Raw genomic sequence first — 57,359 nt, 5'->3', positions numbered from 1 at the left:
TCAAACAAAAAAAGAAAATCAGTTCATCAAGTTCAGCTCTCATCCTTCCAAGCCGGTTAACGCAGCCATTTGCTTCCCTGAATACGTGCCCACTAAAGAGTTAGGGAATGTCTGAATCAAGTCCCTACATTCAAAAAGGAGAGGTTCAAGCATTAGATTGACCATAGACATGTTGAAACAAGTGAACAATAAACTTAGCATCCATTTCAATACAAATGTTCTCAATCCCCATTTGCTTTGCCATTGTGAGCCTGTCCTTCAGAGCCTAAAGTTCTACCACTGTGCTCGAAGTGCTGCCCATCTTCCTCCAAACCGCCTATCCAGTCTCCACTGCTGCTTCTAAAACACCCCTCTACCAAACTTACTCGGGTTTCCATGCATAGTCCCATCTATATTCAGCTTCACCCAACCCGTAGGAGGTTTGTTCCATTTCAATTGTACCTCATTCTACTCGGCTTGATTGGTTCATTGGGAACAATTGCAAAGTACTCCACTCATTTTTTTAGGCAAATAGAACTCAACCCTCTGATACACTAAAATATATTTACGTTGTTGGTTTTTTTTTTTTTTTTTGATGAACTTGTTGGTTTCTCTAAAGTATATATTATTATTGTTGTTATTGATTAGATGAGTGACATAAATTTATATTTTAAAATTATATATATATATATCTATATTAGTGCTAATCCCGAAACAGTACACCGGTATTAATCGTACTTGAAATATATCGTACGCTAACTAAACCGGTACAGCCTCCGTTACGTATTGACTTTCTTGCAATGTAGTTGTGGTGAAGAAGAAGCCAGGAAAGTGGAGAGTTTGCCTAGATTTTACCGACTTGAATAAAGCTTGCCCCTAAGATCCTTTCCTGATCCCTCGAATAGACCAATTAGTGGACGTTATGGTCAGTCGATGAGCTTTTTGGATGCCTTCCAGGTGTACCATTAGATACCATTAGTTTTGCTGACCAAGAGAAGAATGCTTTCATGACGCCCATTTTGAATTATAACTACCGAGTAATGCCTTTTGGATTGAAGAATGTTAGGTCTACCTACCAGAGAATGATGACTAAAATATTTAAGTCTCAACTTGGAAAAAATATCAAAGTATACATCGATGATATAGTTGTGAAGAGTAAGGTAGAAGCTGAGCATTTGAGTGATCTGGCTAGTGTGTTTGAAGTACTGAGGAAACATGAGTTGCATCTTAATTCTTCAAAGTGTTCTTTTGGTGTCAGTAGTGGTAAATTTTTGGGATATATGATCACACCCCAGTAAATGACTTACGACCTCCTCGGAATCCTAAAGAAGTACAGAAGTTGACTTGGATGACTGCTGCCTTGAACAAATTTATTTTTCGGTCAACAGATAGATGTAGACTATTCTTTCAACTCTTTCACAAATGGAAGGGATTCGAGTGAACTGAAGAGTGTAACCTTGCCTTTGAGGGGTTAAAGAAAATCTATCTTAGCCACCTATTCTTTCTCCGCTGGAAAGGGAAGAAGTTCTTTTTGCTTATATTGCAGTAACTTGTCATGAAGTGAGTTTAGTTTTGGTTAGAATGGAGGTTGGGTTGCAGAAACTGGTCTGTTATGTAAGCAAATCTTTGCAGGAGGTAGAGATCTGTTATTTGCCACTGGAGAAGGCCATTTTGGCCATAGTGCATGCAACGAGAAAGCTCCCTCACTACTTCTAGGTGCATACTGTGGTGGTTCTTACTTAACTTCCTTTACAATCATTACTTCGGAGGTCTGATTATACAGGAAGGATCGCCAAGTAGGGGACGATTTTGGGAGCATTTGACATAAAGTACATGCCTCGCACTGCTATTAAGGGACAAGTTCTTGCAGACTTAGTGACAGAATTTACAAAACACCCGGAGGCAGGTATCGCCGAGGAGGTGGAATCGAGAGGGGTGCAGGTCACAATGGTTGCAGTCCATGAATGTCCGTAATGGAAACTTTATGTTGATGCGGCGGCTAAACAAATGGGGTCTGGAGTAGGGATAGTGATAGTATCTCCAGATAGAATTATCATTGAAAAATCCTTGAGGTTGGGCTTTTCAGCCCCTAATAATGAGGTTGAATATGAAACCTTGTTGACTGGGGTAGCTATGGTCAAGAAACTGGGTGGAAAAGTTGTTAAGGTCTTCTCAGACTCAAGGTTGGTTGTCAGGCAAATTAAAGGTGAGTTGGAGGCCAGGGATCATAGGATGCAAGGATATTTGGGTGAAGTTCGGTAGTTACAATTTGGCTTTAAGACCTTCTTTATACAGCAGGTCTTGAGGAGTAGGAATACTCATGCAGACCTTTTAGCAACTCTAGCAACCTCTTTTGGGCAAGATTTTCCTCATGTTATCCTCATCGAGGATTTATTGATACCTGCCGAAGTGGAATTGGTGAGGATTGGAGTACACCAGATAAGGGTCGGTCCAAGTTAGATGGATTCCGTTGTTGCGTTCTTGAAGGAAGGAACATTGCCTAATGATAGAGGATAGGCAGATAAAGTTCGAAGAAAAGATGGGGGCTTTTGGCTATTTAAGGTACATAAATTGTACAAGCGCTCTTTTACAGGGCTGTATTTACTTTGCGTTCACCCAGAAGCGGTGGAACCATTACTAGAGGAATTGCATAAAGGAATATGTGGTAGTCATACGGGGGGAAGGTCGTTATCGCATAGAGCTCTTACTCAAGGTTATTGGTGACCAAATATGCATAAAGAGGCATAAGATTATGTTAAATAATGTGATCAATGTCAGAGGTTTGCCCCAAACATCCATTAGCTTGGGGGCATGCTTAATCCTTTTTCTAGTTTGTGGCCATTTGCACAATGAGGCTTAGATATATTAGGGCCATTTCCTAAAGTAGTGAGAAACCAAAGATGGCTTTTTGTCAGTACTGATTATTTCACAAAGTGGGTCAAGGCTGAGCCGTTGTCTAATATTAGGGATGTTAATGTAAAGAAGTTTGTCTGGAAAAATATTGTTACCAGATTTGGGATTCACCATACTCTTATCTCGGACAATGGGCTCCAGTTCTATAGCAAAGCTTTTAGAAGGTATTGTGGTGAGCTTGGCAGTAGGAATATGTATTTAACCCTGGCCTATCTGCAGGGGAATGGGCAAGCTGAAGCAGTCAATAAAGTCATAGTTAATGGGCTGAAGAAGAGGTTGGATGAAGCTAAGGGCAGGTGGGTTGATGAGCTTCCACATGTTCTTTGGACTTATCGGACCACTTCTCGTCGATTAACGGGGAAAACGCCATTTTCCATGGCCTATGTCTCCGAGGCCGTAATCCCTCTAGAGACAGGATTTTTGACGTTAAGAACCAGTTTATTCAATCCCAACGACACTGATTAATTACTACAGAGAGAGCCTGGATTTAATTGATAAACAAAAAGAAGTTGCCATGGTCCAATTGGCACATTGTCAGCAAAAGTTTAAGCAAGGGTACGACGTGGGGGTGAAGGTCAGACATTAGCACCAGGGGATTTGGTGTTAAAAAGGGTGGTAAGAACTGCAAACAACCCATCTTGGGGAAAACTAGAACCTAACTGGGAAGGGTCATACCGCATCACTTCGGTGGCTTGAATAGAAGGTTATTTTTTGGAAAATTTAGATGAATATGTTATACCACATCTGTGGAATGTAAATAACCTTTGAAGGTACTATTATTAATGAAAGACAATCTTGCCATCTTTTGTTATCATTATTATTGTTCAAATTCCTTTTTATTTTTTCTAATTATTAAAAAGAACCTCGATCATGGTTCCTCGGACCACGTACCTTGGGTAAATTAATACTTCTTATTTGTTCAAGTGTTATACCTTGGGTAAATTAATGCTCTTTATTTGTTCAAGTGTTAAATAGAACCTTGGTTATGCTTGGTTCCTCAGATCACATACCTTGGGTAAATTAATACTCCTTATTTTTTTAAGTGTCAAACTGAACCAAGATCAGTTTAAGTGTTAATACGTTTTAATGTTTAAGTGTTGAATGAAACCTTGGATATGTTAATTTCCTTGGATTACATTCCTTGTGTGAACTATTATTCGTAGTTTAGTGAGGAGTTTAAGAAGCCGTCCTAGAGAAAGGGAACAAGATTAAAAGTATCAGGATAAGATTATTTGATCACATTAGAGAAAGATCATGTCTAGGTTTAGCCTTGTGAGCTAAGCAATCTCTATCAAGGAGTTAAACCCTTGCCATAGCTAAAGTTTGATCCTCATATTTTATTTAAAGGAATGAGGGGTACTTTGCCTTAAAGAAAAAAAAAATTGAAAAGAAAAAGGCAAACACATAATGTAAACATTCTGTTGATAAAATAAACTTTTCATGTAGTTAAGCAAGGTACAAGAAAGGTTCTTTAAAAAAAAGAAAACTAATTGACTATGACTAGTCAAAACAAAACAAAAGCTAAAAGAGGTGAAGACAACATCTTAGGTGGCAGTTGTAGGTGGGGGATTGGGCTGCTTAACTTCAGCCTCCTTGGTAGGCTCTGAGGAAGTAGTTGTGGCATTGACTAGTTGGGCAACAAGAAGAGTTTACAGAGCAACGGCGTCTTCGGGACCTGGCTGGGTTGTTATTCGTAGGGCTAGAGGATAAAAAATATTTTCTATTTTCCTTAGCTTCGAGGAAGCGTCCACCACGGCCATGTTCAACGCCTTGGTCCAAACTTGGAGGCAATATCCTTTGCAAACTCCTGTGATTTGGGCTCGCAGAATATCCTCTGTCTCTTTCACCCCAGTATCATATCCAGACTGCTCTGCCTAGGCAATTGCTTCTTCTTTCTTTTCCAACTCTTTCTGTTGGGAAGCGATTTTCTCCCGAGCAAGTGCCAGCTGCTTCTTGGCCTTATGAAGATGTTGACGCCGGTCTTCGGCCTACTTCTCGGCACCAACTATAGTAGCCTCAGCACTCTTCCTTTCCCTGTCTACCTCGATTAGCTTTGTACTGAGTTCTTTGTTCTAGCTAAGATGTGACTCAAGTAACAAGGTAAAATTATAACCATAGCTAAGTCCTTTTTTAGAGTTAGAAAAATCTAGTGTTTCTTCAAAGTTCTCAAGTCTTCCATATCCTGAGGAAGGAGCAGGGGTTGTTCTAAGGCGTTGGCCACATAATCGGCCTTCTCTTGTTGAAAGTCCCTAATGGATGAGTCCATGGGGAATGAGGCTCTATCCAACTCGAGCTTTGGATTCTATACTGGGATCTTGGCATGGCGATATGACACCACCTCGGTCCCTGAACCCTCCGATGTATTTCTCTTTTGTGGCCCTTTAATGACCTTTGTCCCTTTTTGGGGCTCCGAATCCTTGGCGAATGGGATCTTACCCTCCTCAAATGTTTCCTTACCCTTTCTCTCCCTTTTCCTTTTGCTCTCTGGGGGCTCAGTTGAGGAGGTTTGAGTAGAAAGAGGGGTGGGAGGACGAGTCTGGACGGCCACCTTGGGTGTGGACCCTTCTACATATGATTCCAGTAGCTCAAGAAGGCTAGTATTTTTCTTGCGCTGGAGTACCATGGCTTCTGGTATATCAATGGACTTTTGGTCGTGACTTAGTTGACTATTTCTTCTCCTTGCGACGAGTCAAAGAGATCACCTCTTCTACGACAACGCTCGGGTCGGGTAATTCAACTGGATGAGTCCCTTTAGGGGGAGGGCCGGTGAGAAACCCAGGCACTGCAATGCTAATATGACGTAGCTGAGGATCTTTTGCTCTGATGACGTTCTTGGGGGACTTAAAGCTGTATAAAATTGGTTTGTACGTAAGAATTACGTGAGCGGCCTGCAGTTGTCTTTCCGTGTGAAGGAAAATCTTAGATCGAAGAATTTTGTTGAGATCTACTTTGTTAACCAAGCTGAAGTTGGGAGTAGTGAAGTTTTTATTTGCAAAAACCAAAGACCAAAGTACGATTTAAAGAGGAAGAGTTGAAGACATGCAATAAATGGAAGGGCAAAAGGGATTAAAAATTGAAATCTCTATTATCTAAAGGGGTTGCTTAAGCCTAGAAAACCCCACCTGGTTGCCCATCTCATGTTGGACAATGTAGGCCATCGTGCCACTCACCCAAGACAATTAAGAAATCTTAGTCCAAGCCCTTGTTGGATTCGGGGAGGCACGAAATTAGTTTCACTGAGGGAACCCTAGTTTCAAGGTAAAACCCGGTGTCCTTAAGGTATTGGCAGTTATATATCCAACTAACGTCGTGATGGGAAAGGTTACCCCCATATTCTGATTAAGGGTGTCAGCACTACCTAGTATTCTAAATAAATTTGGAGAACATTGGGTCGGGCAAAGTCTATAGGCAATTAAAAAATCCCTAGTCACCCTCCCCATAGGGATCTGCATTCCCTCCCCTCCCCCCTCCCTCCTTCCCTCCCTCTATAAAAGCTATCATAAGGATCACTACCGCCACTTCGGGCCTAAGAGCATGCCAATCCCTTAAAAGGCAATGATGTATGTTTACTTGAGGTGGTACATTGTATCAGGTTTTAAAGGCTTCTATACCATCAGGAGTGTCTACTAAACAAGTGAACCTACCCATCTAGGAAGTAAAGGGAAAAGTTGCTAAAAAGTAAAGAAAAAATTGTAGGCCGGGGAAGAGCAAGAACCTAATGTCAATATACAGACTGGATGGTAATTACAGAGAAGTATATAAGGAGCACCTTGGACCGCTTCTTTGGGAGATTGAAGATTCAAGAAATGGAGAAAATGGACCTCCTGCTTCTTTTATATAGGAAAACAAAGTGAGCGGGAAAATTCCCACTCAAATTCCCATGGAGAATCTTCATCGTAGGATTTTCATTGCACTGTAGAACATGGGGGACAGAGCACTGTGTGAAGCAATTAATGGGGCATTGCGGATGTCGAAGCATCAAGAGCGTGTTCAGGGCATGTGAAAAGACGTTATCACGTGGGAATGTTCACTGAGTGTGTGAAGTTCTGAAGCGAAAATCAAAACCCCATTTTCCTCAATGGAGAAAAAAGGTGGCGTTTTGAAGGGCTATTGTGAGGGTAAGTAGGTCGAGTAAGTGAGTTGGGCCACGAGCCGTGCCCAAGGACACATAGAAACCTGATAATGGTCTCAAGGTCTATTCAATTTTGGGATCAATAAGCCGAGGACAAGGAAAGATAATAACGAACTGATGGTAGGTCCCGAGGGGTTGAGCTTCCTCAGGAAAGCATTATGAAAGGTTGGAACCTAGCCACCTCAAGAATGTTGTACAAAAGGTAATCAGTCTTTTGAGAAAAAGCTTCAGGAAAGGTAGCCAACAACAAAGGTAGAAATATCTGGGAAGAAGGCTGCTACTACCACATTAAATGCTCTACACCTAACCAAATGGCCACATTTATGTGGAAATGACATTTGAACATTGGTATTTCAGTTTACAGCTACTCGTAAAGCTTCTAGGAGGTTTTGGATGGAACAAGCATCCAAGAGATCGTCTATAAAGTCAACATATGGAAGGTTAGGATGAAGGATGGAAGGACTATATAAGGGAAAAGCTCCCATAAAAAACGGGCATGGAATCGAAGAAGGAGGAGAAGCAAAATAAGAACACCTTGTACTTAGATAAACTTGACTCAATATAAGAACACTTCATCCTCGAACTTGACCGATGAGTGATTTTTCCCTTTAAATTGTGTTTTCTTATCTATTTGGCACGAATCCAATCTACTGTGGCCCACACTTGATTTATTGAGTCTTTTACATGCAAAATCCACTCTCTAACAAATATATTGTTTTGGGCTTGTTGGGCCATCATCCATTTTCGTTGGACTGAGGGTCTAATTCCAGTCCTTGCAGTAAATATTAAGACTAAAAATTTTAGTCTTTCATAAATATATGCTAATAATTAATAATTGAATTATAATTAAAATTATATTATTTGAATTAATTAGATAAAATAATTTTTGTTTTTGAAGCTATAAAAATTAGATTCACCAATTTAGTATCGTTAAAAATTGTAGATAATTGGGGTTCAATTCAAGCAATAGTCAAATAATAATATAATCCTTTGTAGTACTTGTGGGGGGCCTTTTTGTACTATTAGGCCTCAACCCCTTCTGCTATGCTACGACTCGTTAGTCTGAGGTAAGAGAGTTGGGACTGGCCTTGCTGGGATTGCAATTCAGGCTAACTTATGCACAAGTTAGGCTTACCCAACGTAGACGCGTCCGGACATGAGTGCTATGGGCTGAATGTAAGGTGTGATCACAGCATGAGCAACTGTTACAAGTGTTATAATAGGAATATATAATAGTAGGATAACTATGATAATAACATGTATTAAATAGATCTAATACCATGAAGAAAACTAACAGAGTTATAGCAGAATAATACAGCAAGTAGGAATAACACTACAGTAGAAAAAGGTAAATAACTTAATAATTTCTAGCCAAACAGTGGGTAAATCATCCAATAAACATAACCAACGAAACAACTCGTTTGCTGGGCTATGGGCTGAGCTTTTCAACAAAAGCAAACCCAAAAAGGGAACCAATCTCCAACGCAGGTAACCTCAACAAAATGCTCCTGCCATAGAAGTTACTTGATCTAGAAAAAGGGCCTAAGTGGTTTGAGCTTTGATTTACAATCTTCAGAGAGTGGATCTATCAAGAGGGAGAGAAAATGTGGTCTATTGATGCATGCCTCTTTTCTTACTACCTTTCTTGCTCTCGGGTTTTCTTTTTACTAAATCTTTCTATCTTTTTTGTTTGTCTCTCCGTGTTCTCTTTTCTCTCTTCCTTTCTACCTCTTACTTTCCTCCCTCATTCACTGTTCATGGTTACCTTATTTCATACCGTATACTATTTTGAAATTTACCCCTTCTGTCCTTTAACTGTTTTTGGCTTCTTGTGGGCATCTCTCCAAGACTGCCTACTAATCTGCCGGCTGTCCAACCATTTCCTTTGCCCAGAGAGTGTTAGTTGCACCACTCTTCATTTCCAAACAAAATTACTTGTCTTGTTCCTCACCTCCCTCAATTCTTGTTCCACTTCGATAAATAAGGATTGAGCTACTTCACAACTTACCTCTATGACATGCATCAAGTGGTCCCAGCCCACACTTACCTCTTTTGGGTGAAATACCATCCCAGCAGGACATTTCCCCAAAGAAGCTTAGGCAGGAACCCCAGATTAGACCCCCTATTTCTCTCCACCACTAAACCACACCCTTTGAATACCTTGACCTGTGGCCCACCTTCTACGTATTGGTTGGGTACAAGTAGGTGCTGCCTTAGTCCTTCATGCATGCTCCACTTTGCCTGTGTTTGTTTCTTTCTGGCCTTCACGCCATTTTTGCAACTCTTGTAGGGTCTGGTTCTGTTGTGTGTACTAGTTTGTGTTTATCCTTTATGGCGCGAAGGATATATGGGCTTTTGAGCTCATGTCTTCTTCCTTTATCCCTTCCTAGGTTGAGTATTGTTTAGGCGAAGGCTTTTGTCCCCATAGCCTGCTAGGCCTCTGTTCTTGTCTTTCTTCTTCATGGCCGTGGGCCTTTTAGCCATTAATCTTGCCATACTGCTTCATTGCGTTTGCCACAACCTTGTCTTGTCTTTACTTCTCATTATCCCTGTGGGCTTGCTGGTTAGTGTTCCTGTCGTATTAGCCCATTGACCCACCAATTCCCATTTATGCTTCCTCGGCCCATTTACTTGTTTTTTTTTTTAACATATTTTTACTCCCATGGGTTTATTGCTTGATTCATTGGGCTTCCTCGGTCCATTTACTACATTTTTACCTTTTATTACTTTTATGGGCTTATTGGCCATTTTTCTTGCCATGTCAGCCCAACTAAGTTTACCACTTTATTCCTCGGGTTTTCTCGGTCTGTTTACATCTTCTTTACCTCTCATTATTCCCATGGGCTTACCATTTCATTTCTTGGGCCTCCTCAACCCACTTACTTCATCTTTACCTCTTGTTACTTTCATGAGCTTGCTGGCTATCAATCCTGCCACATAAACCCACTAGGCTTGTTACCTCATTTTTTTACTATTTTGCCCTCTTTTTCTTCTCATCTCCCTTATTATTGGGCTTCTTTTGCTGCCGAGCCTTTTGTAAAAAATGGGCATCAACAGTACTCTATATTTGTGGTTTGAACCCCACTTCTATCTCCCTTCACTATCCACCTATCTTAAAAAAAAAAAAATATATATATATATATATAATTTTATTACAAAATACAATTTAAAAGGGCAATGGCTTATATAATAAAGGGTCACCACATGTGGAGTGAGTGCTTCCTTTTTCTTTTCTTTCAATGAATTTTTTTTTCCCTTTTTTAAATGAAAATATCCATGTACAAGTTTGATATGTATGCATTTTAGGTCAGAAGGTCTTGATAATATGGAGATTCGTCAGGTATGTAGTGGTTTCTCCAAATGTGACTTGATGGGTTTTTGTTTTTTGGTGGCATGGTTTAATTATGCTGAGAATTTTGTTATTTGCTCATTGCTAATTGGAACTATTTCAGTCATCAAATGGGGAACTGGAAGTCAAACGGAATAACATTGGGCAGCTTTTTAGAGAAGCTCAGCAGAGTAAGTCCACAATTGATGTCCTTTTTTTGTTTTTTTTGGGGGGGGGGGGGGGTTTGTTCTCTTAAATGTTAGTCATATGTATTCTAATGCATTTTTGATGATATTCAGACATATTGTACTTGAACAAACAACGTCTCGTGGCAGTGGAGGAGCTGAACAAAGCAAATAGAGAGAAGCAACTGTTGCTTGATAGGATAGAACGATTAGAAGTAGAAAAGCAGGCTGGTGTGGGAGAAGGTAATATTACCATGGCTTAACATGATTGAAGCAATGAGTCATGACTAGTTGTAGTTCAATGTATTTTTTATGATATTCAGACATATTGTACTTGAACAAATAATGTCTCATGGCAGTGGAGGAGCTGGACAAAGCGAATAGAGAGAAGCAACTGTTGGTTGATAGGATAGAGCGATTAGAAGCAGAAAAGCAAGCTGGTGTGGGAAAAGGTAATAGTACCATGGCTTAACATGGTTGAAGCAATGAGTCATGACTAGTTGTAGTCCAATGTAGATTCTTGATTTAATTTTGGTTTTTATTTCTTTGTTGTATTTTAGTGTTTGTCTGCTGTTTCACTTGAAAAGTCGGGCATTGCATTCATCATAATGATTGATGCGATCTTGAAGGACTTTCTTGTATGTTTAATACTAGTACCAAAATTTATGTTGTGTTTAAAACATCTTAATTAGTGATTGTGACTGTATACCATTTATAATAGCCTGCATATTTAACAATCAAAACATCTTAGTTAGTGCATGTTCTCTGTTTTTTTCTCCCCTTAATACTTCAGTATTTATGCATTCTGTGTGAAAGGAAAAAATATCATTAATAGCAATGTGTTCAAGTTGAAAATTGTGTTTCCATTGGTGTCCCACCTAAACCAGATAAGCTATCACTTTGTTGGGAATTGCTGCTTCGGATAGACTCAATGGTCCTCAGTGGCATGATTAGCGCTGGCGAAGCATCTGATTTCAGAAGGCTGGTCATGGATCACAAGGTTATAGTTGCTGATGCTTTTAATGAAATCCTGCAGAAGAAAGATGCTGAGCTTCTAGCAGAACTCCTCCACTTCTCAGATAGAAGCAAAAAGTATAATTGCCTACTAGATGTTGCAACATTTTTTTCTTGAACAGTTGAGGATAATGAACTGAACTATGGCATTGAGTATTTCCTATGTTATGCGCGCGCGTGCACACACACACATAAAATGGACATGCATAGGGACACACTTAGAGTGATATGTATGTATGAATGAATGAACAGACATATGTCTATACTTTTTATATAATTATGAATGGTATATTGACTTGCAATTAAGTCATCTGCCCTTTTGTACATTTAATGATAACTTACAAAATTAATATATAATTTGAATTATAGACTTACAGAACAGTATATTCTGAAATTTGAACTGAATTTCCCTCCAACCCACCATGTGGCGACTCAAATGAGCATTTACATGTACTTTTAGTCACACGACCTATTTAAAAGTCATGTGAGTTGTTTAGATGACTTAAGAGTTGTTCTAGGACCACAACCTTTTTTGCCACAACTTTGCCACAACTCTAATNAAAAAAAAAAAAAAAAAACACACACACACACACATGCTCGCTTCAAGAATCGCCTACTTGAAGATGTTCAGAAGTTGTGTGGCCAATTTGGGTCTGTTTATGTTTTTTTTTTTTTAGATGTAAAAGTACTAATATTGCAGCTTACTCAATATTTGGGTCAGTTGATGTTTTTTGTACATCTAAAAAAAATGTTTTACATCTAAAAAGGGGGGGGGGTGTTTGTTCTCTTAAATGTTAGTCATATGTATTCTAATGCATTTTTGATGATATTCAGACATATTGTACTTGAACAAACAACGTCTCGTGGCAGTGGAGGAGCTGAACAAAGCAAATAGAGAGAAGCAACTGTTGCTTGATAGGATAGAACGATTAGAAGTAGAGAAGCAGGCTGGTGTGGGAGAAGGTAATAGTACCATGGCTTAACATGATTGAAGCAATGAGTCATGACTAGTTGTAGTTCAATGTATTTTTTATGATATTCAGACATATTGTACTTGAACAAATAATGTCTCATGGCAGTGGAGGAGCTGGACAAAGCGAATAGAGAGAAGCAACTGTTGGTTGATAGGATAGAGCGATTAGAAGCAGAAAAGCAAGCTGGTGTGGGAAAAGGTAATAGTACCATGGCTTAACATGGTTGAAACAATGAGTCATGACTAGTTGTAGTCCAATGTAGATTCTTGATTTAATTTTGGTTTTTATTTCTTTGTTGTATTTTAGTGTTTGTCTGCTGTTTCACTTGAAAAGTCGGGCATTGCATTCATCATAATGATTGATGCGATCTTGAAGGACTTTCTTGTATGTTTAATACTAGTACCAAAATTTATGTTGTGTTTAAAACATCTTAATTAGTGATTGTGACTGTATACCATTTATAATAGCCTGCATATTTAACAATCAAAACATCTTAGTTAGTGCATGTTCTCTGTTTTTTTCTCCCCTTAATACTTCAGTATTTATGCATTCTGTGTGAAAGGAAAAAATATCATTAATAGCAATGTGTTCAAGTTGAAAATTGTGTTTCCATTGGTGTCCCACCTAAACCAGATAAGCTATCACTTTGTTGGGAATTGCTGCTTCGGATAGACTCAATGGTCCTCAGTGGCATGATTAGCGCTGGCAAAGCATCTGATTTCAGAAGGCTGGTCATGGATCACAAGGTTATAGTTGCTGATGCTTTTAATGAAATCCTGCAGAAGAAAGATGCTGAGCTTCTAGCAGAACTCCTCCACTTCTCAGATAGAAGCAAAAAGTATAATTGCCTACTAGATGTTGCAACATTTTTTTCTTGAACAGTTGAGGATAATGAACTGAACTATGGCATTGAGTATTTCCTATGTTATGCGCGCGCGTGCACACACACACATAAAATGGACATGCATAGGGACACACTTAGAGTGATATGTATGTATGAATGAATGAACAGACATATGTCTATACTTTTTATATAATTATGAATGGTATATTGACTTGCAATTAAGTCATCTGCCCTTTTGTACATTTAATGATAACTTACAAAATTAATATATAATTTGAATTATAGACTTACAGAACAGTATATTCTGAAATTTGAACTGAATTTCCCTCCAACCCACCATGTGGCGACTCAAATGAGCATTTACATGTACTTTTAGTCACACGACCTATTTAAAAGTCATGTGAGTTGTTTAGATGACTTAAGAGTTGTTCTAGGACCACAACCTTTTTTGCCACAACTTTGCCACAACTCTAATGTAGCAAGCTGTGAATGATTTCCTATCACTTTCACATAAACTCACAATTTTTTCTTCACCACTCATAGTCTGCCACATCAAAGTTGTGGCTTGAATATTTACTTTTGTTAAATTATTCTATTCACGTAGATTTGTATGTAAGTATTTTGCCTTTCTCTCTTTGCATGCAATAGCCTTTGTGTTAACCTATCTCTAGTAATGTCTATACTGATTAACATTAGTGAATATTTACTATGCTAAAACATGTATGTTGACTAGAGTATAGAAAAGATAAATGGTTGGGATTTCTTAAAAAATAAAAAAAGAAGAAGAAATGGCAGGGATGTCTTGCAACAAACTTTGGCATACTTCATTTATGACATAGTCCCGTAAAAATGTGGTTCATGTGTTAATCATTTCATAAATGGGGTGTTGTCCATTCAATTGGAGATGCTTAACTACATTTCCCTTTCAAAGTCATAAACTTTGGTCTAAATTTAATTTATTATTATTTTTTCTTCTTTTCTTTTATCTGCTTATTTATTTACGTATCTTAACCATTCTTCCACAAGATTTTCTCTGTTCTGACAATTGAATTTTGTATAATTTTCAATCAGGAGTGGCTTTCACGTTATCCATATTTGTACTGAAATGTCACCACTGGTCTCTGTTGGATCTTTGGCATCTTATGTGACAGGCTTATCTTGCGCACTACAAAGAAAGGGCCACTTGGTGGAGGTTATACTGCCAAAGTAATATAGGACATTTTCTTTGATATTCATTCTCTCTCAGATTGCTTGTCATTGGAATTTAGCAATGAAAGGTCTAGATTCTCTTTTTGCATATTCTTTTAGAAACCATGTGAATGCTATAACATTTCTCTCTTTGGGTTTGAGAAAGAATGAAGGAAAGAGAAAGAAAATGCTAACATTATGGTTTACCAACTCTCTGTCTTTCGTCTAACGTGTATCTTCTTCCCATTGTTGTCTCACATGTCAAGCTCATGCATCTACAATTGCCCTTTTTTTTGTTTTTGGGGGGGGGGGGGGGGGAGGGGGCTTTAATCCAAGTGGACCATTATGTGCCATTATGAACTCGAGCAGATGGTTATAAGTTGAAGAGGACAAGAGAAAAGTACATCAAAAGATTTGAAACCTGTTAAAAGTATTTCTGGCAGGCGTACTAAAACTTTGGGGTAGCCAAGGCAACCTCCTTGTTGTCTCTTCCCTAGTAGGACCACCATTTGCCTTCGTCATCCGTAGGAAGTGGAAGCTAGATGAGATTTTGGAAACTAAGGCAAAAGAGTATTTAGCACCTGCATAATGATATAAAAGTTGTCAGGTCACATGGGATCTAAGTTCTCTAGCTGAACTTATAGCGCAATATGGATTTTAGGCACTTATGCAGGCCATAATGGAATAATCCCCCCTTCCTGCTGTTTTCTACTAGGCAACAAGGTATAATATTATGAAATCATTTATACGTAAAACTTGCAAACCTTTCCCTCCTTACCTAGTATGACCAATTTTTTTTTTTAAGAATCATAAATGTTTCCAGTGAACAAATGATGTTTCTTTTTGTTATCTTTGATGGTTCTGATGTTCTTATTTCTTAGGCTGTAAGAACTTGAGTTGTTTTGTATGTTATCCTTACTCCCCTGTCCCCCCCCCCCCCCAACCCTCCAAAAAAGAAAAAGAAAAAAAAGAATGTTTGCTTCTTGATCTAAAGATCAGATGATTTTACGTATCCCTTCCATTATCTTTTGATGTTCTTATTTTTTGGGTTGTATGAACTTAAGTTATTTTCTATGCCTATCAGTCTTGTAGGAAGCATCTACAAAATTCTGACAAAAGTATTGGCTAATAGATTGAAGGGATTTTGGGAGAGATTATTCTAGTTCTCAAAATGCACTTTTACAAGGGAGACAAATTTAATTCTGTCCTCATTGCCAATGAGGCCTATATAGTTGGTTGAAACTTGGGAGATCATTGTCCAAGTTAGATGCGGAGAAAGCATATGATCATGTGAATTGGCAATTTCTGCTATATACATGTTACAACAATGCTGTTTTTAGGGAATATAGTTCCTGTGTGAGAGATACCAGATCTGATGGAGCTAGTGGGCAACTTAGGATGTTTCATATCTACCTACCGATGATGTATCTTGGATTATCATTGTGAGCTCAATTCAGGACAAGACATATTTGGGACAACCTTTTATAAGAATACAAAAGATTTTGGCGGGGTTGAAGAACGGGACAACTCACTCTAATCAAAAGTACATTATCTAGCCTTTTAACGTATTTTTTTTTTCATCCTTGTTTCTTTACCTGCAAGAATGGCAAGAAGGATGGAGAAACTCCAAAGAAATTTTCTTCGGGGTGGGATGGCCTAGGAATTTAAGTTTCATCCAGTCAATTGGATTGCTACATGTATTCGTATTCCTTATGGACGTTTGCGGATTAAGAAGTTAATGGATTTAGTCAAGCACCCCTTGGCAAATGGTTGTGGTGTTATGTGGGGGAGGAAGATGAATTATGGAGGAAAGTGACCGATAAACAGTAGGGCATCTCTTAGGGAGGTTGGTGGTCATATATGGCTTAGACAAGGTTGGGAATAAGTTCCTTAAATTTGTTAGATTTGATGTGCAAACTGGGTATAGAATTCATTTTGGCATGATATAAATGCTGATATTCCACTTAAGAAGTACCCTGAAATTTTCCTAATAGTTAGAAACAGAGATGCTAAAGTAGCAGATTACATAGAATTCTAAAATGGTTTTGTTTTTTGGGCACCAATATTTTGTAGAGTGAGACATGCTTGGGAATTGAATAATATATAGAGCAGTGTTTGGATGATGTATAAGCTATCAAGCCAAGATGGGAGAAGGTAGACAAAATGGTTTGAATTCCATTGACGAGTCATGGCTTTCAAGCAAATAGCTACTACAGGCACTATATGGGAGGGAAAAATACTTTCTATGGCAAAGCATGCTGAAAGTTATTTTATTGCTGAGAGTGGCTTTTTTTCTTTCAGTGCGTTGTATGGGGGGAAATTTTGACCATAGATGATCTCTAAAAGAGGGGAATTATCATTATGGATTGATGTTATGTGCAAGAGCCCTGGGAAGTCAGTGTCACGTGTCTTCATTGTATATTGTTTGGGAATTATGGTCTTTAGTCTTTTTCTTGAAGACCATCTATGAGTGGACTTTTGCTTCTAGATAGTAAATGTTTTGTACCTTTTTTTTTTCCCCGGCTCTTCCTTTGTAGACATCCTGTGTACTAGGGTGGTGCCTCTTTTTGCGCTTTTCAAAGAAATCATTACTAATCAAATTAATAGCATATGTTTGCTAGTTGATCAAAATAACGAAGAATTTAATATTTACTGTAAAAGGAAGATAGTTTAACCTATGTTTAATTTATTGTGATATTGTGCATCAAATTGAAAGGATCTTACTAAACATATGCTTCCTCTACACTTTTGATTCTAAGTGAAATTGCAAGTTGGACGTTTCTGATATGTTTCCTTAAAGGAATCTACCTTGTAAATAGGTATGCAATTATGGACCTAGATGAAGTTCAAGGGCTGCAAGAAATTAAGGCAGGGTTTTATTCATATTTTAATGGTCAACAGCATGGAAACAGAATTTGGACTGGGTGAGATTTCTTGTTTCTATATACTGCATATTTAGGTTGAGCTGTTGATCAACTCCAATTATACTTAGGAGTAGTTGTTCAGAAGGAAAATCAGCAAAATCAGTCAGAAACTGCATTCTAAATTGCGCTTAATGAATATTTAGACTCTTCATTTTTTTGATAGGTAAGAAAGTAATATTATTAATAGAAAAGAATAAAAGATACACAGAGTTCACGGTAGTGAACAAAGAATAACTTAGCAACAAAAAGAAATAAAGGAATCAAAATCCTATTCTAAGAGACAAAAGAAAATCAATAATAGTAGACTCTTCATAATGTTCTTACACTTTATACTCATTTTGCAGTGTTGTCAGTGGCATTGGAGTCTCTTTTATTGAACCTTTGTACTACTCATCATTTTTCAGCCGTGAGAAGGTATATGGCTACTCAGATGACTTTGAACGGTTAGTAGCTAATTTCTATAACTTTTTTATTTTGTATCTAGTGTATAATTTGATTGTTGGCATTCTCTTGTATACTTCCCATGTATTTGGTTGTGCCCCTTTTTGCACATTTATAAATTGATACATTATAAATATAAATGGATGCATTATAAAGAACAAAGTACCTCTTGTGAAGATTTGTGCGCATTAGAGAGTAAAGACAATTTTTATGTCATATTAAACATGACACACCAAATTGGTTAAGTGCACAAGCTAAATTTTAGTTGCATGATTTTGGTAGTTCCTATAGGATAGAACACAAGCACTACTCTGGTATAAGCATTATTGTACCAATGAGAAAACAGTGCAATGAAAGTAGTTTATGACCATTTTAAAAAAAAATTAGTTTAGAATCCAGCACACTCTTTGTCCTGGTAACCATCGCCACCAGTGGTTCCATAATCCCAACCATGGGCCTGCCCTTTCTCCAGCTTTTCCATTACTCTGATTAAACTACTGCACATGCTGGAAATCTCTCAACACCATTACTCCACCCTCAATACATGCTGCCCCATAAACAGTGTGGAAAGCTATCTAACAGTTTTTGTAGATTCCATCTAACTCAAAAAATAAGACTCTGAACTTCTATTTTTTAATTTCAATTTGGAATCATACTCTTATAAAGTGAATACCTTATTCTGGTCTTCAACAAGGGAAAACACAAGAAAGGTCACTGTGAAGGGTCAGTTGTTCAAGGCACTTTACTTATTTACTCTCTTTGAATGAGACACCAAATCTTGTGATGCCAATGCAAGGAGATAAAGTCCTTTAGTTTTACTATAATAATGGATCTTCCAGTGCAATTTAATTATTGCAGCCTATCTGTTTGATGCTTTCAGATTTACGTATTTCTCTCGTGCTTCATTGGACTATATAGTAAAATCTGGAAAGCAGCCCGATGTGCTACACATACACAACTGGGAGACTGCTATTGTTGGGCCACTTTTCTGGGATATATATGTTAACCAGGTGCAATTTGAAATTGCTTTTCTTTTTCTCATATTAAATTTTTTGATTTGGCATGCTGCTGCAGCACATATATGCTATTACTCATTTTCGATATTATTTTTCTCATTGGATCAATATAAAGTTGTGTTGGCACCTTGAAGTCAGCTTTGCTTTTCTTTATGAAGGAAATTTATCTTATTTTTCCCCCACCAATATTTCAACCAATATTTATCCTTAAATAAATAGTTGATGTAGGTTCAGTATAATAATTTGGTAAAGTTACTCGAGTAAACCATCATGCTAATTGGAATATAAATTAGCAACGAGTTTACACTCTTACAGACACTTTGCTTGGAAAAAACGGAGACACTTTTAAAGCCTCCTTTCTCTTGTGGATGAGTGGGAAAGATCTCTGTGGAAGAATATTGACAGTAATGGGTAGCTAGATAGATGGAACTACACTACCAGATTGTGAAAGTTAAAATTATCATATCAGCTCCTGGCTTCTAACTATTAATTTCTTCATGGAATTCCTCATCAAGTCCTAGTGGTCACATAAAAAGGCAATAGGCAGTATGTGGGCCTTTGGAACTCATATTCATAACTGTGAAGTTCAGTCTTTTAACTCAAAATTCTTTAGAGCAGGATTTATACTCATTCACTAGTTCCTTTTATGCTGGGACGAAAACTCTTTAAGCATTGTTTTTTGGCTTTAAATAATATGGGACAGTTGATTTCTTTCAGCTAATGCCAGTTTTTCTTTATTCCATATAATTTTGTGGTTTTCATTCTCACAAATAGAAATGCTCTCACTTTATATAGGGACTTGGAGGTACTAGAATATTATTGACATGCCATGACTTTGATTCACAGGCAAGTTTCTTTCTTGTAAATCTTTCTGGCTTAACTTGACATTATTTGATATCCCCCAAATTTAATGCTTTAGTGTCTTGAGCAACCGGATAAGCTTTCACTATGTGGACTTGATCCCCCTAGACTTCACCGTCCAGATCGTTTGCAAGATAACACTAAGACACATCTTGTCAATATTTTGAAGGTATGCCCTATTGCCTATTAAAGCTTACTCGTTCTTCTTTCATTCCCTCAATTACTGCATAATACATTATTTATCTAAAAATATCATTTAGGATGTCTTGTCAAAGTATTTCTAGCATTGGTGACATGTTTTTGCTCCACCCTCTTTTCAACATGTCTAAAAATATCGTAGAAATTAAGTCCAACTTGACTTAAGAGAATTTCTAAATTCCAGCCAAAGCAAGATTGTATGTTTGTATGTATGTGAATCATATGTTTAGTTTGCAAGGATCGGATACTGCTTTGAAATCAAGAAAGCCAGAATCTCATGTCATTGGTCAATTCTATTTTTACGTCTTACATGTCAATTGATAAGGAAACTCTTTACTTATTGATTCATGTACCTAACTGGAGTTGATTTGAAGCATTGGATGTGCAATAAAGGATTTGATTAATATTGTAACTTTATAGGCACCACTGTACCTCTGGTGGAAAAATGACTTGCAGTTATTTATTTTTGTTCTCTTTTTTTGAAGAAATGCCTTTAAATTTTCATATCTTGTTAAGTGTAGCACTCTTGTTGTGTCATTTGTCATTTTAATAGGAAAAAAAGTAGGGCCAGATTTTGGGTTTTCTTTTGCCCATGTATGATCTTGAAGGACAAAGGTATATATGCACCCTAGGATAGGGCGAAGTTAAATTCAATGCTGTTTCGTCAATATCAGATGAGGATACTGAATTATCCAAAAAAAGAAGGATGAAGGATACTTATTGACTCTCCTTTCACAAATTTCTTGGAGTTTATTGAACTTTTGAAATTTAGAATTTTTTTTTTCCTTTTTTTTTGGGTCTTGACCCCCCCCCCCCTTAATTATTTATTAAAAGAAAATTGTTGTTAAATGAATATAGATACATAAATCTTAAGATTCAAAAAGAGACATTAGTCTTGTTAGAAATATGGTTAAATGATTAAGTTCACCATTTCCTATGAGCTTAAATTTTTGGGACAATTGTCAATTTAACATGGTATAAGAGCAGGTGGTCATAAGTTCAAAGTTCAAACTCTATCTTCACTCTACATCCCAAAGTTAAAAATTCTAGTGTTTGGCCCATTAATCAAGGGGGGGAGTATGCTCACATTTGAGGGGGAATGTTGCAATTATGGTTAAATGATTAAGTTTACTATTTCCTAACAGATTAAGCTTTTTGGGACAATCGGTTGTTTATTACATCTCACATGACAACTAGGTTGAAATTGTCTGGTTTATGATTTAATACAGATGGTATGGTTAACAAGGGAAGGCCAGCTTGCAAGATTTTCCTTTTCATACCCCTTTCCTTACCCAAAAAGAAAAAAATAATAGCACACCAACAACGAGCTTTTATTTTTATGTCTTTTACATTTTCTTCACATCTTTACCTAAATTTCAGCTTCTACATCTGTTGAAATGGTCTTTCAAATTATTTTCCTTGATCATTTATATTATTCTTATATTGCAAGGCTTCTTGCGTCTTTTGACTGTCTGGAATCACTTAAAATTTTGAGTTTATACATGTTTGCAGGGCGGAATTGTTTACTCTAATAAGGTTGTGATAGTATCATCCATGAACTCAAAAGGCAGAATCATTAGTAGTTTCAGTCATGAATTAAAACCTACCTTAAGCATCCACCAGTAAGTGATGCCTGTTTACCATTTTAAAATTTGAATAATACAATGTTTTTTCTTCTGTGAGTCGTCGTTTTTGTTAATCCCCCCTATCATTGTATGCAATCTGAAAAGGAGCAGAAGGTTCTTGATATAACAAGTTTAATGGCCCAGTAATATGGTGCTTACCTATCTTCTTGCCAATTTTTTTTTTCTTTACCTCCTTGCTTATTATCCTTGAAATCTGCTTCTTTCTTATGCTGATAATCTCTTCTATTTTCCGGTATTGCAGGGACAAGTTGGTTATTGCTCCCTATGGATTTGACAAGTCCACCTGGGATCCTTCTAAGGACAACTTTCTTCCAAAAAATTATAGTGCAGAGGATATGAAAGGGAAAACTGTTTGCAAAGTTGCATTACAACAACACCTGGCGTTATCTGGCAGTGCTTCTTCTATTCTTGTAAGCTTTGCAGCTGGGGTCATTTTTAAACTTTGTTGCTTTTTTTTTCTTGACCAATTAATTATTTCTAAGTAACATGGTAATCTAAATGGATGTGTGGAAAACTACTAATGAAATAAAAAAGTACATGTGTTTGACCTTAACTAATATGTTGAGGATCCATAGCTGATGGCAAAATTTTAGGACTCAGGTTTTGTTGCTGTTGTTGTTAAGTGAATCTAATACCTTAAGGTGAATATGGGATGTGTACTGATTTCAGAAATTGAATGTCTCTCTTTTTACAAGATTTTGTGTATGCAAGTAAGAAGCACTATGGATAAAGGGTTTTTTAATATCAGTTTCGATCTTTGTTTGACTATATTATGTACAAGTATTAGAATATCTTACTATTATTCATGCATAAAGATGTATATATATGTGCAAGGGTGACTGTGCCTATAAAAAGTATAGTTGCTTTAAAATTGGTAGAACTAAATCTGTACTCAGAATGTTTGATGTAAAAAATAGGTAAATTTTCTTCAACAGTTCAGTTTAACATTAGCTCTGCAGAGTGCATATATTTCTACAATTACTGTGGAGGTTGCATGAACCTGGATCTTCCATGTAAGTGGACCTTACATCATGTGGGTCCCCTGTAATGAATGGTCCGTGTCAGGTAGCAAAACTTATTGCAGCTGATAATGTCTCTATTCTGCAAAATTTGATGGTATGACTCAAATACTTCAATGGAATAGTACTTAGACATAACCTGAACTGGACCTAGAACTCAATGACAGAAAAAAATTTCTTTGGTTTTATTTACAAAATAGTGAGCCTGGCAGATTAGCCCATTTCCCAAATATATGGAGGTTGGGAAAAGTAATTATTTCAGTTAAGGGATGTTATTCTCCACGTCTTTCTTCTGTCTTTTGAAAAGGTAGTTATATGGAGTGGCTTAGGTGTATCTTTTGTTCTTTTAGGTGGTTGAGGATGATGTTCCACTTCATTTCTTATCATTCTAATGATTTTTCTGTCCTTAATTTTATTAGTTTCTTTCTTCTCTTTATTGGAATGGTCACTGAAGTTAGGATCTGATGTTTTATCAGGTTGGATGCTTCTTCGCAGAACTATCAGAAATTGACATGGAGAACCTGAAGGCAGTTGTTCAGAATGCAACCAGGAGAGGCGTCCAGGTTCTTGCTTCTATTAGAGTTTGTGGTTACTTTTTCCTAAGAAAATGCATAGCTTAGTGGCTGAATTTAACTGAAATCCCTTACCAGCTGATGTGGTAGTGAGTTTATATTTTTGTTGGAACTAGGTTACAATTTGTTGATGGTAGGGGAAAATGTAATGCGCCACATTATTTGTTAAGACTGGATATATATCTGGGTTTTAATTTTCTTCTTTTTCCTTTGGATTTCTCATTGATGTGATTGTTAAGTTGAATCCTACAGGTTATTTTAGTGGAAATTAGCAAAAATTCAATCACAAATAAGAAACTGGAATCTTTTCAAGAACTCCTTGAGGTACAGGCCTCACTTCCTTTTGTTCTTCAACTTCTTTGACATCCTTCAACAACTTGTCATACACAATTAATAGAAACAATTGCATTCAAAACTTTGTTGGTTTTAGGCCATATTCCATCATCCGATCATATTCGAGCTGACAATGACTGTTCTGTTCTTAACTGCATGCTATTTGCACTGTCTGTTTCGAAATTAAAGTTTTTTGGAAAATGAGTCATTTTCGAAAGGACATTTTCTAGAAAACTATCTCATTTCCTTGAAAATGAGCTTGAAAACGTGAATCTTTACTCCTTTGTTTCATGTGGTGTGAGATAGAGTTGTTTTTCATAAAAATTTAACATAAAACAATCTCTAAAAAATAAGTTTTCCATTGACCAAAGATAGTTTGGAAAACTATCTTCACATAAGTTTTTCCATCCAAAAAGTCCATCGAAACAAATGGAACATTAATTCAAAAAAGACAGAATAGTTTGTTTGATGAGCTACTCGCTGATAATAACATTTGTATGTTTTCTTTGTATGTACTCAGGATCAAAATGTGAGATTTATAAACAGACTTGGTGAAGCTATATCACATTTAGTCTTTGCAGGATCTGACATTATCTTGTGCCAATCTTTTCATGAACCTGATGTCCAAGTGCCAGTAAGTCCTGTCACACTCACTATTTATATGTAAAGTTTCTTATGAATGGTTTTCAAACTCCAAGCTACCACCTTCATGGATCAATGGGCTTTATTATCAATTTTTCATAGAGATCCCATACACACTAGCACATGCATAAATACAGAAATACATGTATATGTGTGTACATATGAATACAAACCACTAGATGTCTATATTCCTGTTACTTGAAGTTGGCTGCATGGATCTCTTCTTGAAGTGCATATTCCAGCAACACTTTATTCATCTTCATTATGGTTGGCTACACGAATTCTCTTGCAGTACTGGCATGCAGCTCTATCTAGGCCTATGTCCTCATGATTCTGTTTTATTCTCTCTGCCCCATGTTCTTTTTAGACTGTTTTTTGTCCTCAAAAGTGCTGTTATCTTGTATTTGAACAATTCTCTCTGTTCTGGTACTTTGTTCATCTTCTTGCCTGGCTGAATTATGATAGATACTATGATTTGTTATAAATTTGGTGCTGCTTCCACAACCTCTTTTTCATTGTATGACCAGTTGATGTGTGCACATGAAATTTACTATAAAATGTAATGGAGTGTCCTGCAAAATGTTGTTTCCTGTTGTTTTATTTTTTGGTTGTGAAAAATATAGCTCAAGGCTTTAAAATATGGAGCCGCGCCAATTGCAGTAACCTCCACTGATGATATTTCCAGGTAACTGGGTTTTTTTTGGGCAGAGAACTATATTAAATATCTATCTTTTTTCTCCTAACTCAATAAAAAGAGAAGAATTCATACTTCTCTGCTCAATGACTTTACAGGAACTTTGTAGATTATGACTACGAGAGGACTAAATTCTCCCAGTTCATCAGCTCTAACTTTGGAAAAATGTCCTTAAGCCAAGCCCTGGATGAAATTGTATGAATTTATCTGGGTGATCATAGTCATAGACTTTCCTTCTTTTTTCCTGGGGTTTTGATTCTGCAGTTGGAGGAAAGTAATTCTTTAGGAGAATGTTTTTTGTAGCTAAAGGGTACTAAAGATTTGAGCTTTGTTATCTGTAGGAGAACAATCCATCCAGATGGAATCGAAAAATATTGGCCGCAATGGCAATGGACTTCTCCTGGGATGCAGAGTGCTGTGACGTGCATGTTTCTGCCTACACTGCCATCAAAAAATTGTGAAGCAGGACGTTATGTATATATGTACATATTTAATTTGTATATGAATTGAGCATATTACAAATAAGGAATTGAACACAATAATCCCCCCTTTTTTTTCTTAATTTTTTTTTTTTTTTTTAGGGGTTTTGATTCTGCAGTTGGAGGAAAGTAATTCTTTAGGAGAATGTTTTTTGTAGCTAAAGGGTACTAAAGATTTGAGCTTTGTTATCTGTAGGAGAACAATCCATCCAGATGGAATCGAAAAATATTGGCCGCAATGGCAATGGACTTCTCCTGGGATGCAGAGTGCTGTGACGTGCATGTTTCTGCCTACACTGCCATCAAAAAATTGTGAAGCAGGACGTTATGTATATATGTACATATTTAATTTGTATATGAATTGAGCATATTACAAATAAGGAATTGAACACAATAATCCCCCCTTTTTTTTCTTAATTTTTTTTTTTTTTTTTGGATTTCTTAACTACTCATGTACAGAATAAATGAATAAATAAATTCCTTATAAAAATACCTAAATTCTTTATTTAATTCGTATGATCTTGTCGAGTCGCATTAGTGTAGCATTTCGGTCCTCTTTGGTCCATTCAGTCCATTTTGGGCTACTTTGGTCTATTCAGTCCACTTAAATATATTTGGGTCCATTTTGGTCCGTTCAGTCCATTCAGTCTAGTTCATTTAGTTCGGTTTAGTACACATCGGTCCATTCATACCATTCCAATCGATTTGGTCCATTTCGGTTCACTTTTGTTCATTCGGTCTACTTTGATGATGCTTTGGGAGCTGCTTCATTAATAGGTATGTCATTTTTTAAACAAGGCGTTAGTAAGTTCTTGATAAAATAACATTTTTTAAAATGTTATGAAAGTCTTTTTTTTTTTTTAAATAATATAAGTAATAGATTTACTTATATCTGCTTCCTCTTTAGTTCATTAAAGACGTATAAATGACGAACCATTTGTAAGGAACACTAAAAACAAATTCCAATCATACATTGCATTATTTACAAAATATCTTGCCTTATAATATTTGAATGTAAAATGCATTATTTTCCTTTTTTAAAAAAATTACAAAATTTACAACACTTTCAAATAAAAAATAAAGATTGCTTAGTTAAAAAAATCTAATATATTGTATCAATTATACTTTGTTAGAAAATAATCGCATCATATTAAGAAGGATTTGAGACTAATACTTATAGGTCTTGTCTACTATTTTCATCTATCACTAAACCAAAAAAAAAAATTGTCAATTTTTTCCAATTAAAAATTATATATTAAAATAATAACATAAAAAAAAGAAGTGAGCTTTCAAAAGTTTATGTAATGACGGATAACATTAGAAAAAAAAAATCAACAAATGGTGAAATGTTTCATTTTATTTATATTGACTAAATTATACTTACCTTTATTAGTTTGAGATGGTTTTTATTTTTTGGTTTATTAAGTTTGAGATTTTTCATTTTAGTTCACTAAGTTTGATTTTGTTCAAAATAGTCATTTCATTCGTGTCAATGACTACTATGGAGATAAAGTTAGAGAGAGAGAGAGAAAAATGAAATAACATTGATTTGTTGACTCTCGCAATGATCATTTTGAAAATGAACCAATCTTGGTAAACAAAAATGAAATTCCCAAATTGAAAATACCAAAATAGAAACAATCCAAATTTCAAGTATTAAAATATGATATGTCTATGCCATCAATGGAATGGGCAAAATGGCCTTTATAGCTATGATATGATATTATGTTTATGTACAATGATTTTATAGTTTAATTGACAAAGTTTGGTATTTTTAACGAAGTCGTTTATAGTTCAAATCTCCTAATTATCCCATTATCCAGAAAAAAAAAAGTAATTAGAATAATGATATTAAAAATAATATCAAATGTAACCCACACTATTGCATATAAACATTCAACAACAATAATATATGGGTTAAAATAAATAAATTTTAAATATCAAGACCAAAATTAAAATTACACGAAACCATAAGTTATTATTTTATTTTTAATTCTTTAGATCCCCTATTTACCAATTGGTTTGCGCCACACAAAAAAAAAAAAAAAAAAAAATTTATAAGAATACCAATTGGTTTTTGAGCCAGAACCCATAATAATTTTCATTTTTAGTCATAAAAGGAAATTACCGAAACCTCATTTCTTTAGACTTCGCAATATACCATTTTACCATTTGAGAGGAGATTCTTGGTTGCGCCTACCAGTCTAGGGAGAAAGGGAGAGTGTATCGGTTGGAGGGATAGAGTCATGAGGGAGCAACGTGGACTTTGGTCTTGGAGTTGCAGCCTGGCCCTGGAGGACGCTTGCGTTGCTTAACAAAGACTAGACCAAGGAACAACATAACAAACAAAATAGTATAAAACTATATATATATATATATATATATCTCAGATATCAGATAACAAAAAGCAATCCTCCATCACAACAAAAACAACTTCCCCCTTAAGAAATGGATTCACTCCAGCCTAACCGTTCCAATCTCGAAGACGAAGAAGAAATGGACACTAAACCCTTAAAAGACGACGACTCAGCTCCCACTTCTTCTCCTTCATGGTTCACCCCCAAAAGGTACAACACAATTCAGACCGTCTTGTATTTTCAATTCTGTATTGCAAAAAATATTCTCGTTTTCAACTACTTCAAATTTCTAGGGTTTGCGTGTCAGTGTTTTCTAATTTCTGGTTGCTTTTTGAAAAGTATAAGCTCTGTTTGGTTCCTAAGAAAACATGTTAACATTGACGTATTTATTCCTAATTTCTTTAGGAAATGGAGTGAATGATTGATTAATGAATTAATTTATGATACTATATATATATATATATTTTTTTTTTTTTCTGTAATGCAAACATTTAATCATAAGGAGGGAAAGCTGAATTTTGTGTGAATTAAAGTTCAGCTTGGATTGCAATGTTTGCTGATTGGGATTTTATGCTTAGTTTTGTTTGAAAAAATAAAATGAAGATTTTTGGAAACTGGCTCCTGCATATATTGATAAAGGATTTATTTTCTGTTTGCAGGTTACTCTCGATCTTCTGTGTAATTAACATGATAAATTATGTGGATCGAGGAGCAATAGCAAGCAATGGTGTAAATGGTAGTCTTGGGACTTGCACGGATGGTGGAACTTGCACTTCGGGTAGCGGGATTCAGTAAGATCTACTGGAATTATTTTGTATGATTGTGTAATTATCAACCACAAATTTTACACACAATTCATCGGGGAAAAAAGGTTAACCTACTATGTAGTCAATATGAGACACATTATGTCGTGCTTGCTAAGAGTTAGACTTGCATGAATCCTATGTAGATAAATTCAAAGTCCCATATTCCCAGTCCAGCCAAGGGGTTAAAATGAAGAAGAAGAAAGATTCAGCACCCATGTCATACTATCTTCAGATATGACAACTACTAGTACCATTAATAACTCTTGTAGCTTTTGCAATTTATTATGTTATAAAATATTATTAAGATGCTATAGGGTTTTGAATTCCTAGATGGCTATGAATGAATTTCTGGAAATGAAAACTTGAAATGATATGCTGGAACTCATCTTCATCCAAGACTAGGATAGTGTTTATGTCATGAAGCCAATGAACTTTGGTTAAAGGCGGGTTCAAGATCCACTGTATGCATGTGTTCTTTTCACATAAAAAAGAAACAACAAATAGTGATGTAGCTCATGAATGATGTGTGCTCTACCTCTCCCCACCACACCCTCTCTATGTGTTTGTCTCTTTCCATGCTCATGAAGATATGTGCTTATGTTCCAAAGACACAAACAAGGTACAAGGATACTAAAAATAAATGCAATGCCAACCAAATTTTATGTTCTAAATTTTCATTATATTGTAATAATTTCATTAAAAAAACACAAAAAGTTGTGTGACCCTTATACATGGGAAGTATACAAAGGAAGAAAAGACTAAGGAACACAAATTCTGAGCAATATCACAATGAAGGAAAAGATGTGACATTAACTCCTTGTGGCTCTTACACATATAACACTAATCCATGATAATTAATCCCCTTTCCTTGATATCATCTGCTGTCAAAATTTTCCCCATTCAACACGCCAAGAGAAAAAAGCCTCTCATGATGGTACTCATATGTTTTGGAATGCTTTGCCATTGAAAGTGTTTTTTCCACTCCCATATGAAAAGCATTTTAATAGCTCTTGACTTGAAAATATTACATTTCAAAGGAATTCAAGCCATTTTGTCTTCTTCTTCTTCCATATAAGCTTGATTGCATATTTGCATTTAAATATTTATCCCACTATCCCGTTTCGTTTGGCCTTCTGTTCCATTTTGGGATCTCCCAAAATATGGTCCTCTCCTCTTTGAAAAGTCAATGGAGATAATGTTATTATTATTTTTTTTTAAATTACCCTTTTCATTATTTGAAGATATTCCTCTTTATTTGAGTTTAAATTAAAGTTGGTTGTTTTGGAAACTTATATATTTTAATTTAAAATACAATGCATTAAATGATGTTCCCTTGCATTTTCTAAACAAAACCAGCAGTAGGGGATGGAGGAAGTAATTGTATGCACACATAGTGGCATATTTTATCTGACAAGTCTCTCATAGAACTTTATTTGCATGTGTGTACGCATGCATTGGCATATTCTATGATACAATCTTTATCACATTTCAAGATTGATAATTTTCTCAGGTCTCTCATAGAACTTTATGTGTGTGTGTGGGCGCGCTTGCGAGTAAGTTCTATTTATTTTATTTAGTTATTCAATTAAACCAATGATTTGTTATCGTAATAAATAGCAATAACTACTTCATCCAATATGCATATTTTTTAATTTTCCATTTAAGCTAGAAGTTTGGTATTATGTATATACATTTTTATATGAAATTAAAATGGCTGCCATTTGATTTGATCTGAATGGCGCCAGACATTGTATTAATTAATCTTACTTTTTCTTGATAAGATTCTCACATCTGTGAAATGCTCGAGTGTTGCGTCTTAATAAAATTCAATGTACATCCGAAGATGTGGAATGCACCAGAAGCCAATTATTAGCAACTTTTTCTAGCACTTTATTTGATTGGTCTCGTGTGTGGGGCTATATTCATTGTGATTCCATTCCTGTGTTTCTAGAGTCTTTATCTTTTTGTGCATAATTTTTGTAATTCTTTGACTACTTCATGCCCTTGCTCATTGCAGTCTTTTTTAATAAAATTTATTATTTATCAAAAAAATTAAAAATGAAAGGAGTGTTTGGGGTGTAGTGTTTATGCTTCTTGTTGCATTTGTGCTTGCTATATATACGTGCATAATGCACACATACCAGATATCAATTCTTTGTCTATTTACAACTAGTAAAGTAAGATTTACCGCCGATGGGTACATGGACAGGCTGGTAGCCTTCATGCATGAACACACACTGCAATCATTCCTCCCCTACACCCACACCACCGTGACATTCTAAATTTCAGGAGAAGATGTAGCCATTCTTAATCTATTGGCTGAAATTTACAATCATCCTCTTCCAATATCACGACTAGTAGTTGAAGCTTGATATGCTATAGATTTTTTTTTATTTTTTTTATTTTATTATTTAAATTTTTATATGCTATGATATGCTATAGAATTTGTTTCCTTAAAATCTTGGTCTTCTTTGGCTTATCGTATCATTATTCTTGCAGGGGAGAATTCAACTTGAGCAATTTTGAAGATGGTGTTCTTTCTTCTGCATTTATGGTAGGACTTCTTGTGGCATCTCCAATATTTGCATCCTTGTCAAAAAGGTGAACACCTTCTGTAGTATATACGTTGCTCACTAAAATAATATCAGTGTCTTGTCATTTACCTTCTTGGGATCCAAGTTCTTATATATAACACATCATTGCACTTGCAGCCACAATCCCTTTAGGCTTATTGGAGTTGGGTTATCTGTTTGGACATTGGCTGTAATTGGGTGTGGTTGTTCCTTTGATTTTTGGTCCATCGCAATATGTCGCATGTAAGTTTAACAAAACTGTTGCTTTCAAGAACTGCACTTTTTTTAGTGCCTTTTATCACCTTCATGTACTAGATTGTGAATTTTAATGTGCGAGTTGTCTGTCTAGGCTGGTTGGTGTCGGAGAGGCTTCTTTCATAAGTCTTGCTGCTCCATTTATAGATGATCATGCTCCTCCTGCTCAGGTTTGTTTGATTTTGCTTCATCTTTTAGTTTCTATTTTTAAGTTATTATTGAACTTTTAGAATTTTTCTGAATTTTCTATTTATTTATCTGCTGATTTTGCATTTATTTTATATAATTCTTTGTCATGGTGCCAGAAAACGGCATGGCTTGCAACATTTTACATGTGTATACCAGCTGGAGTTGCTCTAGGCTATGTTTATGGTGGATTGGTAAGTTACATATTTGGGTAGCTAAACCTCCAGATTCTGTATCTATGATTCTCTTTTTGGTTAAAATTGCAGCTTCTTTTGTCTTTGTTTGTGAAGGTGGGTTTGGTTGTCCTTATTTAGCTTACAAAAATTTGCCTTGTGTGCTACACAATGTTGATTAAATTTTTTTTAAAAATATATTTGCAATTTTTTATAATATTCTTTAAATGCTGCACCATGTCAACTGATAAGTTTTGGACGAGGTGATTACTAATGGTGTTCAAGACAAAAATTGTTTTGTGAATAGCCCTTTCCTTCATTACCCGCAAATTTGGTTGGCCTATAATACCACTGCTGAAGTCAGTTTCCTATTCTAATTAGTACTGAATGGCTTGCTGTTTGCTCTTTATCTGGAGCCTTAGCCCTCCTGCCTTCACCTTTCCTATGTCTCCCTTTTTCCCAATGAACCAAAAGGAGAAAGCACTGTTGTGTTCTTTCCTGCAAGCTGTATATGTTAGTACTCCCTTCTGTTGAAGGTTCCCACAAAACTCCAAATTGGTGTTTGGACCCTGTTTTGGTTTTATGACGGACTATCCCTGTTAAGATGATAGGGTTAGTTTTCTACTATTTGGCCAGTTAGTAACGGATTATCAGATTTATTAGATCAGAGAACCTTGACTGATTTATGTGATTTTGGTTTCAGTAATCAAGATTAAAAAGGTCCAAGAATCTATACTGTTCTTATCTCTTTGGCTCCCCTAAATTTTAATCTATTTTAATGACATTTTTTGTATTGGTTCACTTGGTGGCATCTTTTTCTATTAGACTCTGGATATGTGTGATCATTAAAGGCTTCTGATTTTGCTAATTTTTAGGTTGGAGACTATTTGAATTGGCGATTTGCATTTTGGGTAGAGGCCATTTTTATGCTTCCATTTGCTGTTTTTGGTTTTGTGATGAAACCTTTGCAACTAAAAGGTACTTCTTTTGGGATGCATCACTCTATATATGTGTGTGTGTGTGTGTGTGTTTAATATTAACTTGGTAATGGTATTGAGCTTGTACCCACAGGATTTTCTCCTATTGAATCAAAAACATCATCAACATCTGTTGAAATTGCTTCGCCTGTAATTGAAGGTATTGCATATTTTGTCATTATTTTTATTGTTATCACTTTTTTTCTTCTTCTTGTTGTCAGCACTGCTCATACAATTTCATTTTGACAAGAAACTATAATCTAGTTCTTATCATGGTTTTTTTTTTTGGATAAGTTCTTATTATGCTTAATTGAAGAGTGGTCTTTAATAGTGGGGTGACAGACTCTACTACCATCCCCCACATCATATAGAAGTAGTTTAGAAAACTTCACCCAACCACTCCTAATATGTCTCCACAAACTAACACCATAAGCACTGGTCACCTTTTTCGTGCACCAACCACCCCAATCATTCCCATATTTTGCCTACTAAGACGATTGGCCAACACCTTCGAAATAATCTTATAAATGCCACCAACTAAGCTAATAGGCCGAAAATCCTTGATCTCCACAGCATCCACCTTTTTGGGAATAAGAGCAAGGAAAGAGGCATTAAGACTCTTCTCAAACACAGCCTGAGTATGAAAATTTTGAAACACTGCCATAATATCAGCCTTCAAGATACACCAGCAAGCCTGAAAGAAAGCCATAGAAAATCCATCCGGGCCAGGAGCCTTGTCACCTTTAAAATCACTAATCACCCCAAACACCTCATCCTCATCAAACGGCCTATCTAGCCAAAGTGCATCTTCCTCCGAGATACAAGAAAACTCCACATCATCTAATAAAGGTCTATGAGTCACAGTTTCAGCATATAGCTGCCTATAAAAATGGGAAATACAACCTGCTATAGCCTCCGGATCGGAAGACAACTCTCCATCCACCATAAGCCTATCAATGGAATTGAATCTTCTGTGAGAGTTAGCTATACGATGAAAGAATCTGGTATTCCTGTCTCCTTCTCTAATACAAAGGACTCTAGACTTCTGCCTCCAACAGATTTCCTCCATCAAAGTAACTCTCTCCAATTTTTGGCGTTCAAGTTTCTATGAATTTTCCAATGTTTGAACTGCCAATAGTCCAATGTAGCTAACATAACACACATATCTCTGTGTTTCCCAAAAGATTGATCAGAACATATCAATAGAAAAGGTTGTCTTTTATTTCGATGCTATAATATGAGAAACCCTTGCAGTTTTTTGAGATAATATAAAAAACAATCACACAATTAAAAAACAATCTCTCAGACCCAAAAATAAAAACCAATCACACAATTAACCCAATACATAAGCTCAACATCAAAAACCCATTTCAAAAAAATTAACAACAAATTCAGAGTCATACATACAGCTTTACATTTTGATTACAAAACACCCTGATACATTACTTACCAGAGAAATAACAAAACATAAACAATGATGATAATCTTCAAGCACAAAGAACAAAACTTTTAAATTCAAAACGTATTGATAATGCTGCGTTTAAAGACTATACATAGAACCAAACCCAATGAATGGAAATTAAAACTGGGCTCAAGTTTTAGAGGTCTCGAACGAGACCTCAAATTAGAGGTCTGTTTTGTTTTAGAGGTCTCAAACGATAAGAGGTCTAAAGATACGAAGTTAATGTTGCAAAATTTGTGACACTCAGAATGTGAAACTTCGAATTTGTCTCAAAGTCAATGAAGATTCTCACTAAAACAAAACACATAAAGAGAGAAGAAATCATTAAAAAATAAAAATAGAAACTTTAAGAGAGGGAGAGAGATTTACCTCGTGTAAAATTGTATCTTTTGTTGGCCTCAGGATTTGCTGTGGGCACAGAGATACCAACAAGACCGCAAATTGAGATATTTACCTTCTGGGTTCGTGTTTTTCTCTCTGTTTTCTCGCTATCCAAACAGGGAATGAGAGTATTTACTATTTCAAGGGCGGTGAATGTGATGATTGATTTTCTATTTTCTTTCTTTTCTTTTGTTTTATTTAATTGGGCTGAATTTAAAGTTGGGTTGGGCTATGAGTGAGAGTATAATGTCCTGGGTTTAGCCCAATTATGTCCAGACCTTAAATGGAAAATATTGGCCTAGTACTATTCCCTAATAAAATTTTACCAAATTTATATTTAATATTTTTATATTTTGAAAATATAAAATACAGTATTTAGTAATAAAATAAATATAAATTTATTTGAAATAAATAAAAAATATATTCAAATTTTTAATCATGAAATTCTCAATTTTAGTTTGTCTAACTAGTATTTGTATAATAATAATAATAATAATATAAGAAATTCTCAAAGATATCAAGGTATCTAATTCAAGTTTTGTATGGTTTGGCATCTATTTCAAATATTTAATTACATAAGTAATGAAGTCAAAAAAAAAATTTGCATAAGTAATTAAACAAACAAACATTTCTATTATACAAAATTGTAACGAAAGACTACTACACATACATAATATTCAAAGGTGATTGATACGTGTAACATACTAACCATCTTTAACAAAATATATATAGTAAGCAGAAATACCAGTTGGAGTTTAGCTAATTTCAAAACGTGGAAAGCTTGAAAGGGTACTCTTCAGCAAGGTGAGTCTACCACCCGTTGACAAATAAAGCCGCTTCCAGCCTGAAAGCTTCTTTTCCATCCTCTCAAGGATCAAATTTCAAATAGATGTTGTTTTGAACAAAGTTCCTAATGGCATACCCAAGTAAATCATAGGCAAACTGCCCACCCTACACTGAAGGATATTAGCCAAAAACTGAATGTTACGCACCTCCCCAATATAGACAATTTGACTTTTCCCCACATTCACCTTCAAACCAGTAAAAGCTTGAAAACAAGTCAAAACAAGCCTAATAGAAAGAATTTGCTCTCTAGAGGCATCACAAAAAAGAATTGCATCATCAGCAAATAAAAGGTGAGAAACACGAATACTAGTAGAATTAATAGGACCCACATGAAAACCCTGAATGAAACCACCTTCCTCTGTTTTCTTCAGGATACGACTTAAAACCTCCATGATCAAAAGAAAGAGAAGGGGAGACAAAAGATCATCTTGTCTAAGACCTCTAGAGCTACTAAAGAAACTAGTAGGAGATCCATTAACCAGAACTGAGAAGCGAACAGTAGAGACACAAGTTTTAAGCCATCTCCTCCATCTATCCCTAAAGCCTGTCCTCTCCAACAAATAAAACAAAGCATCCCAATTCACATGATCATATGCTTTTTCAATGTCTAAGTTACACACCACCCCCGGAGTATGACATTTCAATCTACAGTCTAAACATTCATTAGCAATAAGCACTGAATCCAAAATCTGTCTGCCACCAATAAAAGAATTCTATGACTCCGAAATAAGTTTATCCAGCACCCGCCTCAATCTGTTAGCTAAAACCTTATACAACAGCTTATACACATTGCCCACTAAGCTGATAGGGCTAAAATCTTTGATATTCAAAGCATTATTTTTTTTGGGAATCAGAGATAGAAAAGAAGCATTCAGAAACCGTTCAAACTTTGGGCTCCTACGGAAATGATCAAAGAATGCCATGACATCTATTTCCACTACACTCCAGCATTTTTGAAAAAATGCCATAATGAAACCATCAGGACCTGCAGCTTTATCACCCTTCATCTCTTGAAGAACCTTTACCCCTTCCTCCTTAGAAAAATCCCTCTCTAGTTCAAGCCACTCATCCTCCTCAATTCTAACAAATTCTAATCCATCCATAGAAAGGCGGCAAGTATCTGACTCAATGTACAAACTCTAATAAAAATGGACCACCTTAGACTGCACCTCTTCCTCATCCTCATAGAGAACACTGTCCACCTCTATACCCCGAATAAGATTAGTTTTTCTATGGGAGTTTGCAACACAAAGTAACACCAGTATATCTCCATTTAGCTAGCCTGTCTCTAGTTGTTAATTTGTTTTTAGTTGCCAACCATCCTATGAAAGTATGTCTAGGAATAGCTAGCTGAAACCAAAGAAACTTCCTCCAATCCACCTCCAACTCTTTTACTCTAATTTCATTATAGGTGGCAGCACAAGAGTAGCAGCCAGAGATTATTATTGTCCACCTTGCTGCATCTTTATATTTGAGATTCACAAGATTCAAAACAGACTACTTTTGCTTCAGGCTTGCTTGCTGCATCATAAATCACCCTATATCCAAATTCTAATGAAAGGGTACCAATAGGATGCCAATTTTCATGCCATAAGATGATAAGAATATGGTCTTCCCATCCCCTACTTCAAATTTAATGAAGCTCATAGCTAGATCCCTTAATTTTAGGATGGCTCTCCAACCCAAGTTAACACTTGTGGGACTTTAACAGTCCATAGACAACTGCCTTTCAGCAGGTTGGAATGGACCCAGGCTACCCAAAGAGAGCCAGCTTTTGTGTAAAGATTCCAAATATGTTATGGAATAGCTGATTTGTTCCAATCCTTCTTCTCTCTTGGGAAGGTAAAGTTTTTCCCAGGATACTTTGATGCCCCCTTTACTAGTGCTTTGGCATGACCAAAAAGAAATGGTTGAAATACGTGTATAGTTAAATTGTAATTATAATAATTTTGGCAAGCTTTCTCTAAAGTCTTAATTGTAAAGTTGTAATTTGCAATTATGTGTTTTGCTGGCTTTTATTCCATGTCAAATTTTATTATAATTTTATTCAATCTTTTGTACCCTATATTTATTGCGGGATTTAATTGTAAGAGTTGTGTATTAGAGAAAGAGAGAGTGTGAAGACTAAAGCAATTGAAGACAGAAGATCTCTCACGGGTATCTTGCGACTAAGAATCCCGCGAAGTGATGCATATGATCTACACATGCTGAAATGCAAAGAATCAGGACAGGATGGAGACAGCTGTATTTCACAAGTATCTCGCAAGTAAGGCCTTCCCACGAGACACCCACGAAACAGTCTATTCTGTCATACTGTACTATTTGATACACACTTTCTATGTCTACACTATATATACCCACATTACCCACAAATGTTAAGGAGTGCTTCTGAGAGAAAACCGTAGCCACAAACCTTGAGAGTTAGAGATTGTTATACCCACATTTCTCTGCACAATTTATTGTGGATTTTCCTCAACTCCTACCTCTCAATTTCCATACCATTGCAAGGCTGATAGCCCAAACACTTACCACACCTTTTCAAAGTGTCAAGTAAGGTTTTGGTGCTGCTGGGAAGCATTGGAAGAAACCAAGAATGGCAAATGCAACATGGAACTTGTTGCGGGATCCGAAGAACTAGACAAAACACGATTCCGAGAAGCCTTGTTGAAGTAGGAGTTTTAAAAGTTTAGGTGCATCGGGTAGATTAGGCTTGGAGGGTCTCTTGTTAACCCATATATTCCAACTGATTGTCTAGTGGATCGATTACCACTTAGAGGGAGGCGGAGAGGTTTTTCTCCGAGTTCTTCGGTTTCCTCTTTGATAACACATTAATGTGTTATCTTGTGTTTGCATCCTTCTTCTCTACTCTTTTACATTTCATTTTATTGATGTGTTACTTTCATTATGAATTAGAGTAGCTTGTTTGTTTATCCGCTCGTTTTTACATTATTCCACATTTTGTATTAATTAGTGTAAAATCTATCGAGCCGTAACTTTAATTTGGGAGTCTAGACAGCTCTTGTGTTTTCAACACATTTTCGAGCTTTCATTAATAATCTTTTTGGGCAAGATTCATAGATGTACATGACAATTGACATGACAAATTACATTCATAATTAAATTGGTATGTCCTCAACATTATCACTAAAATAGTTATTACTTTCTACCCTTGACCCTTAAGTGAGCCACCCCAAAAACCCAAGAACCTAGTCCACACAAAGAAATAGAGAGAAGAAAATATATATATATATATATTTTAAGACCTTTAAAAGCATCGCTTTTGTTGGCTCTGGCGTGGCTCTGTGCACACACAGACCTAAGAACCAGGAATTGATTGGAACTTAAAACTCACCTCAAAAAAAAAAAAAAAAAACCTTCCTCAACCACCAATTGAAACAACTTCGATTCAATAAAAAAACTGCGAAATCCACCCATATCAATCCAAAACAGGAAATAATTAACCGGGAACAATATTTCTGACTAATTTGAGGTAGCCGGGCCTCTCAAAGACTCAATATTTTTGCTTCTACCAAACTAAAGTTAGTTATTAGGTCAACTTCCCATTTTTCTAAGTAAAAAATACATTTAATTTATAAATCTAAGATTTACAAGATTTTATTTCGATCTCATCAAAAAGCAAAAAGCAAAAGATGAGGTTGTCCCCACTAACAAAAATATGAGGGGGAGTTGCTTAAGATAGTTTGGTCATATTCAGAGGAGAGTGATTTATGCACTAGTTAGAAAGAGTGAGATGATTTAAGTTGAGAGAACAAAAGGTAGAAGAAGAAAAAAAAAATAACATTATTAGTAGTAAAAAAGGACTTGTCAATTAAGAAAGTAACAAAGAATATGATTTTGGATATAATAGAGTGGCGGATAATAATCTATGTGGCATATTCTGACTAATCTATTGAGAATCCATAGTTGACCCAAAAATTTGGGACTAAGGCTTGGTTGTTATTATTGTTGTAAAATAACCATCTAAAAAAAAAGATCTAATTTCTTGAGAAAAAAAAAATCTAAAATTATAAATTTTATATTTACACAGATCTAATTTCAATCTCATCAAAAAGCAAAATCAAAATAACCATTACATTTCAGTATTACAATCAAATACCAAGTCATATTTTTTTTTTTTTAAATTAAAAAAAAATTGATTTTCTTATTTTTCTGGAAAATCCAAAGCCACAATATGCCGACTTGTGAAGCTCTAAAGTCAAGGCTCTTGTTGAAGAAAAAAGACACATATTAGAGCTTGCATCATGTGATGTTTGGGGAACCCAAGGTCATAAGAACCCAAAACCACCACAAATTATAGAGTTACAGATAATAGCTGAGAGAAAAACGTAGTTTAATAAGAGAAAAGACACAGATTTACCAGTATATGAGGAGGGTGAGAGTTGAGTTGCAAAACTCACACCATGGATTAAGAGAAAAGTCATGGACTCACGACTTGAATGAAGATTGAGGGGAGATGAGAGTCTGAGAGGGGGGGTAATCTATTAAAAATGAGAAAAAGAAAGATAGGAATAATAATAAGAGATAAGGTTAGATTCTCAGTTTACAACAAGCTTACCTTAGCCAAAAAAAGAAATGAAAAAGAAGAGATAAATATGAATTAAAGATGTGGTCAGGATGGTTTTTTCTGTTAGAATTTCCTTAAACCTGACACTTGACCCGCAACGTGCTTTTTAAGGAAAATAAGGCCTGCAGCTGGATATCAATTTTTGAAGTTGGCACTAAACCACCCTCTAGTTTGCACTAAAGTGAAAACGCTATTGCATATTTGGTCATCAACCTTTGAACTTCATTTCAAAATTGTCCTTATACTTTAAAATGTTTTAGTTTAGAAATTAGACCTTATACTTTCAAACTGGTCTTTATCATCATCTAATGGACGGAAAATTCCGACTTGGCAAATGAAATTCATGCCATGCCATAGGCTCCACATTGTCAAAGTGACACTGGTTTCATGAATCCCATTTAGTATGCCTGCATTTTCTATCCATCAGTTTTTAGTTGACTATGTGGACCTTTTTAAAACATTTTGAAGTATAGGGATGATTATGAAACAAAGGTTAAGGGTTGTGGACTAAATATGCAATTTAACCTTAATAAAATTTACAACGTGGACATATTTATCACTTGAGCAAATATTTAATTCCTTATGACCAACCCCATTGCCATCTTCCATTGCTGTCTACTGCTGGCGTATGGTCTCCTGAATTCTCACCACTCTTCAAGACCTCATAGCTGCTCAAAACCCACTGGTGCCCTTTTAGAACCCGACGCCCATAGCCTACACCATGGAACACCAAAATCAACCCTAACCCACTACTATAAATCCTGCCCTTCAACCAATTATGTCTAAAACTGATCCATTCAGCTGTTGTTGCAGTCACCAAACTGATGATCCATTTGATCTGTGAACCCAATTCCACAAGAGTTGCCTTAGATTGCAAAATCCTCAAGCTGCTGCCCGATTTTTAATAAATTAATGGTCGGTCACCCAAACCTTGAAACCCAAACCCATTACCCACTCCTTGATGGCTCTTCGGTGAGGTGGGAGAGAACATGATGAACATAAGGAGGGGTGAGATTTCAGGTCAGAGAAGGAAGATATGTAGAGAAAATTAACGAGTTCAGTTTAGTCCAATCTACAAGGTATTTTAGTAATAACTTCGAAATTTGAAGGACTAACATACAAAATAGGTTAACCACAAAGGGTATTTTGTAATTTTTCAAATAAGGGTTGATTTAGATGGGGTATTTTTCTCAAGCTACACTCAGAAAATTGTACACATAAACGTGTGAAAAATCAGTAAATTTGGATGGAACCCTAATTATTTCATTTTAGTACAAACTTAAGCGTAGCTTAGTGAAAAATTCAAAAATTCAGGGATTAAATTGTGAAATGGGTAAACCGTTGTAAATTTTGTGTGTGTGTGTGTGTGTGTTTAGGAAGCATACGTTTTACAGAACGGATTTGAAAGCAGTTTTTGATGCCAATTTATTGTAATGCAGTATTTGTGTGCCTAGGATGTAACTGCGGGCAAGTTTCTGGTGGTGATATTATATAACTAATACACTCAGTAAAGTGTCATGCCAACTAGATTTCGCTGGATCCACTTGAATTCTTTTGCTAGTCTGCTCTGTGTAAGGGCATATATAAGTTCTAGTACTTATAAAAAAAGGGCCTATAAGATCTAGTGTCATATTCTCTCTCTTGTGCACATACACATACTCACACTCCTTTCCTGTCTATTGATATTAACAAATCTTGATTTTGTGGACATCATTGTGATGCAGTCCACAGTAACCAATGGCTGCTAGAACTGATTTAGAGCAAAGAAAAGTAGGAGAATAGAAAGAGTAGATGAAGAAACAAACCCAAAATAGGGCCATAGAGAATGATTCTCTAAAATAGATATTTTAATTGGTAAAAGATGCCTTACATTAGCCCATACTTGACATATAAATAGCACTACATTCTCTAGTGACAGCTTGCATAATAATTACTCTCCCTAGATCCAAGATCATGCAATCAAAAAGTCATAAAAGACTATTAACTCAAATTAATACTTATTTACTGACCCAAATTAGGACTTATTGACTAGACTCCAAGAAATATTAAAGACAGCTTTGAAAAATCATATCTAGCTGGCTGCATCAGTCTCCCTTGGTTTCAGAAAACTTGATCTCGAGTTCAAGTTCAGATCCTTCCCTCGATCTATTGGATGTCCAATCATTCCTTTCCATCTTTTTTTTTCCTCAGCGATAATAGTGGAACCGACATGCTACTTGTCAATCTTTTCTCGCTCACGATAAACCTTGTTGAACAAATTGTTATTTGTAATTTGTTTTTTCTTTTTTGCATAGTGTAGCACATGAGACCAATGCTAAGAAATTACATATTCATCCATTGGTCCTAGATTTCTTTTCCCTTTTGATTCACATGGCACACAAGCTTCAAGCTTCACTTATCTTTTTTGGACAAGGACCCTTAATCTCCATTGATGGACCAAAATCAATATCTAATTTATCATCAGGAAATATATATTTGTCAACCCCAAGAAAATCAACATGTGGATTTTGCTCTTCTAGTGATAATGTCTTGACACCCAATTGCTCTATGGCTACAACAATGAATCTTACCTTTGAATAATTCTCTTTTGTAAAATCAACAACTTTTTATATTTGAACAAAAGAAGTCTCATCATCATCATCCTCAACTTGTTTGCAAAATTCATAATATTCATCAGGGTACTTGTCATAGATTGGCAGAGAATTCCAATCCACAATAATGTCTTCTTTAGAGTATTTTTCTCATGTCTTCAAATATGTTTGGAAGACAATATGCCAAAGAAGTGGAAAGCTGTTAAAATAGGTCAACTCAACTTTCCTTGAGCTGATCCCTCCATCGACCTCACAACAGTAGATGAATAAAGTAAATCCACAGGAAAGACTTCCTTAGCTTTAAAACTACCATTGAATTCTGGTATTTCAAGCTTTATGTTCATCTCCCATCTTGTGTCATCCTGAACAGGGATCAACTGGATGACCTGTAGGCTGTCTGCCATGTCCACAACCCGCCATATTCACAAAAATCATACTTAATCCCAATAGCTCTGATTCCAAATGATGCAGTCCACAGTAACCAATGGTTGCTAGAACAAATTTAGATCAATGAAAAACAGGAGAATAGAAAGAGTAGATGAAGAAACAAACCCAAAATAGGGCTGTAGAGAATGATTCTCTAAAATATATATATATATTAATTGGTAAAAGATGGCTTACATTAGCCCATACTTGACATATAAATAGCACTACATTTTCTAATGACAGCTTGCATAATAAATTCTCTCCCCTAGTTCCATGAGCATGCAATCAAAAAGCCATAAAAGACTATTGACTCAAATTAGGACTTATTGACTGACTTAAATTCTACACAAACGATAACATAAAGGACTAAACAATAAACTGACCAGACTTAAAGAAATATTAATTTGAAAAATCATATCTAGCTGGTTGCATCACATTGGAAGTGTTTATCTTTGCAACATATTTCTGTGCTTCTTGGTTCTTTACATGTTTCAATTTTTTTTTTTTTAATGATAGAACCATTCATTATGGTTTTCTTAGATATAAAGTTTCTTCACTGAGTGCTAATTAGTTCCCAACTGTAGATTCAGAGGTCTCAGATATAAATGTTCGTGATGCGGTTCATGTTGAAGGTATCATGGCTCAAGCCTCTGATAAAGGTTCTGAGTAAGTGGTTCTTGCATCTGTGCTTCTCCATGCCTCTTTTATGCTTACATATGGCTGTATATGTACTGGCATTTGCTAACATGAGGAAAATTGGATTATGCCTCCTTTTAGAAGTATATAGATAGTGAAGGGAAAGGAACTAAATACTACTAATGTTATAAAAAGCAGAGGGAGAGTTCCAAAACAAGAAAAGTTTTTAAAAATATTATTATAATTATTATTTTTTTAATTTTTTTAAGAAAGACACCGCTACAAAAAACTAAGTACCAAGTATGCATTTTGTCCTCACTGAAGACTCATCGTCAAAGCACCTCAAACTTAGATTTTTTTTGGGTGAGTATGGTTGACAATGCATGTTGAAAGACACAACTTCAGCTATAAGTATAAGAAAGATAATTGACCTGTTTGTGTCTCTAGGAAAAGAAACAAATAACATAACGCTTCTATGAGAATAATGATTAAATTCACATTTTCTCCTCAAGTTAAACTTTTGGAAAAAGTGGTAATTTATCATGGTATTAGAGTAGATGTTCCTGAGTTTGAACCCTATCTCCCAATTTTTTTATATATATAAAAAAATCCCATATGTTGGGCCCTTGATTGGTGAGGAGCAAAGGAGAGTGATTAGGAAAGTATGACTTCGAATAGAATAGAATGGCGGAAAAGATTATATGCTGACCTGGGTTAGTTTGTTCAGGATTCAAAGCTGATCCAAAATTTTGGGATTAAGGCTTTGTTCTTGGGCCTCATTTATTATGGGGGAGTTTGGGCCTACACATAAGAAGTGTTAGAATAATGATTAAATGATTAAAATCATTCTTCTTTAACAGCTTAAACTTTTGGGATAACTGGTAATTTATCATTTTCTATTTTTACGTCACATATTGTATTTACAGAGTGAGAATGCTGGAGTACCTAACAGAGGGGGAAAAAAAAAAGAAAAAAAAAAAGAAAAGAAGAAGAAAGGATGCTGGAGTCACTTCTTTAATATTCATTGTACCAATCTGGTGATGGATCCCCATTTTGACGACTATGATTGAGCTTAATTGTTTTAAGTTTCAGTCGGGCCTGTACCATTAAGGTGGTTCATGGCAATGCAGGTTTCTTATTTGTTTTGTCCATTGCTATGCCTAGTTATCCATCTCAAGGGATAAGAGTTTTTTCAAGTTCCATTTGTATGTCTGGTAACCCATTTGATGTCTTTTGACACCTCATAAAAATTTGTTGCAAATAGAAAGAGTATACACATCTCATCTCCTTACCATCCTCCTCTATCTAATTGTTTCCTCATCTTTGTATTTCAGGTCAGAGGGTGCATTCGGAATTATGAATCGGTTTTCTAGATTTTCAGAAGACATGAAAGTGCTTTTGCTGGATAAAGTTTATGTTGTGAATGTTTTAGGTACTTTCTCATTTTCTGCATAAGATTGCAGTTTCTTCATTTGGATACAAACTTAGAAAAGTATCAACTCAAAATGAGCTCATATTTGTGATCGTGATCTTTGTTAGTTTTATTTGGAGTTTCTAATAGAGTGGTGGCTATCAGGTTACTTATCTTATATATTAAATATTTGTTTATGTTGTTATTATTTTCCTTTCCATTTGGTTGGCAGGTTACATAGCATACAACTTTGTCATCGGAGCATACTCATACTGGGGACCAAAGGCTGGTTATAACATTTATCATATGGTATAACTATTTTATTAACTTCCATTTATTATCCTTTCATCTGGGAATTTTTTTTTCCCGGTTAATTTTGACCTTTAGTGACAATAGCTACCTTGTGTTTAATTGAGACTCTTGGCAGAGTGATGCAGATTTGTTGTTTGGAGGGATCACTATCGTTTGTGGAATTTTTGGGACGTTATCTGGAGGCCTCATCCTGGATTATATGGGTTCCTCAATCTCTAATGCTTTTAAGGTGAGTTATGTCGCATCTAAGGAATATGCAGGTGAATGGCTCTTGAAATACATATTCATGCATTCTTAGATATCCCAGCTGCTGATTACAATGTAATTTTAAGTTTGTTCTACAATTGTGAGTAATAAGACATTATTCAACCTTTACATAAGTACACTTGGACAAATATAATGTTTGTTGATGTTGCATACTTGCATAAATGCTTGAACTTTTCATTTAATGGATTTGCGGATAATTCACTTTAGCCATGTTGTTCATTGCAATAATTGCAAAAGTTTGAAAAAGCTTTACAATTTCCGCCCCAAATCTCACTGTTAGTTGCTTTTGAGCTTGCATAAGTTTTATTTTTTATTTTTTTTGGGAGGGGTGGGGGGGTTATGCTTTTCATTTTTGTTTTCTTAAATACCATTTGCCTGGGCATGTTTGTATATTTTGATTTTGACGGGTATTTAGGATCTTAATTTTCTTTCATATCCTATGGTCACATGTACGCACATGAAAACACAGACATTCACTTTATTACTGAGCAAGTAAATGTTGTAGGTTTCTTACTAGGCATTTCCTAATCTTTTTATTTTATTTCTGGTTTTGTTTATGTACAACATAATTAGTTTGAAACTTTGAATTGATTTTCAATAGTTATTTGTTGAAAGCTCATACTATTTTTTATTGCTTTATTTTAAATTAACTTGTTTCTGCAAATTTTTATTGTGATATCTAATATCTTATTTATAATATAATCCTGAAAATGGCCAAGTTTTATACAGAAAATTATTTTTGTGTCTTCTGTATTTGTGTACATGCACTGATGGAGATTGTCATCTGCCGTTTTTTGTAAATGTAAAATTTTCATTTTGCATTTTTAATATCTGAGTTTTCTGACAATAACTTGTGTACTATATATTATATTCTAACTTCCTCATTCCTGTAACAGCTTCTTTCTGGAGTTACATTTCTAGGTGCAATTTTTTGCTTCAGTGCCTTCTGTTTTAGAAGCTTGTATGGTTTTATACCTCTTTTCTCAGTGGGTGAGCTACTAGTGTTTGCCACACAGGTAAATTTATAATTTTGTGAATTTGTTTAAAAATTTGATTGTCATATTAGCTGGTCTTGCAGTTGTTCTTTACTTAATGGCTGATTTTTTTAATTAAATAAATAAATATATATAGTGCAAGTTGACAGTAATTTTTAGAATGCTTTTATTCTGAAATAATATTTTGAAATTTGATTTTCACATTTCCTTCACTGCAACTCTTTGCTTTTGCAGGCTCCTGTTAATTATGTGTGTCTCCATTGTGTCAAACCAAGTATGAGGCCATTAGCTATGGCTATGTCAACTGTTTCAATCCACATCTTTGGTGATGTGCCTTCCTCACCTCTTGTTGGGGTCCTTCAGGTGCGTCTTCAAAACTCTCTTGATTCACATCTTAGAGGAAGGGGAGAATAATGTCATTGATATAAGGTTGTCTCCTCAACATGCATAAATTGTTCCAATAAATAATTAAATACTATTCATTGTTTTATGATTTATTTTGTGCTGAAAGGTGTAGCATCTTCCACTTTGGACAAATAATCTTGCTACTTTTTTGGTCCTTTGTGGCTTCCTAATTAAGTTTTTTTTTTTTGGCAAAAGTAGTTTTTGATGTGGTATTAGTGAGCATTAGGTTGATAATTCATATGAAATCTGGACCTTTTTCATAAACATAAAAGTTACTCTCTGGGTGCTTAAGAAATTTTGCTTATGACATTCTGTAATGTCCCAATTTTGGAGGAGTGGAGAGATCGGGGACATTGTAATGTTTTAAACTAAAGTGCGGACATTGCAACTACCTTATACTTGAGGGGGAAAACTGTAATATGCCCTAATTTTTAGGAATCTCTTCATAACATGATAACAACTCCACATTTGGATGCTTTTTGTTTATATGCTGAAAGTTTTTTTTTTTAATTAAAATCATTTTGTCTCTAGAGGTAAGGCAGCCTATCAACCACCTCTCAAACCTTGCAAAAACATTGAGCCTTGTGCACTGTATACAACTTTTCTTTTCTTTTTTTTAATAGTAAAATCATTATTTTCACTGTTTGATAATGTCCTTGCAATTCCTTTCTTCAGCTTGGGGTGGTAAAGGCTTCTAGTTTGATTTCCTTTCCTGCCTTGCGTCCTTAGCCTTTCCCATCTTCAAATATTTTTTGATGGCATCATCTTGGCTCTAATAAATGTCATACACAGGATTATGTTAACAATTGGAGGGAAACAGCACTTATTCTGACATCCATTCTGTTTATTGCTGCTGGAATATGGCTTATAGGTGAGTGACAGAGAATCAGTTAAAACAGCTTGTGCAGAGGTGATGATATAAGTGTTTCTACCTTTGGCTTCAATTGAAGCCTCCAATATTTTGTTTTTTTATAGTGAACTTAAGTTTAAAAATTTAAAGAAAGAAATTTTAAATTCAATATAACATGCATTAGTTGTATATATATGTAAATACGTGTAAAGGCAGTTACCCTGTTTTGGTCCGGGTCAAAGTAGGGTCCTGGTGGGGTAGATGGAGATAGATAGATAGTCTTAAATATTAGTGTTTTCTGCCTGAAGTGGCTACTCTCAAGACTGCTGTATCTGTTCAGCACAGATAAGATTTATTTTTTTGGAAAGGTTTGGCTCCAAACATGTTTGAAGCCTTAGGCTTCAACCCCCAATAGGAAGATAACATGTGGCCTTATCATGTGCAATGTACATGACTCATTTGGTTGGGTTAAGTGTGGTTAAGTGAGTTGACAGGGACACATGTCATCTTCCCATTAGGGGTAGAAGCCTAAGGCTCCAAACATATTTGGAGCCAAACTTTTCTTATCTTTTTATAGTAAATCACTTTGTTTTCCAGAATCATGATTGGCTTCATATACTTCAAGAAGCTTTCACAGTAATGTGAAGTTACTGATTTTGAAGTTATTAAAGAAAAAAGGTAGAATCTGAAGCTATTAGCATGAGCATTCATTCTTAAGATGCCACAAATTGTTTTTCAGTATTTATCCAAGCCACGCTTACCAGATATGCCAGTTCTAACTTGACTTCTCAAGTGTAATCTGTTAAGACCCCAATAAGCAAGATAAAGGTGTATTGTGTCAAGTGTGTTTTGAGCAACTTCTGGATAATTCTAGTAGAAGAAGCCTTACCTTAACTTTGTAGGGTGCTAAATTATTGTTAAACTCTCATTCTGCTCTATCTAGGGCCATTACTTCTATTAAATCTCTAGGCCATCAAGCCTTATTCGTAGATTCTGCTTGCATTTCTTTCTTTTTTTTTCTTTTTTTTTTATCTTACTACTATTTTTAACTTATATAATGTTTCACTGTCTTATCTCTTCTCAACCTTTCCAGTATTTGTAAACTTTGTTCAGGTTTCATCTTTCTCAAATAAAGTTGAACTAAATTTCACTGCTTACTCATGTTTGCTCAATATTTTGTACTCCACAGCAGTTTCCTTTGCTCCTGATGACTGTCAAAAGAAACATAAATCTATTTACTGGCTGTTAACACAGCTTTGGAAAGATGTACCACTTTTGGACTAAATACTGTCACTAATTCAGTAAAAAAAAAAAAAATCATGGCATGGTAAATTGTACAATTCATTTATTTTGTACAAAGAAAAGAGAGAGTTGTACTGTTTCTTCATTCATCAGCAAGTTATCTATTTTGAGCAACATAGTTAATCTTTGATAATGTTCCATCATACATCTTTCAAGCCCAAGGATGTGATGACTGGATAAAAGAAAGTCAATGAAAACCTATCTGATTGTTGATGAAAACTAAATAATATGGAGTTTAATGAAAATTGTATTACTTTTACAGGGATATTCCTGAAAAGTGTGGACAAGTTTAATGAAGGTGATGAAAATGAAGTCTCTACAGTTGAGAAGGCCAACATGAAGCCATTGCTGGGAGGGAACAGAAATGAGATGATAGATGACCCTGGCGAAGCATAAGTTCTCCCTGATGTAGTGCATTCTACTTTCTTCATCCTGAATATAGTGCAACATTTGATAGTTTATTTGGGTCTTTCTTAACGGGTGATTTGTGGTGGAAATATACAGCATTGTTATAGGTTTCTTAAGATTTTCCTCCAATCTGTAACTTGATAATTGGACAAAAGTAAGCAGCTATCGTCTCTTTCTGGTTCAGAGTCTTTAAAGTGAGCAACTTGATGAAAAGGTACTGGACAACTTATTTAAGAGTGGATCTGAAAAACTCCTGTTCATCTATAAGATTCTAGTGCTGTCGGATGAGAAGTTTTAGGTTGCCACTTGGATAAGATTGCTGTCAAAATTTGTATGTTGAAGATTTGTGAGAGATCATGCAAAGCTAAAACTGTATTTCCATCTTCAATCAGTCAGAAAACAAGCAGGTAAATATTAAGGTTGAGCTTTGCTATTTGTTTGTCAGAGAAATTGTTGATAGCAACAGTTTGTAACAAGAATTTTTTTGAATCGTTCACAGCACATTTTTTCTGGTGTATAGTCTTCAACAATTATGTAAATAAAATTTATTTGTTGACAAGTTACAACAACAAAGCCATGATGCTAAATTTTGGGGGTCAACTATAGATCCTCAATAAATTAAACAAGGTTGGCCACATGTATTTATTTTTTCCTTCATTGATTTTATCTGAAGTCTGTCACTTTACATGACATGACCTTTTTTACTACTACTACTAAAAATGTTATTTTTGGTTTTTTAGTCTTTTATTGATGTTATTTGCTGACAAGTTAACAGAATTTAAAATATTGGTTTATTATGCTCTTCCTAAATTGTGTTTACCATTTCATATAGACGCATCAAGCAAATGTGAATCATTTAAATAGACGTGCTGTGTGTGCGTGTTTGCTTGAAGCATCTTTCCCTTTCTTCCTAAATTTAGTAGAACTAAATTAGTAGAAGCAGAAGTGGCTCAACATAGACTACAGTCCTGATCATTAAAGTCTATCACTAAACCTACAACTACAACAACAACAAAAATTACATTAGTGTTTGGGAAAATTGTATAGTTTTAACTTTTAAGCCGTCCATTAATATTATGGTATGAATCATGCAACTGGCGTCTAACGTGCAAGGTGCTACTAATGTCTAGTTGGTAGGAATTGCTTGTGGATCATTGTTTTGAAACCGGACCAGACAAGAACGGGAGGTTCGACTGGAAAAACTGGAAACCGGGATGAAAATTGGTTTTTTAAGCATAAAGAATTGAAATTACTGTTAATTCTGCGAACCCCATAAACCGGGGTTGGACCGCACGATTCATGCAAAACCGGTGGCATGAACCGTGAGGTCCAATCTCGGTTTTTTTTATTAAAAAAAAAAAAACAACTTAACACAATTCTATTCTACCTAATTAAATTATTTATCTCTTACAAGGAATAAAAAAAATTATAATTAAAATCCTTCAAAGATATTCAACTTTACTTCAAAAATTAATCATAAATTTTAATTTTTTATAGTTATTATTTTATTTTATTAACTTTCTTATTTAATTATTAAATATATGCATGAAAATCATTAAATTTCTCTCACATATATAGATATATTAGTCAATTTTGCTAATTTTATAAGTTTAATATATATATATATAGGCTTTAATTAATTATTAAATTAATTATGACGTGAATCTCTCCTCTTTACGGCTCAATGAATGGTCTGGGTTTCAAAACCATGCTGTGGATCCCATTATTTGTATATGACATGGATCTTATTTGTGTATGATATGGATGTACAAAACTACAAAATATCAACTCCTTTCACTCTTCGTTTTAGGAATATTACAAATTTTACTACATAAACTTTACAATGTAATATATTATCAATCACAAAAATTTATTTTATAATTTATTTACTATTATTCTGTTAATGTAGTGACACCAATCACATTTATTATTAACCCAGTTTGTAAGCTTTTTATAATAAAATTTATAATAGTTTTAGCATCCCAAAAAAAAAAAAAAACGCTGGGATAATTTTTTTTTTTTTAATTTTGAAATCTGCATAAATTTATTGATCAAAGTTGGTTAGTGATGGTCACATGTTAGTCCACTCAATTGAGAAACCAATGTTTAGGGACATATAGCTTGTGATAAGTTAATGATGCAACATCATATAAGTTCATTACTAATAATATTTTTATTATACAACATATCACACCAAAAATTGTGAAAAAAATGTGCATTGTTATAGAGCAGAGAGGCAAGGAAGGGCACTCAATCAAAGAAATGGACACTGGACAGACGGACAATAGGAAACAGTGGGTCGGGAATTTCTTTGCCACAAGCAACGGTAAACACAATGTTTGGAGTTTGGAGTTTGGACCATTTGACAAGTTGTGGAAAGACAAATGATGTTGTAAATGGGGCGACAGAGTGTTTTCAATCTTCACTAGTCATAAATTGCTCATTGATGTCAACCACCAAACAGATAGTATATATGTTATTTAATTCGAGTTACTCGGGGATTGTTCAATCCCATGCATATGTCAACCACCAAACAGATATATATATATATATATATATATGTTATTTAATTCGAGTTACTTGGGGCTTGTTCAATCCCTTGCACACCTACAGATATAGGTGTGCTATTAATCAAGTATCCATACGATTGTTCCAGATGTCGCTGTCTATGGCCTACGATCCGCCTAGGGTCGAATGTGTTTGTCAGCAATTTTGAATATTCATTGATAGTTTTAACTTTAGATGGGTCTGAGTCTGATTGCATCACATTGAGTTTTTTACTTTTTTGTGTAGAAAATGAACAGAAATTTAGAATCAATTACTCTTAACATTATTACTTTTTGATACAACTCTTAACATTATTACTTAACAAACAAAGCACATGGTCATATTGTGTTACCAATGACCAAGTTGTTAAAAGTAAATGTGATGAATTAAATGGGGGAAAAGGGGTATTAAGGATCTCAATATTTACTCTGGATGGACATGGTTATTTTATGGTGAAGTTTTAATGAAGAGTTCTATGAATACATCCAAATTTACGCTTATTCTGGTGAAATTGATTTGACTTCCACGGTTCCACCTTATTCGGCAATGTTAAAATTTGAGAGGGGCAACTGTAATGGCAGCCATACTGTGTCTTGATTAAAGTATCTTCAATTTTGGATTAGGTTTATGAGGATGCCAGGGTGTAGCTTACTCATGGCTACATGGTACTTGACTCTGTCTCGTTGGGTAAATATCTATCTACCAAAAAAATACAAAAAAGTACTCATTATCTAAATTATACATATAAAGTAATCATTATCTATTTGTCATTTACATTCAAGAAGTTTCCTTAATTTTATGTTGATTTGTATTTTATGTCATAATTCTGGCACTCTCCGGGGATTATGTAAGTAAAATTTCATGACTTGTCAAAGATAAGATAAGTCTAAACTATATATAACATTCTATATTTATATAAGTATAAATGTTTAAAATTATATATATATATATATATATTATATACTTAAGACTGAATTATAAAGTCAAGAACCTTGTAGTCTAACTAATACCTTTTGGTATTTCTTGTGAAGACATCTAAAGTTTATATATTAGTATTATTCTCTGCAATGCATGGACTTGATGAAGATTTATATGTAAGCTAATTTTTTTTAAATAATTAAAACAAAATAATTAGATAAATAGTAATAATAAATTATAAATAAGTAAATAGTTTTAATAAAAAATTGCTTTAATTTTTTTTTTTTTTAAGATAGAAATTCTATTCTAGAATAATATAAGTGTATATGTGTGTGAGACTCTCTTCTGAAGACTTGAACCCTAGCCCTTGCCCCCCACATCCCACACCCCACAAGTACTTATACTTATGGAGTAACTATCGCACCAATGGTGTGTGGTAGTAAAATTACTTTAAATTCTGATTGTTTAGACTTTAGAGTTTGGACTATAACTTAATTAATGGGTGTCCATTGTTTTGCTTCTTTATAGTAAACTTCTTTTGACATAATATCTTACACGTAAATTTAGAAGTAAAGAACAATAAGTAAGATGAATTTTTTAGATTAAAACATAAGCTTAAGTTGCATCTTGGGGAAAAAAAAGTGAAAAAAATACAACATAAGGAGTGTATTGTGTGTGATTTAATTATAAGGATGACTTTAATGGTTAAGAGAGATTATATTGAAAAGTCATGACTTTATATATATATATATATATACATACACAAATAATAGACTATTAATTATAGTAGAATTTAAATTTCTAAAACTTAGATGATAAAATATTATCTAAATTAAATTATTATTAAATCTTATCCCCTAGTCAAGAGTTTTGTAGGTTAATATCCTAATAAAATATTAATTTAATAAGATGAAACTTGAGGAAAAAATAAAATAAAAACATGAGTTGTGTGAGATTTAAGTTTATAAAATTTTGATAATAGACTTTTAGTTTTATTTAAATTAAATAGTTGTTAAATGCTACCACTTTATTGAGGAAATATATCACAACAAATAATATAAAATTAATTTACTAGTTAGTTATTCTTTTATTTTTACTTTTATATATATACAATATAAAAATTCTACTCTAACCTAATCTAAAAGTATATGTGTGTGAAACTCCCTCCTAGAGATTTAAACCCCGGCCCTTGCCCCAAACATATCATGAACACTTATACTTGTAGAGTGACCATAGTGCTTAGGGTATGCGATAATAGTTAGTTATTCTTAAAATGTTGATAAGAAACCTTTAGTTGGAGTAGAAGTCAAAATGTGGTTTTTTGTTTTATTTTTTTTAATTTTTTGAGAAATAACATGTGGGTTGTTGTCTAGAATTTAAGTTTAGAATTTTTTATAATAGACTTTTAGTTTAAATAAAATTTAAATTTATTGAAAAACTTAAGTTTATAAATTTTTTATAATAGACTTTTAGTTCGAATATAATTTAATTTTTTTGAAGTTTAAATGATAAAGTTTTATCTAAATTATATAATTGTTAATGTGGGGTCTGTTAGTTAAAAAGATATGGGAATCCTCAGAAGTGGGCGCGGGGCCCAACGGTCCAATCCAAGGATGCTTAGTTATCCGAGGATGCTTAGTTATCCGAGGATAGCTTAAAAAATTTTATTATTATTAAAGGGATAATATGGGAGAAAGGGGTGGATATTGTATATGGCGGCATAACGCACGTCCGAGGACACCAAAGTCCGAGGTGAATGTAACTTTCATTTCATTCAGGAGACTCCGCAAAGTTGTATCTGAACTGGAAATTGGGTATAAACCTAAGGAGGAGTCGGGGAAGGTAGCAAATATCTTCCAAGGCCATCACCTCCACATTAAATGCTTTCCAACTAACCCTCTGGCCGTATTAATGTGGAGGTGATACCTGAACAGTGCCTAAGCAGCTTTATGGCCACTGAGCAAAAGCTCCGGTAGGTGCTGGATGGGACAGAAAGGAGCTCCCAAGATAAGAACTACACGTGTACGATGGAAATGGAGGGTAGAACGGAGTATATAACATAGAAACGGATGATGTAAGAGGAGGAGATTCCAAAAAAGGAAGAGAGAGAAAAAAGAAAGAAAATGAAGGACTGAAACCTAGCCGAGGAGAGTTTTCCTCATTCAATCAACCTAAAATATCTCTTGTTACTTGATGAGGATAACCTTTCCTGTCAAACGGTACTAGTTCTTGAACCCATGCTCTAAAAATTTATTGTTTGGGCTTGTTGGGCTGAAAACCCATTCATACTCTGAGTCCAATCCAAATTGAGTCCTTACAATTGGCGCCGTCTGTGGGGAGAACTTGATCTGTTGAGAAGGAAAGGCAGGTGTGATACTCACGATGGAAGAGGGAGCACCGCAGCAACCATTGACGGGCCCGCAACAGGTGGATGCTAATCAGCACCAGGCAGAGTCTAGGGGCTCTCAACACAGTAATCCGTTGGTAGACCACGAACACGGGGGGGATCATAAGGGGAGTACCCGAACAACCCATACAGATAGAAGTCGCTCTTGGGGGAAAGGCCATGCTTCCCCTGTAAAGAGCGGAGGAAATTTGCAGTGTAAGATTAACAAGTTGGAGAGGGAATTACGATATGAGCGACGAAGGCGTAAGGCTCATAACTCTGGGCACTCCTCTGAGGAGTTGGATGACACCAGTTATAGGCGAAGGTCGAGAACTCCACCCAGTGAATCTTTTTCGTGTGAGGAGGAGTACCACCGTGGGCGAAGAAATAAGAGTCCGACTCGCCAGGGTTAGGGGAATGATGCCTTGAACAAGGCTCTGAATCAGGTCTCTAAATTGCCCTTCACGCGACATATTGAGGACGCTAGTCTTCCTCGGCGATTCCACCAGCCTGTGTTCACCATTTATAATGGTCGAACAGACCCAGTAGAACATGTTAGCCACTACAGCCAAAGAATGGCTATTCATGCCAGGGATGAGGCCTTAATGTGCAAGGTTTTCCCGTCTAGCCTGGGCCCCGTGGCAATGAGATGGTTTAATTGCTTGAGAACTAATACTATTGACTCTTTTGAGAAGCTCACCCAGGCCTTTGGTGCCCGTTTTATTACATGTAGGAGGGTTGTTCAACCCTTGGGGTCACTACTATCCATGTCTATGCGGGAGGGGGAAACCCTAAAGGCTTACTCGGACAGATACTGAGAAATGTTCAACGAGGTAGATAGGGCTCACGACGACGTGGCTATGAACACCTTTAAGGAAGGTCTTCCAACCGAGCACGGTCTGAGGAAGTCTCTGACTGGCAAGCCTGTTACTAGTGTACGTCAGCTTATGGATCGGATAGACAAATATAGAAGAGTAGAGGAAGATCAGATGCAGGGCAGAGGAAAGTCTAAAGCAGTAACTCAGGAGAGGAGGGATTTCAGGCCGAACCGGTATAATAACAACCGACCTCGGAGGGACTTTGGGGGGCAGTCAAGGCCTGCCAACTCCCAGGTGGTTAGCGCCGTGTTCCGAGAACCAGTGCAGCGAGTTCTGGAGAAGATAAAGGACGAGTCGTTCTTTAGGTGGCCCAATAAGATGGCGGGGGATCCTGCGAAGCGTAATCGGAACCTTTATTGCCAGTACCACCAAGACCATGGGCATATCACCGAAGATTATAAAAATCTGTGGGATCATTTAGAGCAGCTGGTGCAAGAGGGGAAGTTGACCCATCTTTTGCATCACTCCGGCGGCCGAGGAGGCCAGGTAGGCTCGGCGTTTCAGGGGGATGCTTCGAGGGGACCTCCTTTGGGCACGATAAACGTTATATTTGCTGCCCCGGGGAGAACTGGATCTTGCCCTTCTAGGGTAATGTCTGTGTCTCAGTGCTCGGAGGAGGGCTCCAGTTCGAGGCCGAAGAAGGCCAGACTGGGCACCTCGTTGGTGTTAGGTTTCTCAGAAGAGGATAAGAGAGGAACCATACAACCGCATGATGATGCTTTGGTAGTTACGATTAGGATCAGAGGGTATGACGTGAGGAGGGTGATGGTTGATGATGGAAGTGTCGTCGAGGTAATGTACCTCGATTTATTCAGGGGGCTGAATTTGAAACATGAGGATTTGACAACGTATAGTTCCCCTCTAGTGGGCTTCGAGGGCAAATCGGTCGCTCCGTTGGGAATGGTTAGATTACCTGTGCAGACTGGCTCAGATATGGTGAAGGTGGATTTTATTGTGGTGGATGCTTTTTCTCCGTATACGGCTATTTTGGGAAGACCCTGGTTGCATGCTTTGGGGGCTGTTTCTTCCACTCTTCATCAGAAA

At 35.6% G+C, this 57,359-nt stretch overlaps 3 protein-coding genes across 4 annotated transcripts in view; all 3 read left to right on the top strand.

Annotated features, from left to right (window-relative positions):
- Nucleotides 1-10,199: 10,199 nt before the first annotated feature.
- LOC112032538 (probable starch synthase 4, chloroplastic/amyloplastic) lies at nucleotides 10,200-25,465 on the top strand. Its single transcript, XM_065761290.1, has 20 exons — nucleotides 10,200-10,235; nucleotides 10,336-10,364; nucleotides 10,477-10,543; nucleotides 10,652-10,780; nucleotides 10,897-10,989; nucleotides 11,425-11,629; nucleotides 14,441-14,575; nucleotides 17,377-17,481; nucleotides 17,826-17,924; nucleotides 18,803-18,932; nucleotides 19,734-19,784; nucleotides 19,858-19,968; nucleotides 21,510-21,619; nucleotides 21,885-22,053; nucleotides 23,139-23,225; nucleotides 23,487-23,558; nucleotides 24,088-24,201; nucleotides 24,833-24,894; nucleotides 25,002-25,098; nucleotides 25,245-25,465. The coding sequence occupies exons 1-20, from the start codon at nucleotides 10,202-10,204 to the stop codon at nucleotides 25,362-25,364; spliced, it is 2,019 nt and encodes a 672-aa protein (XP_065617362.1). The 5' UTR covers nucleotides 10,200-10,201; the 3' UTR covers nucleotides 25,365-25,465.
- Nucleotides 25,466-27,511: 2,046 nt separating this feature from the next.
- On the top strand, nucleotides 27,512-50,293 carry LOC112020916 (probable sphingolipid transporter spinster homolog 2). Of its 2 annotated transcripts, XM_065761300.1 has the most exons (16): nucleotides 27,512-27,949; nucleotides 28,399-28,530; nucleotides 31,045-31,146; nucleotides 31,257-31,361; nucleotides 31,468-31,543; nucleotides 31,679-31,753; nucleotides 32,608-32,710; nucleotides 32,804-32,869; nucleotides 43,585-43,666; nucleotides 44,971-45,068; nucleotides 45,280-45,356; nucleotides 45,475-45,588; nucleotides 46,523-46,642; nucleotides 46,856-46,984; nucleotides 47,819-47,897; nucleotides 49,441-50,293. In XM_065761300.1, the coding sequence occupies exons 1-16, from the start codon at nucleotides 27,831-27,833 to the stop codon at nucleotides 49,572-49,574; spliced, it is 1,611 nt and encodes a 536-aa protein (XP_065617372.1). In that variant the 5' UTR covers nucleotides 27,512-27,830; the 3' UTR covers nucleotides 49,575-50,293. The 2 variants fall into 2 exon arrangements, with proteins under 2 accessions (XP_065617372.1, XP_065617373.1); XM_065761301.1 differs by lacking the exons at nucleotides 27,512-27,949; nucleotides 28,399-28,530 and adding an exon at nucleotides 29,952-30,098.
- Nucleotides 50,294-56,258: 5,965 nt separating this feature from the next.
- The window catches only part of LOC136062350 (uncharacterized), a 12,848-nt gene continuing 11,747 nt past the window's right edge, over nucleotides 56,259-57,359 (top strand). Inside the window, exon 1 of the mRNA XM_065761294.1 lies at nucleotides 56,259-57,335. Coding sequence (XP_065617366.1) covers nucleotides 56,259-57,335 — 1,077 coding nt within the window. The remainder of the gene's footprint in view (nucleotides 57,336-57,359) is intronic.

The sequence above is a fragment of the Quercus suber genome, unplaced genomic scaffold (genome assembly GCF_002906115.3).
Source record: "Quercus suber isolate HL8 unplaced genomic scaffold, Cork oak 2.0 scaffold_405, whole genome shotgun sequence".
Taxonomy (NCBI): Eukaryota; Viridiplantae; Streptophyta; class Magnoliopsida; order Fagales; family Fagaceae; genus Quercus; species Quercus suber.
This window is presented reverse-complemented; position numbering and strand designations above follow the sequence as displayed.

What these genes read in the sequence shown, in the direction of transcription:
- LOC112020916 (XM_065761300.1), top strand. Translation starts at nt 27,831, where the DNA reads ATGGATTCACTCCAGCCTAACCGTTCCAATCTCGAAGACGAAGAAGAA. An exon ending in ACTTCGGGTAGCGGGATTCA is followed by an intron (nt 28,531 to 31,044) that starts GTAAGATCTACT and finishes TTATTCTTGCAG; the next exon opens with GGGAGAATTCAACTTGAGCA. An exon ending in GAAACCTTTGCAACTAAAAG is followed by an intron (nt 32,711 to 32,803) that starts GTACTTCTTTTG and finishes TTGTACCCACAG; the next exon opens with GATTTTCTCCTATTGAATCA.
- LOC112032538 (XM_065761290.1), top strand. Translation starts at nt 10,202, where the DNA reads ATGGCTTATATAATAAAGGGTCACCACATGTGGA. An exon ending in ATAATATGGAGATTCGTCAG is followed by an intron (nt 10,365 to 10,476) that starts GTATGTAGTGGT and finishes GAACTATTTCAG; the next exon opens with TCATCAAATGGGGAACTGGA. An exon ending in GCAGGCTGGTGTGGGAGAAG is followed by an intron (nt 10,781 to 10,896) that starts GTAATATTACCA and finishes GTCTCATGGCAG; the next exon opens with TGGAGGAGCTGGACAAAGCG.